Below are 65,545 nucleotides of genomic sequence, written 5' to 3'. Positions count from 1 at the left end.
ACGCATACACCTGATCTGCTCAGATGAGGAGGTACGTGACGGACACCTGGAAGTACTCAAGGATGCCCTCACAAGAACGGGGTACGATGCTCAACTCATCGACCGCCAGTTCCGACGTGCCACAGCAAGGAACCGTAATGACCTCCTCAGGAGACAGACACGTGCTGCAACTGACAGGGTACCCTTCGTTGTTCAGTATTTCCCAGGAGCTGAAAAATTACACCATGTTCTTCGTGACCTGCAACACATTATCAATGAGGATGAGCACCTCGCCAAGAGCTTCCCCACATCTCCACTACTTGCCTTTAAACAACTGCCAAACCTCAAACAGATCATTGTTCGTAGCAAGCTGCCTGGCTCTCAGGACAACTCCATACAACCCTGCCACGGTGGACGCTGCAAGACATGTCAGATTGTGGACATAGATACCACTATTACACGTGGGAACACCTCCCACCTTGTACATGGCAGGTACTCGTGTGACTCAGCCAATGTTGTCTATCTTATACGTTGCAGGTAAGGATGCCCGGAGGCATGGTACATTGGGGAAACTGAGCAAAGGCTACGACAACGGATGAATGGGCACCGCACAACAATCAATAGACAGGAGGGTTCCCTCCCAGTTGGGGAACACTTCAGTGGTCCAGGACATTCAGCCTCAGACCTTCGGTGACCATTCTCCAAGGTGGACTTCGGGACAGGCAGCAGAGAAAAGTGGCCGAGCAGAGGCTGATAGCTAAGTTCGGTACCCATAGGGAGGGCCTCAACCGGGACCTTGGGTTCATGTCACATTACAGGTGATCACCATACTCACACACACACAGACACACACACAGACACTCCTATACACACATATACACACAGACGTGCACACAGACACCCACACACACCCTTACAGACACACACACACTCCCACATGCACCCCCTCACAGACTTAAGACTCACTACACACACACATACACTTTCTCACACTCACAACCCCCACCCCAGACAGATAGACAGACACACACACACACAGACAGACAAAGACCCACATGCACACATATATTTTGTGGGGTGAATTGGTACTTGCAGAGTTACATTGTACTTTGCTCAAAGACCGCATGAATTCATGTAAAACTCTGTTATCTCACTTTTTAGACTAGAATCAATCTAAACATCATGGCATAGACAGAGAACACAGGGGGCCAATACCTTCAACATATTGTCGAGCTATCACCATTGTTAACAGCTAACCCGAGAATGTAACTTTTTTAAAAAAAAGGTTTTGTGATTTACAAATGCAAGAAGTGAAACTATCATGATATTCTAACAGATGAAAAGCTTAACAGACAATCAATTTTTCAATGTATACTTTCAGTTACGTCACACTGTAAATTTTAGCCCTCCACTCTCACCTGATGGAGTGTCGCTCCAAAAGCTAGTGCTTCCAATTAAACCTGTTGGACTATAACCTGGTATTGTGTGATTTTTAACTTTGGAATGGAATGAGTTGAGAACAGTTCCATCCAGTAGGTAACAGTGAAGAGAATTGTCTAACCAAAATTGTTTAATGAAAGATGAGGAGCTACTATTTCCTGCTATCATAATAATCTGGGATATTACTTGTGTCTCTGCTAAGGGCTGTTTCAGTACTTTGCCTGTCAGAAACCTGATTGGAGGGGTACAAATGAATCCTTCTTGGCAATATTGGCACCAAATTTGGAGGTGACCACATATTCAAGGTTCAGAGGGAAATCACAGAGGCTATCTTCCAAGGAAGCAGAGTTTACTGATTATTGTTTGGGGCAGGGGGGTGGGTGGGGGTTCAAGAATGACAGATTTGAAGAAAGGCAAGTTGGTATCTGATGAGGGAGAACAATTAACAATATACAAAGGAACCTTGTTTATCTGGCATTCAATTATCTGGACAAGATCACAAGGTCCCAATGTTTGCCTATCTATGTTATCCGACACTTGATTATCCAGCATTCGATAAACTAAATGAAACACTCCCCGCCCATGTCCTTCAGATAATTGAGGTTTCTCTGTAGACTAAACTGGAAGTCAAGGCAATTGGTTATTGACAGATTTAGTGAAAGTTGATTACTAAATTAAATCTAGTGATGTACCACTACACACATGGATACACTATCTGCAAACATAAACATAGAATAATATAGCATAGAAACAGGCCCTTTGGCCCATCACATCTATGTCACCAGCAAAAACTAAACTACATTACATTTACCTGCACTTAGTCCTGAGCCTAGTATGCCCTGACATTCAAAAGCTTATCCAGATGCTACTTAAATGTTGTGAGAATATCTGCCTCCATCACTCTTTTAGGCAGCTCGTTCCATATTTCTCCCACTCTCTTGAGGAAAACATCTTTGCACCTCGCAGCTTTTTTGAATTGCACAGCGTCTTGGGGACCCTTTAGTATCCTATTGTTTTCTGAATAGCAATGCTTCAACCAACCAAAGTCAACTTTTGAATCAGTTGGTCCTTTTCTATAAATTGTTGGGATTGTTTGGAATTAGGCATTCTTCTATGTGTCCTGATGAGTGCAAGATGAAAAGCATCCCTCTCTTCATCAAAGTTCAAACCTATAAATCCAGTATTTGTTTTTGTAACCTGGGGTGAAGATGGTGAACCAGCCCACAGCCCTTACAGCTGCCAACATCAGAGAAATGACTAAAGCTCAGGATTTCATTTGAGTGAACAGATAAAAAATTATTTTTGGAAGTTCGATATACAAATAATTCTGCCCAATTTCTCTATTATAAATTAAGTGAGCATCATTACCTTGCCATCATGACTCAACAACCACCTGTTGTAGGAGCAGCGCTCCAAAAGCTAGTGCTTCCAAATAAACCTGTTGGACTACAACCTGGTGTTGTGTGATTTTTAACATTGGCCACCCCAGTCCAACACCGGCACCTCTAAATCATGACTACCATCATAACCTTGTGTCATTCTCCTGTCTTTCTTTCCTCATTCCCTTATGTGTTATTTTTATCCAAACAATCATTCAGTGCCTCTTGAATTCCTCAGTTGAACCTGCCTCCATAACATTTCCATACAAAGAATAAAGAAAATTTACAGCCCAGGAACAGGCCCTTCAGCCCTCCAAGCCTGAGCCGATCCAAATGTACTGTCTACTGTTGGTCAATTCCTAAGCATCTGTATCCCTCTGCTCCCCACCTACTCATGCATCTGTCCAGATGCATCTTAAATGAATCTACCGTACCTGCCTCTACCACCTCTGCTGGCAACGCGTTCCAAACGCCCACCACCCTCTGTGTGAAGTACTTGCCGCGTGTATCCCCTTAAACTTTCCACCTCTCACCTTGAAAGCATGACCTCTCATTATTGAATCCTTCACCCTGGGAAAAAGCTTGTCTCCATCCACCCTGTCTATACCCTTCATGATTTTGTAAAACCTCAATCAGGTCCCCCCTCAATCTCCTTTTTTCTAGTGAAAATAAACCTAAACTACTCAACCTCTCTTCATAGCTATCACCTTCCATACCAGGCAACATCCTCGTAAACCTTCTCTGCACCCTCTCCAAACCGTCCACATCCTTTTGGTAATGTGGTGACCAGAACTGTACACAGTATTCTAAATGCAGCCGAACTAATGTCTTGTACAATTTTAACATGACTTGCCAGCTCTTATGCTCAATACCCCGTCCAATGAAGGCAAGCATACTATTTGCCTTCTTGACCACTCCATCCACCTGAGCAGCAACCTTCAGGGTACAATGGACCTGCACTCCCAGATCTCTCTGCCCATCAACTTTTCCCGAGGCTCTTCCATTCATTGTATAATTCGCTCTAGAATTAGACTTGCCTAAATGCATCACCTCACATTTGTCTGGATTTAAATCCATCTGCCACTCTTCCGCCCAACTCTCCAGTCTATCTATATCCTCCTGTATTCTCTTGACAGTCCCTTATGTTTTCTGCTACTCCACCAATCTTTGTGTCATCTGCAAACTTGCTGATCATACCAACAGGGCCCTCTTCCAGATCATTTATGTATATTACAAACAACAGTGGATTCCACACCCTAATTACCTGCTGAGAGAAAATGTTTCTTTTTCTCCCATCTCCACCCTTGCTTATTTTGCAAATCTATGCAAAACCTATGGCTTCTCATTCTCATTCTTTTACAAGTTTGAACAGTTTCTCTCAACCTACTCCATTTGTGCTTTTGCAATTGTGAAATGAACTGCCAGAGGAAGGGGTAGATACAGGTGAATGGCAACATTTAAAAGACTTATGGATAGGTACATGAATAGGAGAGATTTAGAGGGATATGGGCCAAATTCAGACAAATGGGACTAGTTAATTTTCGGAATCTTGGTTGTCATGGATGGGTTGGACCAAACAGTCTTTTTCCGTACTGTATGACTCAATGATTCTATGGCACTGAAAAATAATTAGCATTTCATTGTCTTATTTTCTTTCCCCATTTTTCCATCATCCAAAAAGGCATGAACTTATCATTCAGGCTCACAATCCTGTGTGACACAGATGGTATGTTGCATTGTCAGAGACGCTGTCTTTCAGGTTAGACAATGGACTGACATCCCATTTGCTCACTGAAGTGGAATTCAAGATCCATCACTTGTTTCCTGATCAATATTTATCCCTTGACCCAAGTGACCAAAAGCAGTTCCCGTCATCTTCACGTTGTTGAATGTGAGATCTTGCTGTGCTGAAATCACATGTGATACTTCTGCCATTAAATTAAAGGCAAATTCACCATAGCAGACCACATTGGAGAGAGATGGCTGGTGGGGGTTTAACCTGAGGATCACCATATCTCGGGCAAGGGGAGAGGTTCAGGAGGAAGGGTCCCTTCATAGTAACCTCAACTGGAGCAAGAACTAAACCCATACTGTCAGCACAAACCAGCCATCCAGCCAACTAAGCTACACTAGCCCTCTTACAGCTAGTCTTACTACTGTGACTGCACTTTGAAAACAGTTTGTTGGGCATCTTTCGCTGACTGAATCAACTTCTGAATATAAATTTAAACATCACCTATTAGATTATGTACTAGCAAAGTCCAACATTTAATTAATAACAAGCAAACCTCAGAGTGTAAAGCAATATTCGTTTATGCAATGAAACAGTTTAAGTTTCACAAATATTAAAATCATAAGCAGACATTAAGTCATCCTTTTACCTGGAATTCTTACGTTGAGGGCAACCAGGGTTTGTGGGATGGAAAAGCTAAGGGCCCTTACTTTTCCAAACAGCTATTCCAGCTTTAATCTCCACAAAGATTGTTAAATATTCTCTTGTGGTTGAGAGTTTGGAAGGCCCTAACCACCTACAGTTACTGATCGAGACGGAGGGACACAGGAGGCTGCTGACTTTCATATCCAGGATCAAAGAAAAGGTAAATTGAAACTTTTTTGTGGGGGGGGGGGGGGGGGGGGAGAAGGGGGAGGGGGCGCAGGTAAAGAGGGTGGGAAAACCCATGACTGTAAATCCTCTGTTTCAAAGCTTTTGGAACAACTGGGGTGATTAGAGTTTTGGGGGAATGGGGAATTAAATCGGGAGCATGGATATAAAATAAAACAAAACTCATACTAACAAAACATAACTTTCCATATCATTCGACAATGTAATTGAAGGATATTGCTGATTGCTGACTTCTGCCAGTATTCCTTGCTGTTTCTCATTCACCCAGAGTCTTCACCGTGCCTGAATAATGGACAATGTGCATTAAATGATTAATGGCCGCTGTTTGTTGTGTGGAATGCATTATTGCTTTTATGCGATGTTTAAAAGAAAGGACTCCTATACAGAGGAGCCTCAATTATCTGAACAAGATGGGCGAGCACTGTTTCATTTGGATAACTGATTATTTGGATAATCGACTTGACCTGAAACAAGGGAAGCCACACTGATATAATGCTGTGGTCTACTGCATTTGTTTAAATCTATAGTTTTAATGATTGTGCTACTTAAACAAATTAATCTTTGCATTCTGCAAATTACAGGTTAAACTGAGAAGGACTAAACCCTTAACAAAACATAAATACTGTGTATGAAATCCCAGCGTTAAACAGGGCAGGCAGGGACAAAGCAGAGAACAAGATAGGACTGATAAATTAAACTGGATTTATTTCAATGCAAGAGGCCGAACAGGGAAGGTAGATGAACTCAGGGCATGTTTGGGAACATGGGACTGGGATATCATAGCAATTACAGAAACGTGGCTCAGGGATGGACAGGACTGGCAGCTTAATGCTCCAGGATACAAACACTACACGAAAGATAGAAAGGGAGGCAAGAGAGGAGGGGGAGTGGCTTTCTTGATAAGGGACAGCATTACAGCTCTGCTGAAGGAGGATATTCCTGGAAATACATCCAGGGACATTATTTGGGTGGAACTAAGAATTACAAAATGGATGATCACCTTATTGGGATTGTATTATTGTTGGAGAAATTAGCCCAATAAAGGCGAGACCACACAAATCACATCGGGTAAAATTGACAAGCTGTTTATTACAAGCGATATGACCGCAAGAGAAATTGACTGGGCTGACACAGAATTGACAGTCTGTGCAGATAGATCAACGGTTCTCTTCCTTGAGCTGAGGAAGAAGCCACCTTTTATAATAATCCTGTACAATGCGGCTAATTAGAAATGGGGAAAATGCAATGTATCTGGAAAAGCAGTAATCCAGTTACAATGACGCTAATCAGAAAACAGTTACCGGATGAAAGTCCTGATTCTTGATTCAATGCAACATCCCGACAGTATCAATGGGTTCGGAGCCTCCATTCCTCTCCGCAGGTAGGTGCTAATATCTCCTCTGAAACAGTGAGGTGCTTCCATCGTCTTGTCCTGGGAACAATGCTCGTGGGGGGTGCCTCTGTCTGACCTGCTCTTTGTGTGGCTTTGGTGTTGCTGGGTTGTGAAACTGCCCTCGGGGCTTTGGGACAGCTGTGTTGCTCTGCCATTGTTAGTGGGTGCTGGGAAGTGTATTCCCTTGTCTACGAGTGCTGTCTAGTTTCACTTGTCAGCCTGCTTGATCCCTGCTGAGGCATTCTGGGTGTTTTTGGTACAGTTTGGTCAAGTTTGCTTCCTATGTTCTGTGTGAGCCTATTATGGGTTGGCAGGGTGGCAGACCTTATCGCACAATTCCCCCTTTTTTTGTTTTGCTTAGGGAAGGGATGAGAAGGGGGCAATGTAAGCAGAGCCAGAGGGATTGTCGAGTAGGGGGGCTCGGTAAGAGATAGATAGCTTCTCTGGGGCAGGGACATTCTCCCAGTGGATCTGTGCGAGCTGAGTGGTGAGGGGTCAGAGGGGAGTAGTGTTGAAGATCTGTGACACCTCATCTGCTTTCTGCAGACACTGGGTGTCAATGTCGAAGTCAGCGTGCTGTCTTGCACTAGCTTTTCCCACCTCCTTCACTGTGCTGTCCAGCCAGCTGTCCCGGTCTGCAGCAGTGTCCCAGGCTTGGGTGGGGAAATTAATAGTAGGGCGAATGGTCACCCAGTGGGTGCCATACACAAGTTGTAACAGGGTCTGCGCATCTTGCGGGAGACAGTTGTAAATGGTGGAAGTTTGTAGCAGCCAATTACAAAATGCGAGTGGTCGTTTCAATGGGTCTGGGGCATCTTGCACCACGGCCCGGACTTCTGCATGGGTTCAGGGCTTATCAAGGGACGTAGATCCAATCATAATGCGTGGAGGTTGGCATTCAGTGCCCTGGTTTTTCAGGGCAGGAGCCAGGCTGCGTGAGGAGCCTGATGTTATTGTCTGTGTTGGGCAGTGGTAGTGACTCAGACTCTAGATTAGAGTGGTGCTGGAAAAGCACAGCAGCTCAGGCAGCATCCGAGAACCCTTCAGGCTCTCTGCCTGTATTCCTGATGAAGGGCTTTTGCCCGAAACGTCGATTTTCCTGCTCCTCAGATGCTGCCTGACCTGCTGTGCTTTTCCAGCACCACTCTAATCTCGACTCTGGTTTCCAGCATCTGCAGTCCTTGTTTTTTGCCTAGTAGTGGCTCAGGCTGCCCAGCGGCTGCTGTATCCTGCTGCGAGCTTCTCGTGGGCTGTGTGGTACCAAAGGCAGCCACTTCATTTAGCAGCGGGTCCGTTTCTGGGGCTGGAAGGGGAAGTCGTGGGTATTGTGGGCTGTAGGATGGCGGGGGGGTTCCCGGGGTGATAGGGGTCTCCGCTGTCGGGTTCTTAATGCCGCGGTCTTTTACTTTAGGGGTCTGATGGTGTTTGGCAACGTCCCGAAATTTCACGAGACACTACAACATGTAGACAGTGTCCTGTGAGGGATCCCCATGCCCCCCTCTGTGATGTCCGTGGTCCTGTAGTCAATTTTATCAATTTTGAAGGAACCCCCATATGGCCAGTTCCCATGGGACCAGGTGTGAAGGTCCCTTGTGAAGGGGATAACGTAACGGCTGTCCCCTGTGTCTTTTCACATGGTGTCTGCCGGTGACCCAGGTGGAACAAGAGCATCTCCTACCTCGTTCTTGAAGTTCACGTATTTACCATGCCCTTTTCTGGGTATTCTTGTTCAGTTTTGGCCCTGGGTCGTTCTCACCACGTGTTTGGGGTTGTATAACTCCGACAGCTGGCACCTTCCAGCAGAAGGGTGGATGTCCATAGCTCCATGGCGTCCTGGACATCTTGGGTTGATTTCTAATTGCTGTGCTTCGGCCTTCAAGGTAAAAAGCAGAGAGCACTCACAGAACACATGAGTGATTGACAGGTTCGGCAAAAAAGGGTAATCGAGCATGTAATCACTGACTGCAAAGTAAACACACATTTAAGCCCTGAACAAGCAGCCAGATGGGACACCTGACATTGACAAGACAACCCTCAGTGACTGCAGAACAAGCAGAGAAGATGGGGAGCGTTAATATCTTATTAATAAAACTTAAGCAGAGCTTTCATTTCATAAGCACCGATGCTTCCTTCAAAGAAAAACCATCATAGATCACCAAATGCAAAATAAATCAAGTCATTTCTGGATCTGCAGAGATCTGCAGGGATTCAAACAGATATTCAATCACCAGCAAGCAAGACTGAGCACGAAGAGGCAAAGTTTCTCCAAGGTTTAGTGAATAAGTGCATCTGGGCACTAGGACCCTGTTGAGTACTAACATGAATTCTGACAAAGTTAAAAACCACACAGAACCAGGTTATAGTCCAACAGGTTTAATTGGAAGCACACCAGCTTTCGGAGCGACGCTCCTTCATCAGGTGGTAGTAGTGGAGAACACAATTGTTTTTCTGACAGGCTGCCTGCCAGTCTCTCTCTGCTGATCTGGGCAGCTGGAAAACCAGGAACTCAGCCACTTCATCACCCACCCAGGATCAAGTTCCTCAGCAACAAGGTAAGTGTGGGGTACTGAGGGAAAGGGGTTGGGAGGGGTCCTTTGTTTTTTTCAGAGTTTTCGGTACTCCATGATTTGAACTGAAGAGTTGGCGGGTGGGAGGAGGGCTGCTGACCCCTTCCCTAAACTTATTTAAACTCAGGCCACAAAGGGCCGCTGCACCTACCTTCCTTATTCTGCTCCCAAACAATATAGGCTGGTGACCTGCATAAACAGGGTATTCCCTACCTTAATCTCCAAGCGTAAGTGGTTACGATGATGCTTGTTACTTCTTTGAGAGAGTCGGTGTCGGTGGCCCACTGCCTCAGCAGGGCAAGTTAGACTTGTCCCCAGGGCGGTCCTTCTCCCGAGGGTTGGGGTCCTACAGCCTCATGTACCTGTGGTTCAGGCTGGGAATAGAGACCAGCACTGACAAACACAGAAACAAACAGACAAGGCAGACTGTGGGAAAAGATTTGCTAACCCACAGTAGGCCCACAAAAGCAAATTGGCCAAATTGTACTGGGTCACCCAGAATTCCCCAGCAGCTCACAAACTGGGTCAGACGGCATGCAGACAATGGAATACACTTTTAACTCCCATGGACATGACAGAGGTCTCAAAGCCCTAAGGGCAGTTTCACAACCCAGCAACACCAAAGCCACACAAAAAGCAGGACAGACAGACAGACAACACCACAGGACAATGGAAGCACTCACCACTCCAGAAAAGACTTTAACATTTACCTGTGAAGATGAATGGAACCACGATACTGTCAGGATGTTGAAAGTTAAAACTCACACAACACCAGGTTATAGTCCAACAGGTTTAATTGGAAGCACACTAGCTTTCAGAGTGATACTCCTTCATCAGGTGATTGTGAGCGTCGCTCGGAAAGCTAGTGTGCTTCCAATTAAACCTGTTGGACTCTAACCTGGTGTTGTGTGATTTTTAACTTTGTACACCCCAGTCCAACACCGGCATCTCCAAATTATAAAACTGGTCTCATCGTCAGCTCTGGGAGGAGAAATCAAATTCTCTGTGCAGACTGTCAGTTCTGTGTCCGCTGGTCTGTTTTCTCCTCCAGCGATATCTCTTGCAATAAACCGTTTGTCAATTTCACTTCGAGCTGTCTTTTGCGATCTCTAACCGACTGGGCAAATTTCTCCGACACAAACACAGGTCAAACACAAGACAGACAAACGAGACGGCAGGGCCCCTGTCAAATTCCCACGACGTGTGTATTTCTTGGTATTAAAGTGAAAATTTAGTAGGCGAATCTCTCCTTCTGTCTTGCCAAACTTTGTCTGCCCGACCATCTTTCCCCCCAACTGGATCAGGATCATGATGCAAGTCCTGGCTCAATTTGGATCACGCGTGGGCCAAATTGCTGTTTCTATAAAATTTGAGTAATGAATTTAGGAGTACACCTGACTACCTCCCGAGGGAGAGTCTAAGGCTGCTCAATTCCGAATTGCCAGCTACCAATTAGTTAATTTTAATTTACTTGCTTACCAGACTACTCCCACAAGCTAAACCATGCAGCTTAAAATTTTGTTAACAAATTTAGGAGCCCAAACGATTACCTCCACCTGCCAAGTCTGAGCTCAATTCTGAATTGCTGCAGCAGCCGGCTGTCAAATAGTTAAAATTTGGTGATTAATTTATTTGCTTACCAGACTTCCTCCACAGGCCAAGTTGTGTCAGCTGAAGCCAATTCACCGCGGTCACTAGATCAGAATTGTGGCCACCCTCCGCAGTTGACCAGCCTTTCTCTGGTCTGACCCATTGGGGGGCAGGGCTGACCGCCAGGTCTGAATTGGGCTAAATTTAAAATGTCACGATCTCTGACCCTGTTGATAGAGAAAAAGGGGCTGCCGACTAACACCAAACTGTGGGAGAAATTAGCCCAATAAAGGCGAGACCACACAAACCAGATCGGGTGAAATTGACAAGCTGTTTATTACAAGCGATATGGCCGCAAGAGAAATTGACTGGGCTGACACAGAATTGATAGTCTGTGCAGATAGATCAAAGGTTCTCTTCCTTGAGCTGAGGAAGAAGCCACCTTTTATAATAATCCTGTACAATGCGGCTAATTAGAAATGGGGAAAATGCAATGTATCTGGAAAAGCAGTAATCCAGTTACAATGACCCTAATCAGAAAACAGTTACCGGATGAATGTCCTGATTCTCGATACAATGCAACATCCCGACAGTATCAATGGGTTCGGAGCCTCCATTCCTCTCCGCAGGTAGGTGCTAATATCTCCTCTGAAACAGTGAGGTGCTTCCATCGTCTTGTCCTGGGAGCAATGCTCGTGGGGGGTGCCTCTGTCTGACCTGCTCTTTGTGTGGCTTTGGTGTTGCTGGGTTGTGAAACTGCCCTCGAGGCTTTGGGATAGCTGTGTTGCTCTGCCATTGTTAGTGGGTGCTGGGAAGTGTATTCCCTTGTCTACGAGTGCTGTCTAGTTTCACTTGTCAGCCTGCTTGGTCCCTGCTGAGGCATTCTGGGTGTTTTTGGTACAGTTTGGTCAAGTTTGCTTCCTATGTTCTGTGTGAGCCTATTATGGGTTGGCAGGGTGGCAGACCTTATCGCACAATTATAGACCCCTGAATAGTCAGAGTGAAATTGAGAAACAAATTTGTGACAAGATTTCAGTTAGCTGTAAGAATAATAGGGTAGTTGTATGTTGGGGTATTTTAACTTTCCAAACATAGACTGGGACTGCCATAGTGTTAAGGAGAGGAATTTGTTAAGTGTGTACAAGAAAATTTTCTGATTCAGTATGTGGATGTACCTACTAGAGAAAGTGCAAAACCTGATCTACTCTTAGGAAATAAAGCAGGGCACGTGACTGAGGTGTCAATGGGGGAGAACTTTGGGGCTATTAGTTGTAAAATAGTGGAAGAGGTGGAACAGTTACAGGAAAACATTCCCGGAATTTTTCCTTTGTGCATAGTGGCCAGCGCAATGGTTAAGGAAAGGAGAAAGTGAGGACTGCAGATGCTGGAGATCAGAGCTGAAAATGTGTTGCTGGAAAAGCGCAGCAGTTCAGGCAGCATCCAAGGAGCAGGAGAATCGACGCTTCGGGCATGAGCCCTTCTTCAGGAATAGGGTTCATGCCCGAAACATCGATTCTCCTGCTCCTTGGATGCTGCCTGACCTGCTGCGCTTTTCCAGCAAACACATTTTCAGCAATGGTTAAGGAAAGTAATGAGTGGAAGTAATACCCCAAGCAGGTGTTAGGGGCATCAAAAGTTTTCTTGGAAGCTGTGAATAGTGCAACAGAAATGTTTAGTAAGCCTTTTTGAATTGAAGCCCTCCAGCAGATATGGAATGAAACAAATCTCCAGGAAATTCACAACAATATGTAGAACGAGGTAAGTATCCAGGAAGAGAGTCAGTCCACACTGAAACTGAGGGAGGGGAGATCTGGAGGATTATTATTTTTAAGGTGGAGTTTTGAAGTACATGTGGAGATCACCTCATGAACCTGCAGTATTCATCGGATCATAGGAATAAATTATAAAAATAAAGAAATGAAAATTTCAGAATAACAGCCCTTCCAACCCAGGCCACTCCTGCACCCAGCCTCCAGTCTCCTCTGGGTCTTGACTCCAGACTGTGACACCTCAAGGCTCTTCAGGCCAGGAGACTGCTCTGGAATCATCTCGAGACCGAAGGCCACGCTTAGGCCACGCCAGACTGCCAAGAGACTGCCACGCGTTGCAGCGTCTATCCTGCTGTTGGATTGGCAGGATGTTTGCGGAGGCTTCACTGGTGATATTTCTCAACTCTCTGCTGCATGTCTCTGTCGTCCACATCTCTGGTGCAAGGTTTGAAGATGAGCCATGCCAGACTCTAAATGCTAACTCTATTCCTCATTCCTCAATTGCTGAGTTTCTCCAGCATTCTGTGTGTTTGCCTCCAGTACATGCACTGCTATCCTGTAGACCATGGGTTTGGTGATGGGTTTTGAGGTCTTTGTCATTAAACACTGTGTTCCTCAGTCAGCTGAAGACTGTATTGGCCAATGGGGACAAAGGTGAATTTCATTGTCCATAGCTGCCTTAATCAAGAGAAAGCTCCAAATGCAATGGAAATTGATCGACATTGTCCAGCAGCTTCTGTGAATCTTAATAGTTGGAGGACAGTGTTGTGTGATGGGAAATGTCTGCAGACAGCCTTTTGCTTTCAAATGTTTGACCTATGTATCCCCCGCCCTCTCCCTTTCTGTGCAGGTTGGATGCTATAATTATCTCTCCTCCACACAGAACTTCCATGTCTTTTTGGAACAAGAAGGTTTTAATTCTGTTTCCGATTTTCAAGAGCTCTACTGTTTAGATTAGATTAGATTAGATTAGATTACTTACAGTGTGGAAACAGGCCCTTCGGCCCAACAAGTCCACACCGCCCCGCCGAAGCGCAACCCACCCATACCCCTACATCTACCCCTTACCTAACACTACGGGCAATTTAGCATGGCCAATTCACCTGACCTGCACCTCTTTGGACTGTGGGAGGAAACCGGAACACCCGGAGGAAACCCATGCAGACACGGGGAGAATGTGCAAACTCCACACAGTCACTCGCCTGAGGTGGGAATTGAACTCGGGTCTCTTGCGCTGCGAGGCAGCAGTGCTAACCACTGAGGTAAAAACAATGACTGCAGATGCTGAAAATCAAATACTGGATTAGTAGTGCTGGAAGAGCACAGCAGTTCAGGCAGCATCCAACGAGCAGCGAAATCAACGTTTCGGGCAAAAGCCCTTCATCAGGAATAAAGGCAGTGAGCCTGAAGCATGGAGAGATAAGCTAGAGGAGGGTGAGGGTGGGGAGAAAGTAGCATAGAGTACAATGGGTGAGTGGGGGAGGAGATGAAGGTGATAGGTCAAGGAGGAGAGGGTGGAGTGGATAGGTGGAAAAGAAGATAGGCAGGTCGGACAAGTCAAGGAGACAGTAACTGAGCTGGAAGTTTGAAACTAGGATGAGGTGGGGGAAGGGGAAATGAGGAAGCTGTTGAAGTCCACATTAATGCCCTGGGGTTGAAGTGTTCCGAGGCGGAAGATGAGGCGTTCTTCCTCCAGGCGTCTGGTGGTGAGGGAGTGGCGGTGAAGGAGGCCCAGGACCTCCATGTCCTCGGCAGAGTGGGAGGGGGAGTTGAAATGTTGGGCCACAGGGCGGTTTGGTTGATTGGTGCGGGTGTCTCGGAGATGTTCCCTAAAGCGCTCTGCTAGGAGGCGCCCAGTCTCCCCAATGTAGAGGAGACCACATCGGGAGCAACGGATACAATAAATGATATTGGTGGATGTGCAGGTGAAACTTTGATGGATGTGGAAGGCTCCTTTAGGGCCTTGGATAGAGGTGAGGGAGGAGGTGTGGGCACAGGTTTTACAGTTCCTGCGGTGGCAGGGGAAAGTGCCAGAATGGGAGGGTGGGTCGTAGGGGGGTGTGGACCTGACCAGGTAGTCACGGAGGGAACGGTCTTTGCGGAAGGCGGAAAGGGGTGGGGAGGGAAATATATCCCTGGTGGTGGGGTCTTTTTGGAGGTGGCGGAAATGTCGGCGGATGATTTGGTTGATGCAAAGGTTTGTAGGGTGGAAGGTGAACACCAGGGGCGTTCTGTCCTTGTTACGGTTGGAGGGGTGGGGTCTGAGGGCGGAGGTGCGGGATGTGGACGAGATGCGTTGGAGGGCATCTTTAACCATGTGGGAAGGGAAATTGCGATCTCTAAAGAAGGAGGCCATCTGGTGTGTCCTATGGTGGAACTGGTCCTCCTGGGAGCAGATACGGCGGAGGCGGAGAAATTGGGAATACGGGATGGCATTTTTGCAAGAGATAGGGTGGGAAGAGGTGTAATCCAGGTAGCTATGGGAGTCAGTGGGTTTGTAAAAAATGTCAGTGTCAAGTCGGTCGTCACTAATGGAGATGGAGAGGTCCAGGAAGGGGAGCGAGGTGTCAGATAGTCCAGGTAAATTTAAGGTCAGGGTGGAATGTGTTGGTGAAGTTGATGAATTGCTCAACCTCCTCGCGGGAGCACGATGTGGCGCCAATGCAGTCATCAATGTAGCGGAGGAAGAGGTGGGGAGTGGTGCCGGTGTAATTACGGAAGATCAATAGCCAACAAAGAGACAGACATAGCTGGGGCCCATACGTGTGCCCATGGCTACGCCTTTGGTCTGGAGGAAGTGGGAGGATTCAAAGGAGAAATTGTTAAGGGTGAGGACCAGTTCGGCCAAACGAATGAGAGTGTCAGTGGAAGGGTACTGTTGGGGACGTCTGGAGAGGAAAAAACGGAGGGCTTGGAGGCCCTGGTCATGGCGGATGGAGGTGTAGAGGGATTGGATATCCATGGTGAAGATAAGGCGTTGGGGGCCAGGGAAACGGAAGTCTTGGAGGAGGTGGAGGGCGTGGGTGGTGTCTCGAACGTATGTGGGGAGTTCCTGGACTAGGGGGGATAGGACAGCGTCAAGGTAGGTAGAGATGAGTTCAGTGGGGCAGGAGCATGCTGAGACAATGGGTCGGCCAGGGTGGTCAGGCTTGTGGATCTTGGGAAGGAGGTAGAACCGGGCAGTGCAGGGTTCCCGGACTATGAGGTTGGAAGCTGTGGGTGGGAGATCTCCTGAGGTGATGAGGTTCTGTATGGTCTGGGAGATGATGGGTTGGTGATGGGGGTAGGGTCATGGTCGAGGGAGCAGTAGGAAGAGGTGTCCTCGAGTTGGCGTTTGGCTTCAGCGGTGTAGAGGTCAGTGCGCCAGACTACCACTGCACCCCCTTTATCCGCTGGCTTGATGGTGAGGTTGGGATTGGAGCAGAGGGATTGGAGGGCTGTGCGTTGTGAGGGTGAGAGGTTGGAGTGGGGGAGGGGGGATGACAGGTTGAGGCGGTTAATGTCCCGGCGGCAGTTGGAAATGAAGAGGTCGAGGGCAGGTAATAGGCCAGCCTTTCCACCTATCCACTCCACCCTCTCCTCCTTGACCTATCACCTTCATCTCCTCCCCCACTCACCCATTGTACTCTATGCTACTCTCTCCCCACCCCCACCCTCCTCTAGCTTATCTCTCCATGCTTCAGGCTCACTGCCTTTATTCCTGATGAAGGGCTTTTGCCCGAAACGTTGATTTCGCTGCTCGTTGGATGCTGCCTGAACTGCTGTGCTCTTCCAGCACCACTAATCCAGTGCTAACCACTGTGCCACCGTGCCGCCCACAAATGACCCCATGTTATCTTAATGTACAAGATGCCTCTGTGAATGCATTGATATTAGTTTGGATGTCAGTCTCTTGAGTGTGTGCACAGACCAACTCACCCACACAATGGGTCTGTGGTGGATCTGCTGGTGAGGATCACAGCTTGCATGCCATCATGTACCAAGTGGAGGATGGTGATGAACAAACAGGCAGCTACATTTCAGAAGGACAGTCCTAAGTCCCTCCTAGTTGATCGAGTCGAAGACATGTACGAGATCAAAAAATGTCATTAGTGGAGATTGTTTCTGCTCTCTATTCTTGTTGAGGACTGAGGCACAGTTGAGGAGATCCTCAAAGTGCTCCTTCCAATGAGCGCTAACTGACTTTCTGTCCTTGCTGAGTGCCCCTTCATTTTTAGCTCAGTCAGGTAGGTCCTTGGGAGAATTGGGTGACACTTGTATTAAAGAATTTGCATATATTGTTGGCAAGTTCTTAGTTTTCCTGTACTCTTTCTACCCAGGACCTGCTCTTTAGGTCATGTGTTCTTTTACTAGACCTCGGCCTGTGGACCTCTTTTCTTTCCCTTGAGATCTGGTGGTGTTTCCAGATCAGGAAGGCCTCACCCGTGTGGCTTAGAGTCATAGAGATATACAGCACGGAAACAGACCATTCAGTCCAACTGGTCCATGCTGACCAGATATCCCAACTCAATCTAGTCCCACCTGCCAGCGCCTGGCCCAGATCCCTCCAAACCCTTCCTAATCATATACCCATCCAGATGCCTTTTAAATGTTGCAATTGTACCAGCCTCCACCACTTCCTCTGGCAGTTCATTCCATACACACAACACCCTCTACGTGAAAAAGTTGCCCCTCAGGTCTCTTTTATATCTTTCCCCTCTCACTCTAAACCTATGCCCTCTAGTTCTGGATTCCCCTACCCCAGGGAAAAGACTTTGTCTGTCTACCCTATCCATGCCCCTCATGATTTTATAAACCTCTATAAGGTCACCCCTCAGCCTCTAATGCTCCAGGGAAAACAGCCCCAGCCTATAGAACTTCTCCCTATACCTCAAATCCTCCAACCCTGGTAACATCTTTGTAAATCTTTTCTGAACCCTTTGAAATTTCACAACATCTTTCCGATAGGAAGGAGACCAGAATTGCACACGATATTCCAACAGTGGCCCAACCAATGTCCTGTACAGCCGCAACATGACCTCCCACCTCCTGTACTCGATACACTGACCAATAAAGGAAAGCATACCAAATGCCTTCTTCATTATCCTATCTACCTGCAACTCCACTTTCAAGGAGCTATGAACCTGCACTCCAAGGTCTCTTTGTTCAGCAACACTCCCTAGGACCTTACCATTAAGTGTATAAGTCCGGCTAAGATTTGGTTTCCCAAAATGCAGCACCTCGCATTTATCTGAATTAAACTCCATCTGCCACTCCTCAGCCCATTGGCCCATCTGATCAAGATCCTGTTGTAATCTGAGGTAACCCTATTCGCTATCCACTCCATCTCCACTTTTGGTGTAATCTGCAAACTTACTAACTGTACCTCTTATGCTCACATCCAAATCATTTATATAAATGATGAAAAGTAGTGGAGACAGCACTGATCCTTGTGGCACTCCACTGGTCACAGGCCTCCAGTCTGAAAAACAACCCTCCACCACCACCCTCTGTCTTCTACTTTTGAGCCAGTTCTGTATCTAAATGGCTAGTTCTCCCTGTATTCTATGAGATCTAACCTTGATAATCAGTCTCCCATGGGGAACCTTGTCGAACGCCTTATTGAAGTCCATATGGATCATGTCTACCACTCTGCCCTCATCAATCTTCTTTGTTACTTCTTCAAAAAACTCAATCAAGTTTGTGAGACATGATTTCCCACACACAAAGCCCTATTGACTATCCCTAATCAGTCCTTGCCTTTCCAAATACACGTACATCCTGGCCCTCAGGATTCCCTCCAACAACTTGCCCACCACCGAGGTCAGGTTCACCGGTCTATAGTTCCCTGGCTTGTCCTTATCACCCTTCTTAAACAGTGATGCCACGTTAGCCAACCTCCAGTCTTCCGGCACCTCACCGGTGACTATCGATGATGTGTGGAGTTTGCACGTTCTCCCCGTGTCTGCGTGGGTTTCCTCCGGGTGCTCCGGTTTCCTCCTACAGTCCAAAGATGTGCAGGTCAGGTGAATTGGCCATGCTAAATTGCCCGTAGTGTTAGGTAAGGGGTAGATGTAGATGTAGGGGTATGGGTGGGTTACGCTTCGGCGGGGCAGTGTGGACTTGTTGGGCCGAAGGGCCTGTTTCCACACTGTAAGTAATCTAAATCTAATCTAAGATACAAATATCTCAGCAAGAGGCCCAGCAATCCCTTCTCTAGCTTCCCACAGAGTTCTCGGGTACACCTGATCAGGTCCTGGGGATTTATCCACTTGTAAGCTTTTCAAGACATCCAGCACTTCCTCCTCTGTAATATGGACATTTTGCAAGATGTCACCATCTATTTCCCTACAATCTATATCTTCCATGTCCTTTTCCACTCAAGCAAAATATTTGCTTAGTATCTCCCCCATCTCCTGTGGCTCCACATGAAGGCCACCTTGCTGATCTTTGAGGGGCCCTATTCACTCCCTAGTTACCCTTTTGTCCTTAATGTATTTGTAAAAACCCTTTGGATTCTCTTTAACTCTATTTGCCAAAGCTATCTCGTCCCCTTTTTTGCCCTCCTGATTTCCCACTTAAGTATACTCCTTCTGCCTTTCTACTCTTTTCAGGATTCAATCAATCTTTCCTGTCTATTCCTATTACAGAGGAACTTCAATTATCCGAATACCAATTGTCCAAAAATTGGATTATCTGAAGGAGATCTCGAGGTCCCGGTGGAAACATTACATCAAAGACGTGTTTCCAGCAGTGATTGCGTCTTGTTTACAGTGATTAAACAGGTACTGTCTCCAAATGACTGACCTCCCGCCTTCTCTCTCTTTGCATTCACTTTCCCCGGAGTTGTACACAGGGGTGTTAGTCGGGTTTGGGGGTGAGGTGGCGGTGTTAGATGGGTTTGGGTGTGGGGGGCAGTGTTAGATGGGTTTGGGGCTGGGAGGTGGTGTTAGATGGGTTTGGGGGTGGGGTGGCGGTGTTAGATGGTTTTGGGGGTGGGTGGCAGTGTTAGACGAGTTTGGGAGTGGGGGGCTGTGTTAGGCTGGTTTGGGGGATGGGGAGGCAGTGTTAGACTGGTTTGGGGGAAGGGGGTCAGTGTTAGACGGGTTTGGGGAATGGGAGGGCGGTGTGAGACAGGTGTGGAGGGGCGGTGTTAGATGGTTTTGGGGGTGGGGGCAGTGTTAGAAGGGTTTGAGGGATGGGGGTGGTGTTAGACAGGTTTGGGGGATGGGGCGGTGTTAGACGGCTTTGGGGGTAATGGTGGTTGTGTTAGATGGGTTTGGGGTGGGGGTGGTGTTAGAGTTCGGGATTCAATGGTAGATGGGTTTGGAGGTTGGGGTGGTGATGTTAGATGGCTTTGGGGATGGGGGCGGTGTTAGACGGGTTTGGGAGTAAGGGGGGGTGGTGTTAGAAGGGTTTGGGGGTTGGGGGCATGGTAGATGGGTTTGGGGTTGGGGCTGGTGTTAGAAGGGTTTGGGGCTGGGGGGTGGTGTAAAACGGGTTTGGGGAGTTGGGGGCAGTGTTAGAAGGGTTTGGGGTGGGGGCGGTGTTAGACGGGTTTGTGGGTGGGGGTGGTGTTAGGCGGGTCTGAGGTTGGGGCACGGTGTTAGATGGGTTTGGGGGTGGGGGGCAGTGTTAGATGAGTTTGGGGGAATGGGGGTGCGGTTTTAGACTGGTTTGGTGGATGGGGGGCGGTGTTAGACGGGTTTGGAGGTAAGGGGGTGTGGTGTTAGAAGGGTTTGGGGGATGGTGGCGGTGTTAGATGGGTTTGGGGGTGGTGGGGCAGTGTTAGACTCGTTTGGGAGGTGGGGGGCGATGTTAGACGGGTTTGGGGGTGGGGTGCAGTGTTAGTTGGGTTTGGGGGTGGGGGGGCTGGTGTTATAGGGGTTTGGGATGGGGGGGGCGGTGTTAGATGGGTTTGGGTGGGTGGGTGGTGTTAGAAGGGTTTGGGGGATGGGGGCTGGTGTTAGAAGGGTTTGGGGGATGGGGTGGTGTTAGAGGGGCTTGGGGGTGGGGGAGCGGTGTTAGACGGGTTTGCAGGACTGTGGCGATGTTAGAGGAGTGACGGGGTGGGGGGGCGGTGTTAGACGGGGTTGGGGGGTGGGTGGGCGGTGTTAGATGGGGTTGGGGATGGGGTGGCGGTGTTAGTTGGGTTTGGGGGTTGGGCGGTGTTAGAAGGGTTTGGGGGACGGGGTGGTCTTAGAGGTGTTTGGGGGTGGGGGAACGGTATTAGACGGGTTTGCGGGACGGCGGCAATGTTAGAGGAGTTTTGGGGTGGGGGGCGGTGTTAGACGGGGTTGGGGGTGGTAGGTGGTGTTAGAGGGGTTTGGGGGTGGGGGGGCGGTGTTAGTTGGGTTTGGGGGCAGGGGTGGTGTTAGATGGGGTTGGGGGCGGGGTGTGTGGTGTTAGATGAGGTTGGGGACAGGGTGGGCAGTGTTAGACGGGGTTGGGGGTGGAGGGGCGATGTTGGGTTTGGGGGCGGTGGGTGGTGTTAGACGAGGTTGGGGGCGGAGGCCGTGTTAGTTGGGTTTGGGGGACGGGGGCGGTGTTAGACGGGGTTGGGGGTGGGTGGGCGGTGTTACATGGGGTTATGGGTGGGTGGGCGGTGTTAGACGGTGTTGGGGGCAGGGGGGCTGTGTTAGATGGGGTTGGGGGTGGGTGGGCGGTGTTAGATGGCGGGTGTGCTGAGAGGTGTGTTGCACAGCATTGGGGGCGGGGCCTCACTCGCTGTGTGCTCCTGCTGTCTCCTGAACGGGGAGCAGACTTTCAAAACTCAGAGCCTCAGCGGAAAGGCATTTAATCGATTAACTGAATAATTGATTATCCAAACGAAATAGGACCCACCCATCATGTTCGGATAATCGAGATTCCCCTGTATATGCTTCCTTCTTTTTCTTAACCAAACCCTCAATTTCTTTAGTCATCCAGCATTCCTTATACCTACCAGCCTTCCCTTTCATCCTGACAGGAATATACTTTCTCTGGATTCTCGTTATCTCATTTCTGAAGGCTTCCCATTTTCCAGCCGTACCTTTATCTGCAAATATCTGCCCCCAATCAACTTTCAAATGTTCTTGCCTAATACCGTCAAAATTGGCTTTTCTCCAATTTAGAACTTTAACTTTAAGATCTGGTCTATCCTTTTCCAGCACTATTTTAAATCTAATCGAATTATGCTCGCTGGCCCCAAAGTGCTCCCCCACTGACACCTCAGTCACCTTATTTCCCAAGAGTAGGTAAAGTTTTTCACCTTTTCTAGTAGGTACATCCACATACTGGATCAGAAAATTGTCTTGTACACACTTAAATTCCTCTCCATCTAAACCCTTAACACTATGGCAGTCCCAGTATATGTTTGGAAAGTTAAAATCACCTACCACAACCACCTTATTATTCTTACAGATAACTGAAATCTCCTTACAAATTTGTTTTTCAATTTTCCTCTGACTATTAGTGGGGGTATAATCCAACGCAATAAGGTGAACATCCCTTTCTTATTTGTGAGTTCCACTTAAATAACTTCCCTGAATATATTTCCAGGAATATTCTCCCTCAGTACAGCTATGATTGCTATCCCTTATTAAAAACATCCTCCCCACCACCAAACCTCCCTCTCTATCCTTCCTGTAGCATTTGTATCCTGGAACATTAAACTGCCAGTCCTGCCCATCCCTGAGTAATGTTTCTATAATTGCTATGTTATCCCAGTCCCACGTTCCTAACCGTGAGTTCATCTGCCTTCCCTGTTAGGCTCTTGCAGTAGAATAAATGCAGTTTAATTTATTAGTCCTGCATTGTCCCTGCGTGCCTTGACAGTTTGACTCGCTTCTGTTTTTGACTGTACCAGTCTCAGATTGATCTCTTTCCTCACTAGCTCCAACTTTTCTCCCTTTCTATAACTACAATCCATCACATCCCCTTGTTCTTATAAATTCCTCATTGCCTCGAACTGTCTCTCCAATCGATCCACTTGATCGGATAGTAGCTCCTGGACCTCCTAGTCATTCGCACCAAACTCCCAACCTTTGGGTTTCTCTACCTTGAATATCAGGACTGATGAGTCAGCAATTTTCCCACAAAATTGGTTGTGCCAAGATTTACAAAGAAAATGATGACTGAACCTCAAACCACTGCATTATGGGAGTGCAAGTGCCCAGTAGGTCACTTGTTACAGAGGGCACTGAGTCCATCCTTCACCCGGTGTCCAGTGTAAGTGAACACCAGTCAGCAGCAATATTAAAGAGTCACTCATTCAAAAAGCTTTGGTAGAAGCTCTGAGAAACAAAATAATTAACTGCTGATGATTTATATGCAGAAATCTTGCCAAAGCTTTCAACCCTAACTACGGATGATCCAACTCTTACAGCTCTGAAAAAAGCGATAGTTAAAAATTAATCTTGATCAGAAGATTTAGTTGAAAAATAGCTTCAAAGTAATGACCATATTCTACATCAGAAGGGGAGGTAGAGATGGATGATGAGGGGAATGGGAATGGGTCTGTGTGGTACCCAATGGATGTTAATGGGGTCGGAGCATGGAGACAGAACAATATAGACAAGAGAAATAAAACAGCTGTTGTTTTTTTCCCTTTTTTTAATGGAGGATTGGAACAAATGGAGCTCTCAATGCAAATAAGCTCTGGAAATGTTGCTCAGTCAAGTGAGAGAAATGGTGATACATTCCTGAGGAAAATAAGGGGATTGATACCCATCAACTTCTGGCAAGAAGTGAAACCTCTATCCAGACTGGCTGGGCCAGTGGTGAGTTTATACCCAATAACATTCTATTATATCATTCATCATTATTTTCAATGAACCCACTCGGGCAGGTTATAGCACCCCTCTGGGACTTGAACTCAGACCTTCTGGCTCAGAGGTAGGGACACTAACACTGTGCTAGAAGACCCCATTTCATATTATTCATACTCTGGTCTCTCCTGAAATATTTCAAATGGTGAATAAAACCAATTTCTTTTCGAATCAATTTGTTCAAGATTGCTGTCCCATGCCTCTGGGACAGGTGGGCCCTGAACCCAGGCCTCCTGGACCAGAGTTATGGACACAATTATTGTATTACAAGACCCCAGTTTGACATTGTTCATAGACTGCTTTTAGCTGAAATGTATTGATTTGTAGATAAATCTAATTTTTACCACCTCCTTCAATGAATTGATGAATACAGCTCAAATCTCTGCACCCACATGTATAAGCTGTTTCCATTAACTCTGATTCAATCACCCTCACTAATTATAAAGTTTCTGTCACTGATTTCATTTCTACAGAATCATTTTTTAAATAAAATCCACAGCAATACCCATGGTTGCTCCACAAGCCCCTACCTTACAGGCGAAAAACATCACCTTGATTCAAAGACTATTATTTATTATTTGGGTATCTTGATGTTGAAACCTGTCATCACTGAATGATTTGCTTGAGTTGACTTTTCCATTTCCCTTCATGACCTTGAAGACCTCACTGATATCAATTTAAATCCTATCAGCTCTTTGAAGAGGAAAGGACAATTGTTTCAAATTCAGTTTAATTATAGCAAAAGTATGAAATAAATTGCTGAAAGTGAATGGCCAGTATATGCTATTTATAATTTATTTTTCTTTGACAGTGTCTGACAGAGCTAATGACACTCCTAATAAGTATTGTCAGCTCTGCGTTCTGTGGGCATTTAGGAAAAATTGAATTGGACGCAGTCAGTCTTGCTACAGCGGTGAGTTTATGTTAAAAATGTGTTCATTTATTGATCCTAATGTTTAGATTAGATTCCCTACAGTGTGGAAACAGGCCGTTCAGTCCAATATGTCCACACCGACCCTTCAAAGAGTAGCCCATTTCCCTCTGACGAATGTATCTCACACTTATGGGTGATTTAGCATGGCCAATCCACCTGGCCTGCACATCTTTGGACTGTTGGAGGAAACCCACGCAGACACGGGGAGAATGTTCAAACTCCACATAGTCACCCAAGGCAGGAATCGAACTCATGTCCCTGGCACTATGAGGCTGCAGTGCTAACCACTGACCCACCATACCACCCCCTCCTGTATGTCTCCTGTATAAAACAGTGATGAAGTTGCATTGCTTCCTATCAGTGTCAAGCTCAGTGCCATTACCAGCTGATGAGCTCCTCCTTGTGAAAAAGCCTGGTCTTTATCTGCTGCTCTCGATGAAAGGGCAACTGGAGCCCAGCAGCTGCTTCAGTGCCCCCCCCCCCCCCCCCCCCCCCCCCCCCCCCCCCCCAGGCTAAAGATCAGGAATATCAGCTCGGCATTCCAGCTCATCACTGTTCTCCATGAGCCATCCTGGAAGTCGCATGACATTGGGTGAGGGTGAGATTGGGCTCCGTCTTAATGCCCTCCATGGGGAGATCACCCTCTGGCAGTCACTTGGCTAACACGAGAGGACTGGTCACTTGTGTCAGGCACTCAGCGGTTGGGGAGGCTCTTGGAATGTAACCAACAATAACACCAGCTTTCATTATAGAGCAGCTTTAACACACCGACACATCCCAAGGAACCTTACCGGGTCATTAACAGACACAAACAAGATGACACCAAGTTATGGGTGGGATGTTCTGAGGAGGGTTGGTGCACAATATGATGGGCCGAATAGCCTCTGTCTGCAATGTAGGGACTCCATCATCCCCTGTCTGACATGTGAGGACAGGTCATTTTTGAAGGCATCCACAGGCTGTTGATGGAAGCATCACATGGAGCTGTAATAAAATCAACAACAGCCTGCATTGTTGTAGCACCTCTTCGATAGAAACAATCCCAAGGCATGTCACTCGATCAGAAAAAGAAAAAATTGACACTGAGACAAAGTGACACGAGGATAGAGGACTGAAATTCATATCAAAAAGATGAGCTTTACCTTGTGTCTGTAAAGGAGAGGGGGGCGTGGGCAGAGAGGACAATCACAAAGACAGGGCGTTTTAAGATGGAAATTTCACAACCTGTGTCCTGTCAGCTAAAAAGACAAGCACCAAGGGAAGGAAGTGGGTGATTCATTAAAGATCAGAATAGGAGAAAAGCAGGGCACCTGGAGAGCTGTGGGGATCAAACAGGTTACAAAAATAGGTAAGAGTGAGATTAAAAAACCATTATACACTACAGTAAAAATTCTAACTATGAGGCATTGCCAATAATTAGTAGCCAATGTATTTTAATAAAACATTGACAGTGTCTTCACTAATGTTTTTATTAAGCAGCAGCCCATTCATTTCAAAGGACAACATAATCTTCGCTTTTACGTAGCCTCATACATAGTGTAACATACAGGGACAGTATGCTCATCCAACATACTGTCATTTATTGATCCTAATGTTTAGATTAGATTCCCTACAGTGTGGAAACAGGCCGTTCAGTCCAATATGTCCACACCGACCCTCCAAAGAGTAGCCCATTTTCCTCTGACGAATGTATCTCACACTTATGGGTGATTTAGCATGGCCAATCCACCTGGCCTGCACATCTTTGGACTGTTGGAGGAAACCCACGCAGACACGGGGAGACACTGGTGCTCATCCAACATGAGAACGTCTGGGTTACTGTGTACCTAAGGTGCTCATTGGGGTCTTTGTCTATGAGTGAGGGAGGCTTGGTGTGAATTAGGTCAGCGACGTCAGAGTTTGGATCAGTTCAGATCAGGGAGGGTGGGAAATTGGAATTGGCCATAAGACTATAACATATTGGGCCATTCAGCCCATTGAATCTGCTCCATCATTTAATCACGGGCTGATATGTTTCTCAACCTCTTTCTCCTGCCTTCTCTTCGTAACCCTAGATCCCTTTACCAATCACAAACCTTTCTTTCTTTGTCTTAAATACACTCCACAGCCCTCTGTGACAATGCGTTCCACACATTCATCGCCCTCTGGCTGAAGAAAGTTCTCCTCATCCCTCAGAAAAAAAACATTTGAGCAGTTCAGTCTGAAGCAAACAGAAGATTATCGAGGATTTGTATTCCACAGAATCACAGAATGTTATGGCATAGAAGGAGACCATTTGGTCCATCGTATCTGTGTTGGTTCTAATACCTAGTGCCAATTTCCTGTCATTCCCTCTTTTCCCTGCGTGCCATTACAATCCACATAATTATCTTCTTACATGCCTGAGTTGAACCTGCCTCCACCACGTTTCCTGGCAGTGCATTCCGTTCCCTACCTACTCAGTGTGTGAAAAAGCTTTACTCCCACTCGCCTTCAATTTGTTTGCAGAGAAAGAATAAAGAACAAAAACTAAATCACCATGGTCATCTATTCATTTATATGGTATGATTGCAACATTTAGAAGGCATCTGGATGAATAGGAAGGGTTTGGAGGGATATGGGCCGGGTGCTGGCAGGTGGGACTAGATTGGGTTGGGATATCTGGTCGGCATAGACAGTTTGGACCGAAGGGTCTGTTTCCCTGCTGTACATCTCTATGACCCTATATAAATATTTGGATATAAACTCTGTTTTATGCTGTAGCATATCAGCTTCCGGTTGTAAGTTTGCTCGCTGAGCTGGAAGGTTTGTTTTCAGACATTTCGTCACCGTACCAGGTACCATCATCAGTGAGCCTCTGGTGAAGCACTGGTGTTATGTCCCACTTTCTATTTGTGTCTCTTGGTCTCTTAAAGTGGGTGGTCTCATTTCCAGTTCGCTTTCTCAGAGGTTGGTAAATGGAGTCCAAATCAATGTGTTTATGGATGGAATTCTGGTTTGAATGCCAGGCCTCCCGGAATTGCCGTGTGTGTCTCTGTTTAGCCTGTCTCAGGATGGATGTGTCGTCCCAGTCAAAGTGGTGCTTTTCTTAGTCTGTCTGCTGATTCTTAAACAACAAACCCAAACAAGCAGACTCAACACACCCAGAAGCTCTAGCCACACTAACGTACATCAAAGATATCTCCGAGATGACTACCAGACTACTCCAACCCCTTGGCATCATGGTAGCCCTCAAACCTACCAACAGGCAGCTACTGATGAAGTCTAGATTAGAGTGGTGCTGGAAAAGCACAGCAGTTCAGGCAGCATCCGAGGAACAGGAAAATCGACGTTTCGGGCAAAAGCCCTTCATCAGGAGTACAGCTGTATTCCTGATGAAGGGCTTTTGCCCGAAACGTCGATTTTACTGCTCCTCGGATACTGCCTGATCTGCTGTGCTCTTCCAGCACCACTCTAATCTAGACTCTGGTTCATAGCATCAGCAGTCATTGTTTTTACCTAGCTACTGATGAACCTAAGGGACCCTATACTAACAACCAGCAAAACAAATGTCATTTACAAAATACCCTGCAAGGACTATAACAAACACTACATTGGACAGATGAGTAGGAAACTAGCCACCAGGATACACGAATACCAATTAGCCACCAAAAGACATGACCAACTCTCACTAATATCCTTATACACAGACAAAGAAGGACACTAATTTGACTGGGATGACACATCCATCCTAGGACAGGCTAAACAGAGACACACACAGGAATTCCTAGAGGCCTAGCATTCAAACCAGAACTCCATCAATAAACACATTTGATTTGGACCCCGTTTACCAACCGCTGAGAAAAAGAACCAGAAATGATATCACCCACGACAACAGACCAAGATACACAAATAGAAAGTGGGTCACTAACACCGGTGCTTCAGTGGAGGCTCACTGATGATGTTATCTAGTACGGTGACGAAACCTTCTAGCTCAGCGAGCAAACTTACAACTTGAACCTCAACCTGAGATACATATCTTCTCAAAAATCGCAAACATGTTGGTTTCCTCCAGGGTGATCCTCCTAAATGCTTTCTTTCTATTTTTGTTTTTGAACAGTCAGTAACTGTATTAGGTATCTCCATAGGTGTTGGATTGTCTACAGCGTGTGATACGTTCATATCTCAGGTAGGTGCAGCTAACTGCACATTGTACAAGGGAAAGTGATGCCCTCTCAACAGTTATCATCGAAGAATAAGCTTTAAATTCTGTGCTTTAGGAAAATCCACACCCGTGCAAATGTGAGCTGCTTGCTCCAAGGAAGTATCAGATACAATTCCTGGTCTAAAAAAAAGCAAATTACTGCAGATGCTGGAATCTGGAACCAAAAGAGAAAATGCTGGAAAATCTCAGCAGGTCTGGCAGCATCTGTAAGGAGAGAAAAGAGCTGATGTTTCGAGTCTAACTGACCCTTTGTCAAGGTTAGACTCGAAATGTCAGCTCTTTTCTCTCCTTACAGATGCTGCCAGACCTGCTGAGACAATCCCTGGTCTGCCCTGAGTGTGTTGACCTTAGTCATTTCAAGTCTGCCCCAACTGGCTTCAACAATACTGAGTTATAGATAGTAAAGAACAAAGAACAATACAGCATAGGAACAGGCCTTTCAGCCCATCAAAACTGTGCCAACACACAGTGCCTTTTGAAACTACGACCGTTTGGCTCTACACTGCCTTTGTCTGTCTATACCCTGTGTATTCATATGTTTGTCAAATTAATCCAGGAGTCCTGAACTAACAGGCCAGGATGATAAGTATAAATTGCAGCTTTGGAGTTGATGTAAAACAGAAACATCCAAAACAGGAGCAGAAGTTGGCCAGTCAGCCCATCACTCCATCATACAATATGATTATAACTGATAGTCTAACTCAGTCCCCCGTTCCTGCTTTCTCCCCATACCCTTTGATCCTTTTAGCCATAAGATTTATATCTAATTCCTTGAAAATATTCAATGTTTTGTCCTCAACTGTTTCCTTAGGCAGTGAATTCCACAGGCTCACTACCCTCCCCATCTCAATCCTAAATGGCCCACCCCATATCCTGAGACTGCGACCCCTTGTTCTGGACTCCCTGGTCATTGGGAAAGCCCTTCCTGTGTTTATCCTGTCTAGTCCTGTTAGAATTTTATAGGATTCCATGAGATTCACCTTCATTCTTCTGAACTCCAGTAAATACATACATAACCGATCCAGTATTTTCTCATACAACAGTCCTGCCAACCCGGGAATCAGTCTGGGAAAGCTTTACTGCATTCTTCTGTAGCCAGAACATTCTTCCTCAGATAAGGAGGCCAAAACTACACACAAGGACCAAACAAAAAAGCCGATACAGTTAGTTTCTGGGTTGTGAAAGGGTTCCACTCTGGAGTCCATCTTTGAGTTGATTTATATGCAAATTGGAACACAATACAGAGCAATATAAAGCCAAAGTTTGTAAGTATAGAAATGTTCATACATCTAGTCTTTAAAATTATGGGTATGGGATCACATTTATAAGTTCGGGAGCCAATGGCCTGGTGGTTTAATCAGTAGACTATTAATCCAGAAAGTCCGCTAAAGTTCTGAGGACTGTCGCGGCTGATAGTGTAATTTGAATTGAATAAAAAAAGTCTGGAATTAAGAATCTACTGATGACCATGGAGCTATTACTGATTATCAGGAAAACCTATTTGGCTCACTAATGTCCTTTAGGAAAGGTGGTCTACCATCCTCACCTAGGAGAAAGTGAGGACTGCAGATGATGGAGATCAGAGTCAAAAAGTGTGGTGCTGGTCAGGCAGCATCCGAGGAGCAGGAGAGTCGATGTTTCAAGTTTAAGCGCTTCATCAGGAATGTTCATCCTCACCCAGCTTGGCCTACATGTGACTCCAGACCCACACCAATGAGTGGCTTTGAGGAGAACTTGCAGGTAGTGATGTTCCCATGTATCTGCTGTCCTTGTCCTTCTAGTGGTCATCAATTTGGAAGGTGGTGTCTGAGGATCTTTCATGAATTTGTACAGTGCATCCTGTAGATAATACACATGACTGAGCGTCAGTGGTGGAGGGAATGGATGCTTGTGCAAGTGAGAAAAAAATATGAGCGCTGATAAATCGGATATTTGCAAATCAGGAACACCTGTAGTAAATTCTTTGAAAGAAATTTAAGAGAACATAATAACCAGTGTTCTGAAAAACCGAAAGGAATAGATATGGCTAGCACACAATCTAACTGGCTTTGGACACAGAATTAAGAGATGCTGAAATGACAAGTTAAAATGATGTGGACTTGGCTTTCAAACACTTATCCCCAACCAAGAGAGGCTATTTGGACTGGTCTCACCTCAGCTGTTAATGTTTTGTTGATTAGCAGTTAAGAAAGAATCTGATAGCTGTTTAGACTGATGGTTATACGCTGAAGTCTAAATAGAGGTATTTGAAATGTATCGACAAAGAGGCAGTTGCTTGAAGTGTACATAATATGTTTTAGATTCATTGTGGTTTCAATAAACAACATTCCTGATGAAGAGCTCAAAACGGCGATTCTCCTGCTCCTCGGATGCTACCTGACTGGCTGTGCTTTTCTAGCACCACACTTTCTGACTCTGAGCGCATGTTAAGTGATGAACAGGAATGGTTTACATTCGTTCTAATCCGGCTTTGGTTAAGGGATAGAATTATTTTAATTATCTTTTGATTTGCAATGTTGCTGCAGTTATTATCGAAAAGTACTGTCTATTTGATAGTGATGTAACAGTTAATATTGATCCAATTTACTTTTACAAATCCTTTATGTTTACTTTCAGACCTATGGCAGTAAGAACCTGAAGCGAATTGGAGTGATTCTCCAAAGAGGGATTCTCATTCTCCTGATCGTCTGCTTCCCCTGCTGGGCTCTCTTCATCAACATCGAGCACATTTTATTGGCTTTCAAACAGTCTCCTGCAGTAGCCAAGTGAGAACCTTGTCCATTTCTCATTTGCAATTTTATTCCATCTTGCAGGTACCCTGACCAGCCACATAATGAAGGAACTTGCTCCCCTACATATATTAACGATGTGGTGGTGCTGGTGTTGGACTGGGGTGGACAAAGTCAGAAGTCACATGACACCAGGTTATAGTCCAACGGATTTATTTTAAATCAAAAGCTTTCGGAGTGCTGTCCTTTGTCAGATAAAGGGACACTTCACCTGATGAAAGAGCAGCGCTCAGAAAGCTTGTGATTTCAAATAAACCTGTTGGACTATATTAATGGGATGTTGTAAGTCATTTACAGTTTACACTAATAGCTTCAATCAGGAGAGTGAAGCCATGGTAACTAAATTAGCAGACAACACCAAGCTAGATAAGAAAGTGTGTGGTGAAGAAGACATGAGGAGATTGTGCCTGGATATGGATAGGCTGAGCAAGGGGGCAAACATCTGGCAGATTGTGATAAAATGGGAAGCTGTACACTTTGGCAGGAAGAATTAAAATAAAGTGTATCATTTAAAGGGAGAATTACTGCAGAATTCCGAGTTGTAGAGGGATTAAGATGTCCTGATACATGAAACAGAAAAAGTTAGTATGCCGATACAGCACATAATCAGGAAGGCTAAGAGAATGCTTTCCTGCACTACAAGAGGAATTGAACCTAAAAGTACCGTTGTTATGTTTCAGTTATACTTGGCATTGGTGAGACCACATCTCGTGCACTATGTATGTTTTAAGTCTCCTTATTTAAGGAGGGATGCAAATGTATTGGAGGTGGTTCAGAGGAGGTTTATTAAATTGTTACTTGGAAATTGGTTTGTCTTATGAGGAAATGTTGGATGGATAGGGATTATTCCCACTAGAGTTCAGAAGAGTGAGGGGTTACTTGATGGAAACGCATACGACCCTGAAAGAACTTGAGAAAGGGACGATGGAACATATGTTTCCTCTTGTGGGGTAAGTCCAGAACTAGAGGGCTCTGATTTAAAAGTTGGAACACTCTGCCAGAACAGAGATGAGGAGAATTTGCTTCTCCCAAAGCATTGTGTGCCTCTGGACCTCAGCCTCTGAGGCTGGGCCATTGAATATGTTTGAGATAAAAGTTGAAAGATTTTTGTTAAGTAGGGAGTCAATGGAAGTAGATGGGAATGTGGCATTCAAAACGCAGAGAGATCAGCCATGATCTTAATGAATGGCAGAGCAGGCTCTAGGGGCTTAATGGTCTGCTGCTCCTCTTTTGTATGTTCCCATTAGACGACAAAACAAATGTTAATTGCTTGCCTGGACCAATGTTGTGCCAGACTAAATAACAGCAGAAACATCAGTGTTGCCTCAGGTCAATCTCCAAAGCAACATTTTGTGTTTTGCCTAGCAGTCTGACTGTGACTCGACAATGTAGTAGATCTTACCTACAGCCTCATTGACTCATATGTGCTTCATGACAGAGTTTGAATTTACCATTGGTGAGAGGTGGCGAAGCTCTATGTTTTGATTATGGTGAACAGTATCACTTATTTTTCTTGCAGGTTAACACAAAGCTATGTGACGATATTCATCCCTGGTCTTCCTGTAAGTAAATTGTTATCAATAGCGAACACGCAAGCAGACAGATCAATAGACAGCAAAAGTTATTCATCACCCAAAATGTAGACAGTCTGCAAAGTGGGTCCACCTGTGACTAACTGGATAGATCCATTAAACCAATCTGGTCAGGTCGGGGAGGCCACAAATGGGAGGCATAATGACCGCTGGCCCTATTTGGGAGATGATGGCTGTGTGGTATTGTGACTGGATTAGTCATCTACAGAGTCAGGTAACATTCCAAAGATCTGTATTCCAAATCCACCAGGGCAGGTGGTGAAATTGGAGTTCAGTAAAAGAAAACTGCTGGATCCATAAGATCTCTTGTGGCACAGTGGTAGTACCCCTATCTCTGGAATAGGAGGCCTAGGTTCATGTCTCATCTGCTCCACATGTGTTGTAATATTGATTAAACTATCTTTGACTGATAACCCATGGCTTGGTGCTGGAAGACGTCTTAAGCCAACCAAAGACTTGCTATAGAGTTTCAGCACTTCACCGAGATGCTGTACGTTTTATCCAGTGCCTTAAACCAATGCTGTTACATTCACATTGAGAGGGTGATCTGGAGTATCTCAAGGTGGTATGAGTTTGTGCATATGCTGAGGCTGCTTGCTTATAACTCTAAGGAAGGCTGTTCGATTTCTTAGATACCATAACACTCCTTTGTATAGAAGGTTCTCAAATACAGCTCACTAATGTCGGGCCTAACCCCTCTTGCTTCACATTCTCATCCTCAGCTGGTAACTTCTCTCTTACTTATTGCATCATTGTGATTTGCATAAATCCCATTCCACCACTGCCTTCTCCAACACGAACTGCTACACCCCCTGTAGGGAGAGCTCTTGAGGTGCAGAATAAAGAACAAAGAAAATTACAACACAGGGACAGGTCCTTCGGCCCTCCAAACCTGCACCAATCCAAATCCTCTATCTAAGCCTGTCGCCTATTTTCTAAGGAGCTGTATTCCTCTGCTCTCTGCCCATCCATGTGTCTGTCTAGATACATCTTAAATGACAATGTCATGCCTGCCTCTACCACCTCTGCTGGCAACGCGTTCCAGGCACCCACCACCCTCTGCATAAAGAACTTTCCACACATATCTCCCCTAAATTTTCCCCCCTCACCTTGAACTCATGATCCCTAGTAATTGAGTCCCCCACTCTGGGGAGAAAGCTTCTTGCTATACACCTTGTCAATATCTCTAATGCTTTTGTAAACTTCAATCAAGTCATCCCTCAAACTCCTTCTTTCTAATGAAAATAATCCTAATCTACTCAATTTCTCTTTATAGCTAGCATCCTCCATACCAGGCAACATCCTGATGAACCTCCTCTGCACCCTCTCCAAAGCGTCCACATCCTTTTGGTAATGTGGCGACCACAGCTATACACAGAATTCTAAATGTGGCTGAACCAAAGTCTTATACATCTGTAACATGACCTCCAACTCTTGTACTGAATACCACATCCAATGCCCTATGCCTTCATGACCACTCCACTGACCTGCATTGCCACCTTCAGGGAACACTCAGATCTCACTGTACATCAATTTTCTCCAGGACATTTCCATTTACCATATGATGCAGTCTAGCATTTGATCTTCCAAAATATATCACCTTGCACTTGCCCAGATTGAACTCCATCTGCCATTTCTTTGCCCAACTCTCCAATCTATCTATATTCTGCTGTATTCTCTGACAGTTCTCTTCACAATCTGTTGCTCCAATCTTAGTGTCATCTGCAAACTTGCTAATCAGACCACCAACACCTTCCTCCAGATTATTTATGTAGACCACAAACAACAGTAGTTCCAGCACGGATCCCTGCAGGACACCACTGGTCACAGTTCTCCATTTTGAGAAACTCCCTTCCACTACTACTTTCAGTCTCCTGTTGCCCAACCAGTTTTCTATCCCTCTAGCTAGTACACCCTGGACCCCATGCAACTTCACTTTCTCCATCAGCCTACTATGGGGAATCTTATCAAATGCCTTACTAAAGTCCATGTATATGACATCTACAGCCCTTTCCTCATCAATCAATTTGTCACTTCCTCAAAGAATTCAATTAAGTTGGTAAAACATTAACTACCCTGCTCAAAGCCATGTTGCCTATCACTGGTGAGTCCTTTTTTTTCCAAATGGGAATAGATCCTATCCCTCCATATATTCTTCAGCAGCTTCCCTACCATTGATGCCAAGCTCACCAGTCTATCCTTGCTATCTTTCTTAAACAAGGGGACGTTAGCAAATTTCCAGTCCTCCTGGACCTCACCCATGCTCAAGCATGCTGCAAAGACATCTGTTAAGGCGCCAGCTATTTCCTCTCTTGCCTCCCTCAGTAATCTGGGATAGATCCCATCCGGACCTGGGGACTTGTCCACTTTAATGCCTTTTAGAATATCCAACACTCCTCCCTCCTTATGCCAAATTGACTGAGAGTAATCAAACATCTACCCCGAACCTCAACATCAGTCAGGTCTTCTCCTTGGTGAATACTAACGCAAAGTACTCCTTAAGAATCTCACCTATTTTCTCTGACTCGACGTATAACTTTGCTCTTTTGTCCTTGAGTGGGCCAACCCTTTCTCTGGTTACCCTTTTACTCCTCATATACGAATAAAAGGCTTTGGGATTTTCCTTAACCCTGTTTGCTAAAGATATTTCATGGCTCCTTTTAGCCCTTTTATTTCCTCATTTCAGATTGGTCCTATTTTCCCGATATTCTTCCAAAGCTTCATCTGTTTTCAGTCGCGTAGACCTTATGTATGGTTTGTTTTTCCTCTTAGCTAGTCTCACAATTTCACCTGTCATCCATGGTACCCTAATCTTGCCATTTCTATCCCTCATACTCCCAGCAACATGCAATGGCAGTATCCCTACCTGTCAGCCAGGAGGCCCAGGTTCATGTCCCACAGCTCCAAAGGTGTGTCTGAACATCTCTGAACAGATTGATTAGGAAAATATCAGAACGAAATGAGTCACCACCTGATGGACATAGTCTGACAACGTGAAACCTTTGCCATGACAATCCAATCCCAACTCAACAGTAATGAATTATGCAAATGATATTGCAGCCAAAACAATGAATTTCATTTGAAATAGTCAATACAGCGAAGATAACTTACACAAATATCTCTACACTACTCCCAGTACATATGCGGTCCCACTGCAGTTTGAAATTCTTTAATCACTGCTTTCTGTGTGTATATTTTTCTTTTCCCACTGACTTGAAGCCTCTTCCTTAAAAAAAAAATCTACTTTTAACTTGTTTTCTATGTTTGCAACACTTTGCCTATGAGGGTTTCATGTTTTAGTATGATCTTTCTGCATTCTGAGCTAATTCTTTAAATGTTTGTCATTGGTGACCCTACCATCAGGTATTTCAAATTAATTCCTAAATCTAACTTGGCTAACTTTCACCTCATATGGTTTACTTTGTCTCAGTTTAAGCTTCATCTAAAATTCAAGTTTCACAACATTGCGTTCAAACTTGACATAAAGTTTCATCATAATCATGATCACTCTTCCCTGAGGCTAATTATAGTAGAGTTGTTAATTTATCCTTGGTCTGCTGATTTATCTGAAAGCCAGATAGTGTAGCACTCTCTCAGCTGCACTAAGTATGTCAGCCTTGATTCTTGTGTTTGAGTTTCTAAAATGGGACTTGAAGCCACAACCTGCTGACCAACAAGTAAAAGTGCTAACTAGCTCAGTAATGTGTTCAAAGTTTGGGAGAAGATTTGTAGTTCGGGTGCTCGTTGTTGTGGTTCTGTTCGCCGAGCTGGGAATTTGTGTTGCAAACGTTTCGTCCCCTGTCTAGGTGACATCCTCAGTGCTTGGGAGCCTCCTGTGAAGCGCTTCTGTGTCCACATCGACCTGGACCCAATATACCGACCACTGCAGCGGACAGCTGGAACTGACAACCGGAAGCGGCAGATACAAATCACTATAAATGCCGGAAGCGCTTCACAGGAGGCTCCCAAGCACTGAGGATGTCACCTAGACAGGGGACGAAATGTCTGCAACACAAATTCCCAGCTCGGCGAACAGAATCAGTAATGTGTATTTGGACTTTTCAAGTTCTAGGCTGCTATAGCTTGGACCATTGGGCATATTTCCAAAGCAGTTCTGGTTCAAAACTTCAAAGGAGTATGAGTCTAGATTTCTTTACCATTTCAACAGTGATGGACACATTGTCCGATCCTAACTATTTTCAATATTCTTTCTTAGGCAGCGTTTCTTTATACCTTAGAGGTCAAATACCTTCAGAACCAGGTAAACTCAATTAATGTGGGAGTGTGGATGAAATTACTTTAATAAATAAGGGGTTGTTTAACTTGGATGGCTGGTTTGTAATACAGAGAGACACCAACTGTATGGGTTCAATTCTCACACTGGCTGAGGTTACCATGAAGAACTCTCCTTCTCAACCTCTCCCCTCGCCCAAGGTGTGATGGCCTTTAGGTTAAACCAGCGCCAGACACCCCTGTCCAATGAGACAGCAGCCCCATGGTCCAGGAGGTCTATGGTGACTTCTCTAATAGATCACAATACAATATCATTAGGGAGCCATTGGTTTTGATTTCCTGTTGACCAATTGCAATTCAGCAGTTGATTCAAATCATTTCATGAGCAAATTGGATAAAAGGTGACTAAACCTAAAAAGATTTCTGGGCCAGTATGTAATCTTTATGTCAAATGGGAAGCTTCATTTAACGTGATCAACGTATCCTTCAGTGCTTTTCAATTGAATTGGCTTATCTGCTTTTACCTTAAATGTGTCAGTACTAATCCCCTCAAAATTGTGGCTAAATGAATATCCGTGGTTTCCCAGCCCAAAGGGATTGAATGGGAATATTACCGCTTCCTTTGCCAGCACAGTAATCATGGTGGAGTTGAATGTGAATCTCGAAACTGCTTAATTTTCATTCCACGGAAATAAAGGGTTAAACATCAGCTGGTTTCCGTCTTGCTCTGCTTCGACAGATTGTCACTGAGACTATGAATGTAAAATTACTACAGTGTATCTTTGTATTTTTTAAGTTAGTTTATCAGTTTCCAGCTGATTGTCGGAAGAAACCCCTCAGCATTAACATTTTGATGCTCAATTCTCCCATTGGCTGACGTCTGACCTTCTTTCAGTTTGCTCTCAGGACATGAGCAATAGTTTAAAAAAAACACATTCAATGCCCACACTGAGATGACGGTAAGTCTTTTCTTGCAGTCTGTGTAGTGCCTGTGCTTCCTTGAGGACGGAAATTCGAAGCTATTGACCCCCAGGACAATGAAGGACCAACTCTTCAGGATGGTGTGGGGCGAAAGGAAGGGTGCACAGGATGGTCTTCCCATTATGTTGTTATCCTAGTGTTTGTTTTTATGGCAGAGACATTGCTATGGCTGTTCTATCAAACAGAAGCTGGATGTGTATCTGCAATGCATCCTACAGATGCTACGGATCCTATAGATGCATACATACAGCTGCTACCTTTACGTGTTGCCAGTGCTAACGCAGGTAGAAGCTGAGTCTAGAGAAACAAATAAAGCACTTATTCAATATTCCACTAGATTCAAGACATTCAGACTCTGGAGAGGATTTGAGAGAATTGCTGACCCATTGTCCAATTTGCCTTGTCTTCATGGTGCTGACATGACCGGTGTGGTTAATTGGTGGTGAGCTCTAAGACTTATAGTTGCCAATAGCATGCACACATGCACCCATTAAGGTACAAACCCTCAAAGGAAGAATTCAGACATTCCCTTGTTGTTGGTTTGTTCTATTGTTGAAACTAACTTGGACAGTCTGAAATGGGGGGGATGTTGAAGGTCTTGCATATCAGCGACATAGCAGCCTATTGTCTGAAATCAGTGAATTAAAATCTCCTGCACTCTGGAAACCACAATGATAGGTAGAGTAGCTCCCTGAAGCACTTACATTTGGTGATTCAACTGCAAATGTGGGCAATTTCACAGACTCCCTATAGTGTGGAAGGAGACTATTCAGCCCATCGAGTCCACACTCGGAAGAGCATCCCACCCAGACCTTCTATCCCTTCAACCCTGCATTTCTCATGGCTAATCCACCCAGCCTGCACACTATGTGCAAGTTAGTGTAGCCAGTCCACCTGACCTGCACAAGTTTGGACCATGGGCAAGACCAGAGCACGCAGAGGAAACCACACAGACACAAGGAGATTGTACAAACTCCACAGTTGCCCGAAGGTGGAATTGAACTCGGGTTCCGGTGCTGTAAGGCAGCAATGCTCACACTGTGCTGCCAATTTGTCCACACCTACAATCACAGATGTTCCAGCAATGGGTCTGATCTAAATGAGGCTGAAGTTATTCACTTGATTTTGGAGGAGGGAAAGGTATCACAAACATTGGCAATGGGAGAACAATTGCAGTCTGTCTTCCCTCCATCTTGGCACCATGTTATTGGTGTACTGGTGAGCAATTCCATGAATAACTGTATTGTTTTGTTCCCAGGGGATCATCCTGCCTCAGATTATCATTGGTTTCTTAACTAACATCTTCAATACTGTCATCAATTACCTCTTGCTATTTGTGCTGATGCTAGGAGTGCCGTAAGTAGCATAAACCTTTTGTTTCAAAGAGAATCTGTTCAATGAAAGTGTTGTGGAGTGATGATGTAGACATTATTTGAAACTGCCTTTATTTTTGCAAACATCTTGCTTTTTTCCAGGGGCTCAGCAGCTGCGAATGTGGCTTCTCAGTACTGTCAAGTGATTTTCCTATTTGTATACATTCGATGGAAAAGGTTGCATGAGAAGACTTGGGAAGGTAGGACTTGGGGGAATATCACACTTTGGGCAATGATATGAAATGGACAATATCCAATTGTCCACCAGATATACACTTTGTCCAATTCCCCTTCCCAATGAAACCTATGAAGAGAAACATTGGACAGGGTTTCTGATTCTCTCTCCTTGTAAAACTCCCACTTGCTTGAAGCTCCTTATTTATTGATCAGTTTCCTATTTTCTGTCTCTGGTTCTACCCTCCCTTTCCTGTTTCATGCTCTGTTACATTCCTCTGGATGCTGCCAACTTCTTGCCAACCATGGACCACGTTTCCTGTTTGAGTCTCGACAGGGAAAGTCAACAGACTACAGACCATGGAGGGGATCCCGGGCAAATGTATCCCTACAGAACTGCGCTGCTATAATTTCCATGAAGCACTCCCTGTGAGTGCTGTTCCTCACACATTATATAATCACCCCTAACAGTGACACATTTTATGGCTAAAGGAGCCAGAGGAAAATCCTCAGGGTCAGTTTGAAAACTGAGTTGAGTTGGATGATAATAATGTGCTTTATTTTTGGTCTGCCCTATCTTCCTTTCTGTATATGCGCTTCTCAGGTGCTTTCTGTGCTGTGTTAGTAACTCCGTTGTTGTCTCTGTAGGATGGTCCACTGACTGCCTGCAGGAATGGGGTCCCTTTCTACGGCTGGCAGTTCCCAGCATGGTCATGATGTGTATCGAATGGTGGTCTTTTCATATTGGCATGTTCCTTGTAGGTAAATAAACTACCTCATTGCTAAAGAAAAAAATCATACCTTCCACTACATTAGAGGCGCAGTAATAAATTGGTAATATTACAGGAGGGTAGAGGTAGAGACAATGATTGGAGGGTAACTCGATGTGGGCGTTCACTCCCAAGACAAAACAAAAACACAAGAAATTGGTTTGCCTTCTGTTGAAATGTTTATTCCACATTTTTTCTTTGTCTCTGCAAATGTTAGGTTGCTTTAATAAAGTTGAATTTTCTATTTGTTCTTTCTTGCTTGCAGGGTTAATTAATGAAGTTCAACTTGGAGCCCAGTCTATTATTTTTCAGATTATCACAATAGCGTACAGGGTGAGGATGAAATTCTGTCAAAGTATATTACTTACATGCTTAACAGCGTTTTTAACTAAAGCAATAATTCAAAAAGGGAAGAAAAGTCCTCTTTCCAACGTGGCTAAGGCACCAAATTAAGGCTGAAGTTTTTCCTTTTTTACCTGTACCTGAATTAATTTGTTATTGATAACTGTATACCTGAATGAATTTGTTATTGATAACTGTATACCTGAATGAATTTGTTCTTGATAACTGTATACCTGAAGAGCCACCAAAAGGTATGCAAAGGAGACCATTCAGCACATTTTGTCTGCAGTGGGTCGAGCTCTTCAGCTCCTGAAATCTTCACTAATCAGATTGCTTCCCCCTCCATCATATTGTTTTATGTTCTTCTTTTTCTAATACTTATACAATTCCAGTTTAAATTAGGTTATGGCTTCTTCCTCTCTGTCAATAGCTCTTTACGTTATAGAACTCCATGTTCCAATAGCCCTCTCCGTGTTTCTTGTAACCTAACTGCTTTGTCCTTCATGTCTGGATAAAGAGGTAGCACTGAAATAACCCTAGGGCTTTAACAGCATCTAACTGGCACCCATCTGGATCATTCACATCATTTTCAACCAGTCATCGAGACGCTAAAGTGAAAGAACTTCCTAGTACCTCCCTTCACTCTTCAGCATAATAATATTTTTAGAAAGTGTATTTCCCAATAGACCCCACAGGAGCAATATCCATCATTATTTGTTAAAGAGATATCAGGACAATTGACCAGGAGCTTTGTCAAAATGTGGGAGTTTTAAACAGTGTCTTGGAACATAGTTAGAAATCACACAATTTACTAATTTTTATTTTTGCTATAAATTCTGTGTTAAGATTGAGCCCTCCACTATCACCTGATGAAGGAGCGACACTCCGAAAGCTAGTGCTTCTAATTAAACCTGTTGGACTATAACCTGGTGTTGTGTGATTTTTAACTTTGTACCCCCCAGTCCAACACCGGCATCTCCAAATCTTGGAACATAGAACAGCACAGGACAGTACAGGCCCTTTGGCCCACAATGTTGCGCCAAACATTTATCTGAATCTAAGATCAAATTAAAATGGTGATTCCCAAATTTTAGTCCATGGACAATTGGTAATGTATGACTGTCCTCCATATGATCCCTGTGCTAGTGCACAATACACATCACTGAAGCCAGTTCATTGACAGAGCAGTTCCTTTCCGATTATGTTGGAGGGAAGAGAATAGTACACAATTAACTATTGCTGTTCTTGCTTTGCAGCTCTCTGTAGGGTACGGTGTGTCTGCAACTATTCATGTGGGGAATGCACTGGGTGCCAGTAATCCACAACAGGCTGTAAACTATGCAAAAATCGCTTTATTATGCATTGGTGAGTCTCTGCAATTTAAACTGATAAGGGATTCCATATGTTAGCTCACGGAAGATATACACATGTGTTTAGGCTTTTATTAATTAACTGACTAACTGATCGTTTAATTGTGACTGTTTGACAGTGACTCGACTGTGACTGACGGTGACTGGACTGACGGTGACTGGACTGACGGAGGCTGGACTGTCTGTGACTGACGGAGGCTGGACTGTCTGTGACTGACGGAGGCTGGACTGTCTGTGACTGACGGAGGCTGGACTGTCTGTGACTGACGGTGACTGACGGTGACTGACGGTGACTGACTGACTGTGACTGACTGTGACTGACTGTGACTGACTGTGACTGACTGTGACTGACTGTGACTGACTGGACTGACGGTGAGTGACTGGACTGACGGTGACTGACGGTGACTGACGGTGACTGTCTGAGGCTGGACTGACTGTGAGTGACGGTGACTGGACTGACTGTGACTGACGGAGGCTGGACTGACTGTGACTGACGGTGAGTGACGGTGACTGGACTGACTGTGACTGACGGAGGCTGGACTGACTGTGACTGACGGTGACTGACGGTGACTGGACTGTCTGTGACTGACGGTGACTGGACTGTCTGTGACTGACGGTGACTGGACTGTCTGTGACTGACGGAGGCTGGACTGTCTGTGACTGACGGAGGCTGGACTGTCTGTGACTGACGGAGGCTGGACTGACTGTGACTGACGGTGACTGACGGTGACTGACTGTGACTGACTGTGACTGACTGTGACTGACTGTGACTGACTGGACTGACGGTGACTGACGGTGACTGACTGGACTGACGGTGACTGACGGTGACTGTCTGTGACTGACGGAGGCTGGACTGACTGTGAGTGACGGTGACTGGACTGACTGTGACTGACGGAGGCTGGACTGACTGTGACTGACGGTGAGTGACGGTGACTGGACTGACTGTGACTGACGGAGGCTGGACTGACTGTGACTGACGGTGACTGACGGTGACTGGACTGTCTGTGACTGACGGTGACTGGACTGTCTGTGACTGACGGTGACTGGACTGTCTGTGACTGACGGTGACTGGACTGTCTGTGACTGACGGTGACTGACGGTGACTGGACTGACTGTGACTGACGGTGACTGGACTGTCTGTGACTGACGGTGACTGGACTGTCTGTGACTGACGGTGAGTGACGGTGACTGGACTGACTGTGACTGACGGAGGCTGGACTGACGGTGACTGGACTGTCTGTGACTGACGGAGGCTGGACTGACGGTGACTGGACTGTCTGTGACTGACGGAGGCTGGACTGACTGTGACTGACGGTGAGTGACGGTGACTGGACTGACTGTGACTGACGGTGACTGGACTGTCTGTGACTGACGGAGGCTGGACTGACTGTGAGTGACGGTGACTGGACTGACTGTGACTGACGGAGGCTGGACTGACTGTGACTGACGGTGAGTGACGGTGACTGGACTGACTGTGACTGACGGAGGCTGGACTGACGGTGAGTGACGGTGAGTGACGGTGAGTGACGGTGAGTGACGGTGAGTGACGGTGAGTGACGGTGACTGGACTGACTGTGACTGACGGAGGCTGGACTGACTGTGACTGACGGTGACTGACGGTGACTGACGGTGACTGACGGTGACTGGACTGTCTGTGACTGACGGAGGCTGGACTGACTGTGACTGACGGTGACTGGACTGTCTGTGACTGACGGAGGCTGGACTGACTGTGACTGACGGTGAGTGACTGTGACTGACGGTGACTGGACTGACGGTGACTGACGGTGACTGGACTGTCTGTGACTGACGGTGACTGGACTGACTGTGACTGACTGTGACTGACGGTGACTGGACTGACTGTGACTGACGGTGACTGGACTGACTGTGACTGACTGTGACTGACGGTGACTGGACTGACTGTGACTGACGGTGACTGGACTGACTGTGACTGACGGTGACTGGACTGTCTGTGACTGACGGAGGCTGGACTGTCTGTGAGTGACGGTGACTGGACTGACTGTGACTGACGGAGGCTGGACTGACTGTGACTGACGGTGAGTGACGGTGACTGGACTGACTGTGACTGACGGAGGCTGGACTGACTGTGACTGACGGTGAGTGACTGTGACTGACGGTGACTGACGGTGACTGGACTGACTGTGACTGACGGAGGCTGGACTGACTGTGACTGACTGTGACTGACTGTGACTGACGGTGACTGACGGTGACTGACGGTGACTGACGGTGACTGACGGTGACTGGACTGTCTGTGACTGACGGAGGCTGGACTGTCTGTGACTGACGGTGACTGGACTGTCTGTGACTGACGGAGGCTGGACTGTCTGTGACTGACGGAGGCTGGACTGACTGTGACTGACGGTGACTGGACTGTCTGTGACTGACGGAGGCTGGACTGACTGTGACTGACGGTGACTGGACTGACTGTGACTGACGGTGACTGGACTGACTGTGACTGGACTGACTGTGACTGACGGTGACTGGACTGACTGTGACTGACGGTGACTGGACTGTCTGTGACTGACGGAGGCTGGACTGACGGTGACTGACGGTGACTGACGGTGACTGACGGTGACTGACGGAGGCTGGACTGTCTGTGACTGACGGAGGCTGGACTGTCTGTGACTGACGGAGGCTGGACTGTCTGTGACTGACGGAGGCTGGACTGTCTGTGACTGACGGAGGCTGGACTGTCTGTGACTGACGGTGACTGGACTGACTGTGACTGACGGTGACTGGACTGACTGTGACTGACGGTGACTGGACTGACTGTGACTGACGGTGACTGGACTGACGGTGACTGACGGTGACTGGACTGACGGTGACTGGACTGACTGTGATTGACGGTGACATAGCTGTGGAACGTTTCAGGGAACAGCTCTGGTACACATGCACCAACCAACCTCACCACCCTGTGGCCAACCACATCAACTCTCCTTCCCACTCCCCCAAGGACATGCCAGTCCTGGGCCTCCTCCAAATCAAAGCCACCCAATGTCTGGAGGAATAACGGCTCATCTTCTGCCTTGGGACCCTCCAACCACATGGGATCAACATTGATTTCACCAGTTACCTGATTTCCCCCTCCCCTACCTCATCCCAGATCCAACCCTCCTCTTGACCTGTCCTACCTGTCCATCATCCTTCCCACCCATCGGCTTCACCCTCCATTCCAAACCATCACCATTACCCCTCACCCTCAGTTACCGATCACCTTCCCAGAACCCTTCCCCCAGTCCCACAGCTCTCTTCCTATTTATCTCTCAGCAATCCCTTCTCCCCACCATACCTGATGAAGGGCTTAAGCCTGAAACATCGACTCTCCTGCTCCTCAGATGCTGCCTGACCTGCTGTGCTTTTCCAGCACCACACTCTCGCCTCTGATCTCCAGCATCTGCAGTCCTCACGTTCTCTTGACCATGACTGACTGACTAAGTTGGAGCCCTTCATTTACGAGAACATGACAGGTCATCTCGCTGTCTTAAATAGAAAGTACCAAGCTGACATCTGTGCAGTGTAACTACAGAACTCACTAAATTGTGAATAATCAAATAACGTAATCCTCACAATCGATTAAATGCTCTCACCTTTTACGTCCACCCAGAGGGTCGAGCTCCTGTCTGAGATACAGGTTTCCGGGTCTCAGCATCCTCCATTACCTTCCCAAATTGGTCCTTCTTTGTTTATGAGCCAGGACAGTAATTGGTGTGAGCTATTTGACTGCAGGATTTATCATCGCTGAGCCCAATTCTGTCCTAGCCTCATGTCTACACACAAGACATTTCCACGAAGCATTTAAAAACAGTCTACTAGTTCTAGGATTGCAATATCACAGTCGCCATTGCATTTCGTCCTCGTAGTTTCCCTGGGAAAGTGTTGGGGCTGCCACAATGATGTTCAACAGGAAACCCTGGATTCTGACCCAGTGACTATGACAAAGTTCAAGCCAGGATGGTGTGAGAGTTGGATGGCCATTTGCTGGTGATGGTGTCCCTGTCTGTGGCAGCAGCAGCAGGAGGTGGAGACACTGCTGAGTAACACCAGCATCTTGCTATATTGCCCAGATTCTACACATTGCAGTCACAATGTAGAAACAGTGAAAATGGTGAGAGTTGAGTCTGACACCAGGGGAACAATCAAGTATTAGAAGGTGCTGAGTGTTGTTGTGGCTATACCTGGGGACTGGTAAGTGTTCGATCACACCCTTGATTTGAGCAGATAATGGAGAGACTTTAATAACCAGGTAACCCACTCACTGCTATGTTCTTCGAACCAAGGTTTTAACATTGGTTCCTGGAAGTTCGTCATTACCCAGACACATAATTATAGAAACTTTCAGCAATGGTCTTGCCACCAAAGGTCACAGGGACCTGGCTGGAAGTCCTATCCTTGAGATAGTGATTAACCTGGCACCTCTGTGGTGTAAACATTACCTGTCATTTACCAGGTCAAGGCTGGCTGTTATCCAGATCCTTGTGTAGGCTGCTTCATTATTGGAGAATTGTTAATGGAATTGCAAACTGAATAAAACCATCATCAGAGACCTCTCCTACTGACTGTGTAATGGAGAAGTCGGAAATGACTGGACTAAGATCTCAATGGAAAGCTGAGGATAAATGAAATCCTGGATATATTCCACTCCCTCTCACTCTGCCTCACACTGGGACACTGAGACCAATTGAATAATTTCTACCACCCCACACAATCCCCACTCCCAGCCAATCCCTAGCCCAGATCAGCTAATTCATTCCAAACTATGACTGAAGCTGTGTCATGCCCTGGTAGATGCAGTGATGGATCCTTAAAATGATGTTATAATCTCAATTCTCTCAATGTTTGCATGTTTGAATTTTGAGTTTGTGATATATTCATTTCCCTGTGCAAATGAAGGGTGTAATGATTAACTTATCAGTATTTCTGTAGTCATGGTGATTTCTTTTAAAGCAACTGGATAGAGATATATTTTTCAGAACTAATGAACTTTACTGTACATTAAGAGCTGAAAATGTGTTGCTGGAAAAGCGCAGCAGGTCAGGCAGCATCCAAGGAGCAGGAGAATCGACATTTTGGGCATGAGCCCTTCTTCAGGAATGAGGAAAGTGTGTCCAGCAGGCTAAGATAAAAGGTAGGGAGGAGGGACTTGGGGGAGGGGCGTTGGAAATGCGATAGGTGGAAGGAGGTCAAGGTGAGGGCGATAGGCCGGAGTGGGGGTGGGGGTGGGGGTGGGGGCGGAGAGGTCAGGAAGAAGATTGCAGGTTAGGAAGGTGGTGTTGAGTTCGAGGGTTGGGACTGAGACAAGGTGGGGGGAGGGGAAATGAGGAAACTGGAGAAATCTGAGTTCATCCCTTGTGGTTGGAGGGTTCCTAGGCGGAAGATGAGGCACTCTTCCTCCAACCGTCGTGTTGCGATGGTCTGGCAATGGAGGAGTCGAAGGACCTGCATGTCCTTGGTGGAGTGGGAGGGGGAGTTGAAGTGTTGAGCCACGGGGCGGTTGGGTTGGTTGATGCGTGTCCCAGAGGTGTTCTCTGAAATGTTCCGCAAGTAGGCGGTCTGTCTCCCCAATATAGAGGAGACCACATCGGGTGCAGCGGATGCAGTAAATGATGTGTGTGGAGGTGCAGGTGAATTTGTGACTGATATGGAAGGATCCCTTGGGGCCTTGGAGGGAAGTAAGGGGGAGGGAGGTGTAGGCGCAAGTTTTGCATTTCTTGTGATTGCAGGGGAAGGTGCCGGGAGTGGAGGTTGGGTTGGTGTGAGGTGTGGACCAGACGAGGGAGTCACGCAGGGAGTGGTCTTTTTGGATCGCTGATAGGGGTGGGGAGGGGAGGGAAATATATCCCTGGTGGTGGGGTCCGTTCGGAGGTGGTGGAAATGACGAGAGATGATTTGATGTATATGGAGGTTGGTGGGATGGTAGGTGAGGACCAGTGGGGTTCTGTCCTGGTGGCGATTGGAGGGGCGGGGCTCAAGGGCTGAGGAGTGGGAAATGGAGGAAATGCAATGGAGAGCATCGTCAACCAGGTCTGAGGGGAAATTGCGGTCTCCAATCCTCCCACTTCCTTCAAACCAAAGCGACCTCTCTTTCCAATCCTCCCACTTAGTCCAAACCAAAGGAGTAGCCATGGGCACCCGTATGGGCCCCAGCTATGCCTGCCTCTGCGTAGGATATGTGGAACAGTCCATCTTCCGCAGCTACACTGGCACCACCCCGCACCTTTTCCTCCGCTACATCGATGACTGTATCGGTGCTGCCTCGTGCTCCCACAAGGAGGTTGAACAGTTCATCCACTTTACCAACACCTTACACCCCGACCTCAAATTCACCTGGACCGTCTCAGACTCCCCCCTCCCCTTCCTAGACCTCTCCATTTCTATCTCGGGCGACCGAATCAACATGGACATTTACTATAAACTGACCGTCTCCCACAGCTACCTAGACTACACCTCCTTCAACCCTGCCCCCTGCAAAAACACCATCCCATATTCCCAATTCCTTCGTCTCTGCCGCATCTGCTCCCAGGAGGACCAGTTCCAATACTAAACAACCCAGATGGCCTCCTTCTTCAAAGACCGCAATTTCCCCCCAGACGTGGTCGACGATGCTCTCCACCGCATCTCCTCCACTTCCCACTGGATTTCTCCAGTTTCCTCATTTCCCCTCCCCCCACCTTGTCTCAGTCCCAACCCTCGAACTCAGCACCGCCTTCCTAACCTGCAATCTTCTTCCTGACCTCTCCGCCCCCACCCCCACTCCGGCCTATCGCCCTCACCTTGACCTCCTTCCACCTATTGCATTTCCAACGCCTCTCCCCCAAGTCCCTCCTCCCTACCTTTTATCTTAGCCTGCTTGGCACGCTTTCCTCATTCCTGAAGAAGGGCTCATGCCCAAAACGTCGATTCTCCTGTTCCATGGATGCTGCCTGACCTGCTGCGCTTTTCCAGCAACACATTTTCAGCTCTGATCTCCAGCATCTGCAGTCCTCACTTTCTCCTTGTACATTAAGAGGGTTTACATCTGACAAGATAAACAATGGTGCATCATGATTCCTGTTAGAAACTTTTGGTCTTACATTTTTTTAAGCTTAGGGGACACACAGTTTAAAAATAAAGTTGTTTTTTCTCTTAATTTCTGGTTAAGGCTGTTCTCCAGCAGCCCTTGGGTGAATATGACTGGTTCAATCAATGGAAGAGAGGAGGTAGTAAACATAACTTAGAACAAGGAATATCAAATAGGTTCAGACCAGAAGCTTTTGAATAAACCCTGAAGAGGTTATTTGAAGCTGAGAAAGGTTAATCTCAGTTATATGCAAGCTGCAGGGAAGGATTATCTGGTTTTCTAGACTGGGAATTGAAGTCACAACTCAGGGACATTTTCTTTCTCCAGAGCAGCTGTTCTTAATGCTGTGCTGGACATTCCTTTGAAAACACTGTGACGATTCCAACTCATGTTGTTGCTGGAAAAGTCAGATCCCAGACTGAGATCCAGCTTGATAAATCATATTTTATTTTGCTTTGGTTTTAACCAGGGGGTATGTCACTGAAATACAATAACTCAAAGTGGCAGATTTTGTTTCAAAAGTAAAGCTAACGTTTATTAAACAAAAGAAATGAAAAAGAAACACAATAAACTCATATTTATGCATGTAACACTAATTCAAAGAGTTTTAAACAAAGTTCAAGTATAATTCATTCCTTTACAAGTTCTAAAACAACCCGAAAATTAAAGTTAATCCCTTATACAGGACACAACAACAATCCTTGTACAGTACTCATGTCAAAACCTCTTTCTCTAACACCTTTAGCTCCTAGACTAGAACATATATAATATGTGTCTGTGTGTCTGTGTGTGTCTGTCTGTGTGTGTGTGTCCATGGAAGGACATTGCAGAACTGGACCTAAAACAAATTGAAAAAAAAATTCTCTCTAAACTATGGGTATATTCCTTAAGCTTAAAATAAAGCTCCGGAAATTTCTAACACTAACCTTGAGTATGATTGTGCACCTTACTGGGTCACTAAAGCCTAAAATAAACATAAACCCATTTAGCTGCCAAGATAGACCTCACAAAGAAACTACACATTTTAAGACAAGATGGAGGAACAGTATCAGTTAGAACCCTCACTGATTTTTTGAAATATTTATTTTTATTCTTTTATCAATTTTGGTTTGGAACTGTCAATTGGGAATTGTGAGTGAAGGATGACCTTTGAACGTTGTGAACGACTTGTGGTTAAAGGAAAAGGACAGACCAAACAAGTTTCTGTTTGTTTGTGAAGCCAGGCCTGGAGGTTAATTGCAGACTAATGGTTGATAAAAAGGATTCTCCTGTCTCCAACCCTGACACAGAAATTCCCTTTCCTTCCGTCCTCACAGTTTCTTTTTCCTGACTGTATTCCTTCAGCTTTCAAATCTGTTCCATCCTTATTCTTTGTCAGTCCCAATGAATTGTCACCAATCTGAAACATTGATTTTCTTTCTCCCTCCACAGTTGCTGCCTGGTTTGCTTAGCTTTCCTGACGTTTTGGTTTTTAATTAATATTTTATGTAGTGATTGGAGCCAGGTGGAACTCATTGACTATGTGATCATTTTCTATTTTTTTCTTCTTTGAGAGCATGGTTTTGTGAAGGGCAGGTCGTGCCTCACAAACCTTATTGAATTCTTTGAGAAGGTGACTAAGGAGGTAGATGAGGGGAAAGCGGTAGATGTGGTATATATGGATTTTAGTAAGGCGTTTGATAAGGTCCCCCATGGTAGGCTACTGCAGAAAATACAGAGATATGGCATTGAGGGTAAGCTGGAGGTTTGGATTAGGAATTGGCTGGCTGGAAGAAGACAGAGGGTAGTAGTTTATGGCAAAGGTTCATCTTGGAGTGCCGTCACTAGCGGTGTTCCGCAAGGATCTGTTTTGGGACCATTGCTGTTTGTCATTTTTATAAATGACCTGGAGGAAGGGTTAGAAGGTTGGGTGAGCAAGTTTGCGGATGATACAAAAGTCGGAGGAGTTGTAGACAGTGAGGAAGGATGTGGCAGGTTACAGCGGGATATAGAGAAGCTGCAGAGCTGGGCAGAAAGGTGGCAAATGGAGTTCAATGTAGTTAAGTGTGAGGTGATTCACTTTGGTAAGAGTAACAAAAAGATGGGGTACTGGGCTAATGGTCGGATACTTGTTAGTGTGGAAGAGCAGAGGGATCTTGGTGTCCATGTACACAGATCTCTGAAAGTTGCCACCCAGGTAAATAGTGCAGTGAAGAAGGCATATAGCGTACTGGCTTTTATTGGTAGAGGAATTGAGTTCCGGAGTCCTGAGGTCATGCTGCAGTTGTATAAGGCTCTGGTGCGGCCGCATCTGGAATATTGTGTGCAGTTTTGGTCACCATACTATAGGAAGGATGTGGAGGCACTGGAACGGGTGCAGAGGAAGTTTACCAGGATGTTGCCTGGTATGGTAGGAAGATCCTATGAGGAAAGGCTGAGGCACTTGGGGTTGTTTTCATTGGAGAAAAGAAGGTTTAGGGGTGACTTGATAGAGGTGTACAAGATGATTAGGGGGTTAGATAGGGTTGACAGTGAGAACCTTTTTCCACGTATGGAGTCAGCTATTACAAGGGGGCATAGCTTTAAATTAAGGGGGGGTAGATATAGGACTGATGCTAGGGGTAGGTTCTTCACTCAGCGAGTCGTAAGTTCATGGAATGCCCTGCCAGTAGCAGTGGTGGACTCTCCCTCTTTATGGGTATTTAAGCGGGCATTGGATAGGTATATGGAGGATAGTGGGTTAGTGTAGGTTAGGTGGGCTTCGATCGGCGCAACATCGAGGGCCGAAGGGCCTGTAATGCACTGTATTCTTCTATGTTCTATGTTCTATGTTCTATGATCCTTGATTGGGGTTGTTAACCTGAGCCAATCAGGGAGCCCCGTACAAACAGGAGATTCCTGATCTCCTCAGTTCGGGGACTGTCTCTGAGCTGATTGGCCACAGCCAGTGTACTGTACATGTGTAAATAAAGGGTGACTTGGTGACAGGATTACCTGTACACAGAATGCTTAATGCCTGATCTTTGCCAAGTTAGCTGGTCTCAGATTAGATTTTGTTGAAACCCAACAACCTGGATTAATGAGGGCTGGGGAGGGGAGATCAGTCACTGTTACTGTTCCAGGGTGTGAGGTTGACAAGGGGAATGAGAGCAAATCAAACGACATTACCTCCTACCGCAGTCAAATGGTTGAAGGAAGAAGTTTGAACATAAAGCTTGAGGTACAATAGTCCGCCTTACTAGGTCACAAAACCTTAGAACAAATAAAAACCCATTAGAGCAAGTTCAGGAGAGGAATGGGCAGTGTAAGGTATCCACCAAACCGAATGCAGATAGAGAGGTTACACCAGGAAAAGTAGAGGGGAGATGGAGAGGTTCGAAATGAGAAAAAGGCAGAAATGGTGACTGGCAAATTTCTTCTAAAACATTATCTGGAGTTTCAAATAGATTTTACTAACGAGACTTCTTTTTCCCCACAGCGTGTATCGCCTTGATAAATTCGATGATACTTGGAGCAATAAGGACAGTGGTGGGTCATGTCTTCACCAGTGACAAGTCAGTAAAAACAAACCTTCAAACCTAAACATTCATCAACACATATTCACCAACTCGTGTGAATGCTCTTTGCCATCCCTCTTTTCATTTTCCAGAGAAATTGTTCAGCTGGTTGCAGAAGTGATTCCACTATCTGCTACGTTTCATCTGTTTGATTCTATCTCGGTGAGTATTTCAGGGTCTCAATGGTATAACCAAAGAGGGGAGTGGTGTGAATTGATTGGGGTTTTTCAGATTACCAACATATTGAATCAGGGATGTTTATGGAAGACTTTCCTCTGGGCGGGGCCAAAACTCCGAGCCATGAATAGAAGATGGTCACCAATAACTCCAATAGGGGATTCGGGAGAAATCACTTCAGCTGGAGGGCTGGTAACAATGTGGAACCTACTACCACATGGTGCTGTTGAGTTGAACAATTTCTCCTTAAGTTAGAGGGAAAATAAGGAGAATTAGGGAGAGAACTCTCCGCTGGCTGGAGTCATACCTAGCACAAAGGAAACACAGATGCTTCCCTCCTATAGAAACCACAGCACAGTCGACATAACCACTGTGATTATGTTCTGTATGTCTATTTTGCAGGGTGTATGTGGTGGAGTGTTAAGAGGAGCTGGAAAACAAAAACTAGGAGCTATCGGCAATCTAGTTGGCTACTATCTAATTGGGTTTCCCATTGGAGTCTCTCTGATGTTTGCTGGAAAACTTGGTGTGTTTGGTACGAATTTTATTTGATTTTCCCCTTTGTTCTTTACCAGAAATGATCAGATTCTGCCCACTCTCAGTAAAGTACTGAGGATATCATTCCATTTTGGGATCACTGGAAGGACAATATCATTGTGATTGTTCCCTCATTGGGGTGTCATGTGACTCTAACCAGCCCCTGTGTAGTTTGAGATCAATGTTACTCTGTGCCACTAGCTAGGGTACCATCCCCCCATGGCTAGTTCCATCTGTGACCATTGACATTGGAATATTGGCCAGAGGTGAGCATCAAGCTGGGCTAAGATAAGGGCCTGGCCCAAATTCCACACATGAAAATTCCAACGTTGTGGATTGTGATTAGGAGTGGAATCCATGGGCTGGACCCCTCGTGGCACAGATCTCACAGTGCTGAGGCTAAAGGTGGTCAAATAAAGCCATGAAGGCTGACACCAGTCATCCGATAAAGGTGAAGGGTTTCATAAATATGAGTGGAAGGAACACTTACCCGTCGGTGCTGTCCCCATACTCACTGCACCTTTGATATCTTGCAGGTCTCTGGTGTGGAATGCTCATTTGTGTGCTTTTACAGTTAGTTTTCTTTCTGACACTGATTTACAGAATCAACTGGAATAAAGCGTCTGATGAGGTAAGAAAAGAGAGACGATGAACTGCAGCAATTGTTTTGCTTCTCTCCCTACCCCTTTGACTCTTCGTGTTGTGTTCTGTAGCCACTTGACAAAACAGTCAGTACGTCTTCCTCATATCTCCAGTTGTCATTCTTCATCTGGCCAGCAGGGGTTACTATCCCTCCAAATGGAATAGTGTAAACTTTTCTTTTACTGATTACTCCTTTTAAACCTCAAGAATCCACACCACGTGCAGAATAGCATAACAGTCCAAACTGGAGTAACTGCACAGAGGCTGGTATCCCGTCACCAAGTCCCCCTTTATTTACATGTGGAGGGTCCTTGACACTGATCCAGCTCCCTCAGAGTCAGCTCTCAGAGTGAACAGAGCCCCTGACACTCCTGTTTATATCTGTCAGCCAGGGCTCCCTGATTAACTGACCCAATTGGGGAAATCGTATTCTATGAGGTCCACCTGGCTGACCTTGTTACAATCACTACATAACTGTTCTTGCCAGTCAGAGGTACCTACATACTATAAATTGCATTCATGAATTTGATTTAATTTGTTCACTAATTGGATATGGATGGTGCTGGCCAACATTTATTGCTTGTCATGAGCTGCCTTTGAACTGAGTGGCTCACTAGGCCATCTCTGAAGGAAGCTTGCTGTGTTCTTCCGGCCTCCTGACTGGCCAATCTCTGGGGGCCATTGCTGTGCGTCTGGAGTCACATGTTGGCCAGACCAGGTACCAAGAACAAAGAAAATTTACAGCACAGGAACAGGCCCTTCGGCCCTCCAAGCTTGAGCCGATCCAAATATACTGTCTAAACCTGTTGGTCAATTCCTAAGCATCTGTATCCCTCTGCTCCCCACCTACTCATGCATCTGTCCAGATGCATCTTAAATGAATCTACCGTACCTGCCTCTACCACCTCTGCTGGCAACGCGTTCCGAACGCCCATCACCCTCTGTGTGAAGTACTTGCCGCGTGTATCCCCCTTAAACTTCCACCTCTCACCTTGAAAGCATGACCTCTGGTTATTGAATCCTTCACCCTGGGAAAAAGCTTGTCTCCATCCACCCTGTCTATACCCTTCATGATTTTGTAAAACCTCAATCTCCTTTTTTCTAGTGAAAATAAACCTAAGCTACTCAACCTCTCTTCATAGCTATCACCTTCCATACCAGGCAACATCCTCGTAAACCTTCTCTGCACCCTTTCCAAACCGTCCACATCCTTTTGGTAATGTGGCAACCAGAACAGTACACAATATTCTAAATGCAGCTGAACCAATGTCTTGTACAATATTAACATGACTTGCCAGCTCTTATACTCAATACTCCGTCCAATGAAGGCGAGCATGCTATATGCCTTCTTGACCAATCTTAGCAGGACTTATACACTGAATGGAAAGGTACTGGGGAGTGTTGCTGAACAAAGAGACCTTGGAGTGCAGGTTCATAGCTCCTTGAAAGTGGAGTCGCAGGTCGATAGGATAGTGAAGAAGGCTATCATTGTATCATTCGTTCCAGAATTAGACTTGCCTAAATGCATCACCTCATATTTGTCTGGATTTAAATCCATCTGCCACTTTTCCGCCCAACTCTCCAGTCTATCTATATCCTCCTGTATTCTCTGACAGTCCCTTATGCTTTCTGCACCTCCACCAATCTTTGTGTCACCTGCAAACTTGCTGATCATACCAACAGGGCCCTCTTCCAGATCATTTATGTATATTACAAACAACAGTGGCCCCAACACTGACCCCTGTTGAACACCACTGGTCACCTTTCTCCATTTTGAGAAACTCCCTTTAACGACTACTCTCTGTCTCCTGTTGCTCAACCAGTTCTTTAGCCACCTAGCTAGAACACCCTGCACACCATGTGACTTCACTTTCTCCATTAGTCTACAATGGGGAACCTTATGAAATGTCTTACTAAAGTCTATATATGACATCAACAGCCTGGTCTAACAACTTGGTCACTTCCTCGAAGAACTCTATTAAGTTAGTAAGGCATGATCTCCCCTTCACAAACCCATGTTGCCTATCACTGATAAGCCCATTCTTTTCTAAATATAAATAGATTCTATCCCTCAGTACCCTCTCCAGCAACTTTCCCACCACCAACGGCAGGCTCACTGGTCTGTAGTTACGTGGAATATCCCTACTTTCTTGTACAGGGGGACAACATGAGCAACCTTCCAGTCCTCCGGCACCTCACCTGTATTTAAGGATGTCACAAAAATATCTGTCAGCGTCCTAACTATTTCCTCTCTTGCCTCCCTCAGCAATCTGGGATAGATCCCATCCAGTCCTGGGGATTTATCCACCTTAATAACCTCTAGCCTACTCAACACATCTTCTCTACTTATGCCAACGTGATCCAGATTAATCAAACTTCTATCTCTAATCTCAACATTCATCATGTTCCTCTCCTCAGTGAGCACTGATGCAAAGTAATCATTCAGAATCTCACCCATTCTCTCAGGTTCAACACACAGCCTTCCTTCATTATCTTCAAGTAGACCAATCATTTCTCTAGTTACCCGCTTGCTTCTTATATAAGAATAAAATGCTTTGGGATTCTCCTTAATCCTGCTCGCTAAAGCTATTTCATGACCCCTTTTAGCCTGTTTGATTCCTCATTTAAGACTTGTCCTACTCTTCCGATATTCCTCCAGGGCCCGTTCTGTTCTTAGCTGCCTGGACCTTACATACGCTTCCGTTTTCCTCTTGGCTAGTCATACAATTTCTCCTAGGTAAAAACAATGACTGCAGATGCTGAAAATCAAATACTGGATTAGTGGTGCTGGAAGAGCACAGCAGTTCAGGCAGCATCCAACGAGATTTCGCTGCTCGTTGGATGCTGCCTGAACTGCTGTGCTCTTCCAGCACCACTAATCCAGTATACAATTTCTCCTGTCATCCACGGTTCACGAATCTTGCCCTTCCTATCCAGGTAAGGATGGCAAATTTCCTTCCCTGAAGGGCATTAATGAACCACATCAGTCTTTCCTAAATTGTCAATAATTTTACAGTAATCAGCAAATTCTTAATTCTAATTTCTTTTTTAACATTGAGTTCAAATTCCACCATTTGCCATGCCTGGATTTGAACCCAGGTCCCCAGAATATTAGCAGGGTTTCCTGGATGAACAGACATGCAATAATATCATTGGGCCTTTATCTCCTCTTGAGTTCTTTAACAAACATCATTAGTCACTAGTTTTGAAATCCAGAAAACTATTATAAGGTATAACTGGGTTTACATCAATGTACAAGAATCAGAATTAATGAAAAGCTCACTTTATCTTTGTGGAATGTCAAAAGTTTCCAAAATGATAAAGCAAATTTCACACATTTTTATAATAATTTCTTTTTCTAAACATCAGTTTATCTTTAGTTTATCATAATACATTTATACATGTATTTCCCAGTGACCAATTTGATGTGTTTTCAGTTCCTAATTCACTGAGCGTCAATTCATCAATTTAATGTGTTCTCTACTGGCTTGATGGCATCAATTCTGTTGCACTCCAAGCCATTTTCTTGACTCCAGTCCTGACTTATAGAATTTCCTGCCACAGTTATGGCCAGATTCCTAGTTTGATAGATCTCCTTAGGCAGAGCTCTTTGAGGTTCGTGGTAAGTACCTTTGCTTTGTGGCTGAGCACGAACCTCCAGCTCACCAGGTCACTGGGCCCTCTCTCCTTGAAATGCCAGGTCTCTGGAGTGGATTAAGTGCACTATTAGTGATCAGTTAATTTCCAACCTATCCATCTGTTGTCATGTTGTTGTGTGCTTTGTTGAAAGGCTCTGGTTAATGCAGGTGTGGTGCAAGATGTGGATGCCTCAAACAGTGCCTCTAGTGGTCAAATGCGGGATATCTCAACAGGTAAACAGGAACGTTGTGCTGTCTTTAAATCACTGCTTAATAGCAAATATGACTACACGCTAAGCTTTCATAGTGTATGTTCATCAAATTATGCAAAATGACAATTTATTGCAGAACTTTACCTGCAGGAAGCCATTCAGCCCATTGTGTCTATGCTCGCTCTTCAACCAGCATTATTACTGAGTGCCATTATCCTGCCTTTTCCCTGTTCCCTTATGCATTGATTTAATTCAAATACTCAGCCAATGCTGTCTTTGGGGCTCCATTTGAAATGGTTGCTATCACACTTCCAGGCAGTGCATTGCAAACCTGAACAACTTGTGTGCAACAACTTTGTTCATTTACTGCATTACAAATCACTTTAAATCGGTGCTCTCTCATTCTCAATCCTTTCACAAGCAGGAACAATTCCTCCCTACCTGCTCGATCCAAATCTCTCGTTTCTCACCAAAGCTTCTTTCCGATCTCCTTTCAGTGTTCTTCTTTCTGAGAATAGTACCAAACTCTCTAATCTATCTTTGTAACTGGAGGGGAGTATCCCTAGAACAATTCTAGCCCATCTATCAAACTGAATGGTGTTGACGAAATTCCCACTGCCACAGATGCTGTAATTCAGCACCCTATTCTGATTCACTCCCTGAAGCCCTCATGGAGATCAACCAGGAGACAGTAACTTTAAAACCACTTGACTAAAGTTATATAGTCCCCAGGAAGTTGAAAGTAGACGCAGTATACAAGGGAGTGAAAGGCTATTGAAGGGACTGCTGTGTGCAAATTTATTTAATTAGATTTTAACTTGATTCAATTGATTCATTTGATTCAAAGGAGCGAATACATTTCCACCTTTTTAAAAACTGTTTGATTTCCTTCTTACTCTTGACAGGAGGAGATGTCCTCAAGCTAGCATCATCCAACTATTAATCTCAAGAGCCAGCTAATGTTCTGGGACCTGGGTTTGAATCCAACCATGGTGGATGGTGGAATTTGAATTCAGTAAATGTCTGGAATTAAGAATCTAATGATAAACATTAAGCCATTGTTGAAAAACCCATCAGGTTTACAAATGTCCTTCAGGGAAGGGGCCTGCAGTCCTTACCTGGTCTGGCCTACATGTGACTCCAGACCCATCACAATGTGGTTCACTCTTACACACAGCTGTAAGGAATTAGGGGTAGACAATAAATACTGGTCTGGCCAGTGATGTCTGTATCCTGTGAATGAATAAAAATCATTCAGTCAATGTATTGATTACAATGCTCAAACGTATGATCAACTAGTTGCTCAAACTGACCTGTGATGTTTGATGGTTAATGATTTGGTTGCTGAACTTTTGCTAGTTTTGGTCAGCTTGCTGACTGAGTGACCACATGGTTTCATGTTAACAGCTCTGACAATTCCCAGTACTTGTCTAACTCAATGGTGACACAGTGGCTCAGTGGTTAGCACAGCGCCAGAGACCTTGGTTTGATTCCAGCCTTGGGTGACTGTCTGTGTGGAGTTCCCACATTCTGTGTGTGGGTTTCCTCCCACAGTCCAATGATGCAGGTTAGTTAGACTGACTATAATAAATTGCCCTTACAGTATGCATGGATAGGATGGAATGCTATTTGGAGGGTTGGTGCAGACTCTTTGGGCTGAATGGCCTTTCCCTGTACTGTTGGGATTCTATGAATTCTTGTGGAGGATTATCAACCGCAAGTAGAAATTGAAACAGATCATAAAGATGTGGAAACATATTTGCTCCTCAGAAACAAAATGAACCTAATTCCCATGTAACAATCCTTTAAACGGATAGGGGCAATGCATAAATCCATCAGTGCATGTTAGTCTACTATTTGGTGGTGAATTGTGACACCTCCTTAAGCCCAGGAGGATGGTACAACAAACCTTTAATAGACAATGAATACAGAGCATCTGTGTTGAATTAATCCAAACCTGAGTCCAGGGTTACATTGGCCACTGTATTCCTGACAGAATTGGTCTTCTATACAAAGACCCAGTGGGTGACTGGGAGTCATGGAGGAGATCATTGGCTGATCACCAGCCCACCTAAAAACAATCCGATCCACTGGTGTCACCATGTACTCACAACGATTCAATGTGACTTTCCTTTACAGATGTGGACACAGGATACAGAGCAGTGAATCCGATTCCTGATGTTTGTCAATTGGAACCACAGGTAAAGGAGCACCAAGTGACGGATGAGGATTCCATTGTGGACACTGGAGTCACTGTAGCCGGAGAAATCCTGTCCATGAAACAACTGATCATTCGCCGTGGGCTAGCCTTCCTCTCAGGACCCCTGATCCTGGCCATTGGTCTGGTGATACACTTCACTCTCTCAAAGGACATGTAGACCCCAGGGAACAACCCCAGGCAGATCATGGTTACTCACTGCAGCAGGAATAGTGAAGGTGTGACCAGAGGACAACGTGAGGCCAAAGTTCACTCAAAATGTGTTCTTACTGATGAACTCCAATCAACTACTAGATAAACAATAAAAATGAATTATTACCAACAAACAGCTATGTACCAATTTCCAAGTATTTCATCAACAGTTGAAATCTCAGATGGAAAGTGTTCGGGTTTAAGGTCAAAACAGCATTTCCAATCCAGTCAAGAATAGCTGCCACCATTGGTCAGTGTGGATGTCTGAGACTAGACAGGAGCAGTCTCAGTTACACACACCACTTATTCTGGGCTCCTTCATCACTAACCTTTGATATATTTACCGTTCAGACAGGGCCTCTACTTTGGGGATAGTTATATACAGTCATTTGGAAGGTAGGTGTAGTGATTGTAACAAGGTCAGCCAGGTGGACCTCATAGAATAGGAGTTCCCTGATTGGGGCTGTTAACCTGGTGCAATCAGGGAACCCTGGCTGACAGATAGAAACAGGATTGTACGCTGGAGTTGTTCAGGTAGGCGCTGCAGGGAGTGGAATGCATTATTTCCCCCTCCAACTCTATTTTGATTTAATCCCTCCCCTGCCCTTCACTGTTTGATCATGCACCATTGCCCTTTGATGTGAAGGGCGGGGCTTGTCACTGGCCACGCGGGTGTTTCCTTTCTTCCTGGTGGTGGAAATTGAATAAAGATTCGTACACCTTGTGTCCCTCACTGTGTCTCACACCTGCACACACACAACATGGGTGCTGGGGGGAAAAATAAGCACTACCGCAGTTAGGCGGTAGTGTGGGGGGACAAAAGAAAGAGAAGAAAGAAGAAAAAAGGAATTGGAGTAAAAATAAAAATAAAAAAAAATTAAAAATAGAAACAGGAGTGTCTTCCCAGTGCAAGGCTCTTTACGTGGGAATCCTCCCACTTTATCTCGGGGATCTGGGGTGGAGGGTGCTGCACGCAGCGGTCCCCACAACCGCAGATTGCGGTGGTTCACGGACTCCCAGCCCAACTGCCTGTTCTGTGGTGCTGCGGAGTCCGTGGACCTTGTATATTTTGGGCATGGGTATTTGTACTCCCATTTTGATTTTCCAAAAACCTCCTTCTCTACTTTTGGTTGTACTTCAGTCCCACGCTCTTGATCTTCGGGCACCAGGTAGGGAGGAGGGAGGGCAGGTCTGAAGACCTCCTCGTGGGTCTGCTCGTGGGCGTGGCCAAACTGGCCATAAACAGGTCCAGGCAGCGGGCCGTGGAGGGGGTCGTTAGGGCCGAATGCCTGCCCCTCCTCGGTTACGTTAGAGCCCTGGTGTCCTTGGAGAAGGAGCATGCAGTGTCCACCAACACCCTGGAGTTATTCAGGGAGAGGTGGGCGCTGCAGGGAGTGGAGTGCATTATTTCTCCCCCAACTCTATTTTGATTTAATCCCTGGCCTCCCCTTCACTGTTTGATCACACAGCATTGCCCTTTTGATGTGAAGGGCACTGCTTGTCACTGGCCACTTGGGTGTTTCGTTTCCTCCTGGTGGTGGAAAGTGAATCAAGATTCGTGCACCTTTCACTGTGTCTCACACCTGCACACACACACAACATGGGTGCGGGTGAGAAAAAAAGAACAAAAATGAAACAAAAATAAACAGGAGTGTCAGAGGTTCTGTTCACTCTAGAGCTGGCTCTGAGGGAGCAGGATCAGTGTCGAGGACTGTCTGTGTGTAAATAAAGGGAGACTTGGTGACAGGAAGACAGCCTCTGTGGAATTATTTCAGAGGTAGCCATAGATGCCTTCAGCCTTGAACCCAGACTCCATGAACCTTATTGCTTCTGGTCAAAAGCAAGCAAGGAAATGATCTGCTGATGATCAACTATCATCCAACCTCAGACAATGAACAAAACTACTATATAGTGAACACCAACAGCATCAAACAAGGAGGGTAGAAAGGGTGCATAATCTATTTTGGTTCGAATCCTTTATGTCCATTGGTAAGAGTGGCTTGGTAGTACTGCTACTGATCAGATTAGCTGTGTCCTGAATTACACAGTTGGCAGAACAGGCCTATGTCTGTGATGACAGAAATAACACAAGGGAGTAACATAGTTGACTTTATCCTCATCAGTTTATCTTTTGCAGATATATCAATCATGTTGTTGGTTGGAGTAACCTTGTAAGATTGTGTCACCTGCCAAATCAACTAGCCCTGAAAATGGATGGCACTGGAACATTGGGCCCACACCCGTCCGTCGCTGGCAATGCAGAGCCCGGGGGGGCGATGTCGCGATGACTTGGAGGGCCACTGTGTTGATTCCCTCACTGATTTTAAACTCAGTCTGGAGTATACTTAATAATCCAGCCTCAACTGCCCTCAGCAGTAAAGAATTATAAATATTCATACCCTCTGAGAATAGAAAAACCTCTTCATCTCTGTCTTAAATATGTGCCCCCCCTACTCTGAGGTTACAGTCTCTCGTCTCTACTGACCCACAGTGGGAGAGAACCTTCACACATCTACCCTGTCAAATCCCCTTAGAACATCTATGTTTCAGTACAGTGTCCTTTCTTAAACTCCAATGAGTACAGACCTAACCTACTCAACCTCTCATAAGAAAATCCCTTCATACCTGATATTAGCTGAGTGAACCTTCTCTGCACCATCTTCTATGATTTATCGATGAGGACTCTTAAATCCCTCTGTTCTGTGGCTTCTGCCATTTAAATAATATTGAGCTTCTCAATTCTTCCGGCCAAAGTGCATAACCTTGGGAGATCAAGTTGTGTCTTCATACTCTACACCATGACTACGTGGCGTTGCACTGCTATGTAAATGCAAGTCTTCCTTATCATTGCTAAAATGTAAAGGTTGGAGAGCAGAAATACTGCTTCTGAATATATTCAGTGGCTGAAGAGCAGCAGTCAATAAAGTGGATAAAATGTTGAACTGGAGAGTGAAACGTATGTGAGATGTTGTCATTCTAAAACCACCCAGGGTTCTGATCTGGCACCATCAGGCAGGCATTGGATTCATCAAATAACAAAGAAAACTTTAAGGGTTGGAGGTGGGCAGAGGTAAAAGTGAGATTTTTCGATCCAAACGGTGCCTTTCATGTCCTCAGGAAACCCTGAAAATCTCTAAAGACTACCTTGAAGGGTAGTCATCATTTCATAGGATCCTTATAGTGTGAAAGCAGGCCATTCAGCCCATCAAGCTCACACGGGGCCCTCTGAAGAGCATCCCACCCAGACATACCCTATCCCTGTAATTCTGTATTTCCCATGGTTAATCTGCCTAACCTGCACATCTTTGGACTGTGGGAAGAAACCAGAGTAATTGGAGGAACCTCAAGCAGACACAGGGAGAATGTGCAAACTCCACACAGCATGTCGCCCAAGGCTGGAATCAAACCTCAATCCCTGATCTGTGAGGCAGCATGCTAACCACTGAGCCACCATTATACCGTAGGAAACAGTTTTCACATTGCTCCCACAAACAATGTTTGAGGGATAAATATCAGCCTGGATGCCAAGGAGATCTCACCAGATCCTCATTGAAATAGTATCAAGGAAACTTTTACATTCAGTTGAGAGCATTTGTTTAATGTCTCAGTCTAAGCAATTCTCACACTGGAGAATTCCTTCAGTGCTGTGCAGGTTAAGTAGATTGCCTGTGGTATAGTGCCCAAGGATTCATAGGTTACGTGGATTAGTCATGGGAGATACAGGATTACAGAGAATAGGGTTAGGGGAAAATGGGTCTGGGTGGGATGCTCTTCCGAGGGTCAGTGTGATCTCGATGGGCTGAATGGCTGCTTCTGCACTGTAGGGATTCTATGATCTCTGTGTTTTAGAGAAGGCAGCTAAATGGTGCCAACCTCTGGGGAGAAAAGTACAGCAAATGATACTGAGATAAACAAAATTAACAGTAAAACTTGTGAATGATGCACACTGTCGTATATACCTCAAAATGGAGCTCCTGTACTCCTGTCAATTTCTTTCCAAGTATGACTGTTTTGTTTACTGGATTAATCAGGAACAGAATTGGACTTTAAATATCACAATTAAGGCAAGGCACATACCATTTAATTAGACAATCATATTAAAACAGTTGGGTGGTTATTTATGGCACAGATTCAGTGGGCCAAAGGGCCTTTTTCTATGCTGTAAGCCTCCATGACTCTATTTCAGACTGAAGTCAGAGAGATATTTCATACTCTGAATAGATAACTGTAAGATAAGATAAGGTGTATTCACTGATTCACTGCATGTTTTATTTCCCAGATTTAACTCAGAGGACACTCCAGTTGTAACTCCACAGCATTTTTCATTTAATTAACCTTAATCTTACACGCATCATCCCTGACAGAGCCCAGGTCAGCTTCTGGAACATGGTCCCTGTGATGTGAATTCCGTGTGCCTGTCTACAGACTATAGCCATCTTAATCAGTTAACAGCCATCAGAATCAAATACAGATTAAATAAAACCATTGAAGATATCAGCAAAAAATATAGCGAGGGTGACTATCGACTCTTTCCGATGGACAAATTAAGATCATTCAAATGCCCATCCTGATGTACTACTCATATTACGCTACTTAACTAAATAAGAGCTCATGGTGTTGACGATGGTAAGTTAGCATTGACAGAGGATTGGCTAACTAATAGAAGACAGAGTGTTTGGATAAGGAGCATTTTCAGGATGGCAATCTGTAACTAGTGAGTGCCACTAGGTTTGCAATTATTTACAATATATATTAATGACGTGGAGAAGGAAAGTGAATGTTCTATCGCTGAGTTTGTGGATGACACAAAACTAGATGGGAAGGCAGGTGGTGAGGATGACACAAAGAGACTTCAGATGGACATAGACAAGTTAAATGAATGGGCAAAGACTTGGCAGATGGAACGTAATGTGGAAAAATGTGAGGCAATGTACTTTGACAAAAAGAATACAGGAGTTGCATTTGTTTTAAATGGAAGAAGGTGACAGAACAGAGTGATTTGGGAGTCCCCATGCATAAATCACCAAAACCCAGCATACGTTCAGTAGGT

General features: G+C 45.5%; 1 protein-coding gene across 1 annotated transcript; it reads left to right on the top strand.

Moving 5' to 3' along the window:
• The first annotated feature begins 5,355 nt into the window (after positions 1 to 5,355).
• Positions 5,356 to 61,159, top strand: LOC140491570 (multidrug and toxin extrusion protein 1-like). The gene is made up of 18 exons (XM_072589960.1): positions 5,356 to 5,395; positions 23,322 to 23,479; positions 24,339 to 24,440; positions 28,540 to 28,608; positions 31,261 to 31,409; positions 32,953 to 32,995; positions 37,242 to 37,286; positions 39,498 to 39,595; positions 39,715 to 39,812; positions 40,435 to 40,548; positions 40,822 to 40,889; positions 42,155 to 42,263; positions 52,801 to 52,876; positions 52,972 to 53,041; positions 53,459 to 53,591; positions 54,130 to 54,224; positions 58,026 to 58,107; positions 60,225 to 61,159. The coding sequence occupies exons 2-18, from the start codon at positions 23,333 to 23,335 to the stop codon at positions 60,461 to 60,463; spliced, it is 1,737 nt and encodes a 578-aa protein (XP_072446061.1). The 5' UTR covers positions 5,356 to 5,395; positions 23,322 to 23,332; the 3' UTR covers positions 60,464 to 61,159.
• Positions 61,160 to 65,545: the final 4,386 nt, after the last annotated feature.

This window comes from Chiloscyllium punctatum, chromosome 19 (genome assembly GCF_047496795.1).
Source record: "Chiloscyllium punctatum isolate Juve2018m chromosome 19, sChiPun1.3, whole genome shotgun sequence".
Classification (NCBI taxonomy): Eukaryota; Metazoa; Chordata; class Chondrichthyes; order Orectolobiformes; family Hemiscylliidae; genus Chiloscyllium; species Chiloscyllium punctatum.
Note: the sequence above shows the minus strand (reverse complement) of the source record. Positions and strands in the feature narration are given on the sequence as shown.

Excerpts from the sequence above, each read along its gene's own strand:
- LOC140491570 (XM_072589960.1), top strand. The coding sequence starts at position 23,333 with ATGGAGCTCTCAATGCAAATAAGCTCTGGAAATGTTGCTCAGTCAAGT. Across the intron at positions 53,042-53,458 it reads ATCTGTTTGATTCTATCTCG|GGTGTATGTGGTGGAGTGTT; the intron begins GTGAGTATTTCA and ends TCTATTTTGCAG. Across the intron at positions 54,225-58,025 it reads GGAATAAAGCGTCTGATGAG|GCTCTGGTTAATGCAGGTGT; the intron begins GTAAGAAAAGAG and ends CTTTGTTGAAAG.